Raw genomic sequence first — 72089 nt, 5'->3', positions numbered from 1 at the left:
TGACTTTTATGTCGATATCAACTGATTTTTTTTTACATTCACAAATAAGATAATATTGTCTGTGAAATAAACTAAAATAATTAAATTAAATCGCGACTAGATAATGATATGGTAGCATTGGGGAAGAAGACAAATAATGATGTTGAATTTTTGTAATGTTACAGTGTTGATATTGTGTTAATTTTCGGTTGATATGTTGTTGATTTAGCATTTGTGAAGAAGAAAATAATAATGTTAAATTATTGTAATGTTACAAAAAGATTGAAAAATTTAAACTAGTTAGTTTTTTTACTGTTGATATTAAAACTGACGAAAAACATCAACAGTAAAAAAAGTCAAAAAATTAAAATTAAAATATGTGATAAATATTAAGTGCATGAATATAATGATGAAAAAAAATTAAAAATGATGAAAGAAAATGTTTAAAAATGGGAGTTAATATAAAAAATAAAGTTTTATAAAAAATAATATAAAAGAAAGTTTTATAAAAAATAATATAAAATACTATTTTTTTTCCAACATTTATTTTTTTACTACCCCTTTTAAATCTTTACATTTCATACCAATTTTCTTTTCTTTTATAAAAAATAATATAAAAGAAAAGAAAATTGGTATGGAATGTAAAAATTTAAAAGGGGTAGTAAAAAAGTAAATGTTGGAAAAAAAAATAGTATTTTAAATAAGCCCTTGTATTTAGAGTAGAAAGTGAAAATGGCTCTCCATATATAGAGTCATTTTCACTTTATACTTCATTTTTTCAAATGATAAAATTTGGCAAAAGGTACAAAAAGAACCCATGAAGTTTGCCCAAAAGTACAAAACAGCCCTTTTTGTTTTTTTGGAGTACAATTCAGCCCCCAGTTTTTTTATCGAACAAAAAACCATTCCGTCTATATTGCCGTTAACTGGTGATGTGGCCTTATAAAAAAGTTCAAAATGATATTTAATATTTAAAATGTTTACCAATTTATTATTTATAAATATTTTAATATTAGTTTACCGTCTTCTTCGGAATTAACTCTAATTAATTAATTCTTTTATTAAAATCAATAAAAACATAATCAAACCAATCAACTAATTAAATTTAACTCATCAAAACCCAATTAATAATATCAAAACTTAATTAAACCTATCAAAACTCAATAACATCTAATTAAACAAATCAAAATCTAATTATATTATATTATAATTTAAAAATTGAACTCATCCGATTAACTCCGGCCATTGTCGAAAAAACGACCGCCGATACACCGCCACCATCAATTTGTTATCAGCTGAGAACAAAACCTCAACTGAGAACAGATGTTCTCAGTTGAGAATCTGTTCTCGACTGAGAACAGATTCTCAGTTGAGAACAGATCCTGTTCTCATCTGAGAACAGATCCTGTTCTCAACTGAGAACAGATCCTGTTCTCAACTGAGAACAGATCCTGTTCTCAACTGAAAATGATGTTCTCAGTGGAGAACAGATTCTCAACTGAGAACATCGGTTCTCAGCTGAGAACATCAGTTCTTAGTGAGAACAGACCATATCTGTTCTCACTGAGAACTCCGACGACCTCCGCTCGCCGGAGGTCCTTTTTTTTATTTATTTAAATTAAAAAAAAGTGTGTTGGGTCCTTAAATTATTTTGTTTATCAATTAATTTTTTGAAGGATTAATCTGAAATACATTGTAAATATTAAGGACTTTTTTGAATTTTGTTTTTAAGGATATTTTACGCCGTTAACGGTCATTTGTAACGAAAGGGTTTACTTGTTCAATAAAAAAATTTAAAGGGTTTTTTGTTCAATTTAAAAATCACAAGGGCTGAGTTGTACCCCAAAAAACAAAAAGGTTTGTCTTGTACTTTAGGAGAAACTTCAGGGGTTTTTTTGTACCTTTTGCGTTTTAAATTTCAAAAAAAGCTAGTTATTTTTATTTTAAAATATCATATATTTTTTTATTTCTAATAAAAAACTGAATAAATAAATGAATAAAAAATAAAAATAAATTTATTTTATTGATATTTGATATAATTATTATTATTATTATTGTTTTAATAACAAAATAAAATAAAAATTAATATAAAAAGTCAATTAAATTAATACTTAATATTATTATTATTATCGATTAAAAAAAATTAATTGGTCAAATTACTTAAAAACCACCCACCTTATAACTTTTTTTTATTTATACCATGACCTAGGAAAATTTTCAATAGTACCCTATTTTTTATTTTTATATTTCATTTCTACCTAATGAGTTGAATTGACCTATTTTCTTTTAAAAAATAGTTTAAATTAATCCTTCATTTTTAACCTATGTTCTAATAAAATGTTAATGTTAATAATTTATATATCTTATTTTTAATATTTTCATCTTTAAATTAATTAAATTATCATAAAATTTACTTTTGGGTACAAACGAAACATAAAAATCAAAAATAGGGTATAGTTGAAAATTTTCCTAGGTCATGGTATAAATGAAAAAAAGTTACAAGGTAAGTGGTTTTTAAATAATTAGGCCAATTTAATATTAGAAAGTCCATTAGAATAAACTTTAAAATATCAATTTTTATTTGTAAGATGATCTTTATTGGGAATATTTGTCAAATACACTATCTTAAAAAGTATTTACCAATTTTTGCACCATCTTTTCATAATTTTCCACTCTACACTAATAACAAACATATTTACAAAAATACCTACTATATATAGAAGTCTTATCTTATTTTAAGTTAAAACTTTACACAGCCACACTCACTTTTCTCTCTCTCCTCTCTTTTTTTCAAAATTTTCTATTTTTTTTTCTTTTTTTTTTGGTTTGATTTTCGTTTGTCACTTTCAGTTGCTTTTCCATTCGTCTATTCCATTCGCATTTCCATTTGTCTATTTTCGATGGGTTTCTCATCTTTTCTGGTCGCTTTTCTGTTCGCGATAGACAGACTCAATTCTCCTTAAAATCCTTATAGAGCACACCAAATTTTATGAAGAATTTTCTTCCGTTCGCGCTTTTCCGTTCGTTTCTTCCGTTTGCGCGATGGATTTTTCAACATCGTTTTTAAATTTTTTGTGATGATTTAAATGTTTTATAAATAAATTATTGTAGATATATGATTTTTTTATGGCCTAATTACTTAAAAACCACTCACTTTATAATTTTTTTTCATTTATACCACGACCTAGGAAAATTTTCAATTGTACCCTATTTTCGATTTTTATGTTTCGTTTGTACCCCAAGAGTAATTTTTTTGATAATTTAATTAATTTAAAGATGAAAATATTAAAAACAAGATACATAAATGATTAACATTAACGTTTTATTAGAATATAGGTTAAAAATGAAGGACTAATTTAAATTTTTTTTAAAAAGAGAATATGTCAATTCAACTCATTAGGGTAGAGATGAAACATAAAAACAAAAAATATGGTACAATTGAAAATTTTCCTAGGTCATGGTATAAATGAAAAAAAGTTATAAGGTGGGTGATTTTTAAGTAATTAAGCCTTTTTTTATTTATAAATTTTTTATATTATTCATATAATTGTTTTGTCTTTCTCTTATTCATAGATTTTTTTATTTATTTTAATACTACTAATTTTGTAAATAATGTATTTACGTTATGGTGTATTTTTGGTGTATTTTTAATGTTTTTATGTTTTTTTGGTGTATTTTTATTGTTTTTTTAATATATTTATAGTGCATTTCAATGTTTATAGTATGTTTACAAGAAATCGCGGTTGAACCCCATGCTCATGCATACTGAATTACTAATAATAAATAGAACTTAACAAAAACAATTCCTATAATTTCCTTTTCTTTTCTTCTTTTCTCTTTTCGACGAGTAAATAAATAAACCAGATTCCTTCGTAACAACCTTTGGTGTGAGGTTATAATAATACAAAATGTACATTCAATCAAAAATCTATACAAAATTACATTACTTTTTGCAAAGGCTGCTCCCAGAAATAAGGCCAAAAAGGCTGCCAATCTTCCCATAATATTTGACTGGCCTTTCATTAGTAACACCCAAACAAGTCAATCCAGCAAGAGTGTCTCAGAAATATCAGTTTCAGTAGGCAAACATGCTGCTTCAGCAATTCTTGTTGCCATTGTAGCTCTGTAAACTGCCAAATCAGCATTTTCCATAAGCATCTGAGCTTGACGGCGTTTAACAATAGCCACTTCCGTTGAATCTTTTGCTGAAGCCTTTGCAGCTTCTACTTTACGCAGAGCATTCTGTTCTTCAAAAGCATCATGTTGTGCAGCCATTACTGTACAGTGGTAGAAAATTAGTCTTCAGAAGGAAACACAATATAAACCATGTAGCACGAAAAACACTGAAATGGAGGAAAGATAAAACGACGTTTTCTTATGTTATAAATTAAGAGTTTTTAAGTTTCAGAAGAGTCAAAGACATAAAACTGGAGAAGTTTTCATGCAACATAAACAATAGATAATCACAAAACCATATGGAAGCAACTAACAAGAATCATCAGATAATCAGTTGAGACGAAACACAAATTAAACTCAAGTTAAACAAGATTTGTAGAAGAAATTATCATAGAAAAACTCACCTTGCAACATACTAGGTTGCTTGCCTCTTCCAATTTGGCTGGCCTGTCGCTTGAATGACCTTCTCTTGCGTAATCCAGGTTTCGGAATAAGTGGAGCCTTCTTTGCTTGATACAACTGTTAGAATGAGGAACATAGTGCGTAAGGACTACATATAAAACTTGTACAATCTTGCTGAAGTTTGCAACTATTCTACATCCAGAACCTTAAACACAGTCGAGCTATTCAATAGTTCACATACAGCTGTTATGCGACAATATATACAAAAAGCAGCAAAATTTGAGACGCAATTTTACATCGCATAATTATTTCTTCATTACCACTACATACAAAATCAAGGGGAAGCCATCAGTTTCAAAAAAAATTCCTGCTGTCAATAAGAATTTAGTAGATCCATTTGTCCTGCTAGCAATATGCATTTAATTGGTTTGTGCAATGTTAACATAATTCTATAATTAGATGTTTGATTGATGCTACTACCCCACAGCTATCAAATGTATTAACAAAATTTCACCTAATATTGAAACTTTTGAACCTCATCTGGGGTCAAAAAATTCATATAGTTTAATCAAAGATATTTCTTTGGATAAAAACTAAATCACGAGACAGAATTACTGTTAATCTCTAAAACATGAGTCACCAACAATAAAAAAATTACCTGAAATACCCTAAGCAGTGGTCCTCGTCTCAGCTTGCGTTTTATCATCCAATAACCATACACAGCTTCGACTACTTCCCTCCTACCCAAGTCTATACAAATATTTACAGCTGCTTTTTCATCAGCAAAATCATCTGGACTACTGTAAAGAGCCCTCTCAAATGCATCGATCATCAGCTCAAAACGCTCATCTGAAAGATGCTCTTGAGGTTCAGATTCAACAAAAAAATCACTATTAAATTTCTTCAGCCATTCCTCATCTTCACAATCCATGTCATAATTTGCTGTACTCTTTGCCAAAGCTCTAGCTACCTCATCACTGTTCGAACAAATGTAAGCATCTGTTCTGAAAAAAGGCAAACTGCAGCTATACTCGTATCCTGAAACTTCGCACACACCAGGTATGGGAATAGCCTTAGAAGCAAGAGTAAGCACATTACGATCAGAGCATTTCTTATAAAGATCCTTGAAAATAAGCCAATGTTGTCGGTCAGGAAACTCTAGTTTCCAATTTTCATCCCCGGACCATATTACATCATGAGTGATTCGATTAAAAGAACAGGGCCGCATGCTCGTTTGTGCCAAGTGCGAGTATTTGATCAACCCATTCATCTTAAATGCAAGTACCCACTCATTTAAATCGGATACTTCTAACGTAACAGTGGCCCCCACCATCCTGTAACATCTATCTGATTCAATAACCAGTAGATTTGTAGAGCAACTGAATGAGTCCATGGGACGGGCAGGACTTGCTTCTTTGAGGTTTTCAGCAGGGTTGATCCTCGCCGATCTCCTAAGCTTGTCCTTTGAAACCACAGAAGAGAAAGGGATGCCCTTTTTCCTACTACTAATTAAATCAGAAACTAAAGCACCATTAGCTCTATTGCCGACCACTGAAAGATTTCTAGCTCTATTCCTCCTAAATGAAGTCCTCCTCTTTTGAATACCACGGGAATTTAATAAATTTCTATATTGACCATGCCTGCCAGATAATTTGGAAGCTCTCACAGATGGATGTAAGGAAACCTTATTCCCAGAAATATCGGTTTGCAGCAAAGTGTCTGTTTCCACTAGGCTAGAAGAGACACTCTCACTCATCATTTCATCATAAGAGTCCTCCTCCAGCGAGTTATTTACAGGATCAAGCGACAGACACTTAAATATAAAGGCTAATCTAAGGTGCATATACATAAAACAGAAAGGAGCTGCAGGAAAATCCAAAGAAAACACGGGCACAGTACTCTCAACCCGAAAAATCTTGCAAACTCCAGTTCTATTAGCAGGTGTGTCCTGAACAAATAAAAATGAGAAAAAACGTAAGTAATTTGAGTCGTTGTGCAAGAATATCAAAACAACTAAACAACTTACAAATAAAACAGTACAGTAATCACCTAAGTTGAAGTTGAAATAAACATAATCTTCAAATGCAGCAAACCAAATATTAAATAATAGATACATATGCATAAAGGAATACCTGCAAAAAACGAATTCCACACGAAGCAAAAGCACAACATACAGAATCCGTCAGCAAAAAAGCCGCAAGCTGAGGAACACTTAAATTACTTTTTCTCATACAACCCAAAACCAAATGTAAAAAAGACGATAATAATCCTAATCCAGTATCCCTAGTACAAGAAGCACCATCATGATCAATAACAACACTGAGAGCTGCAGGCTCAAAACAATCAGAATCATCCTTCACCGCCAACCGCCTCCTCTGCCTACGCGAAAAATGAATACCAAACATCTTATTATCCCTACTAATACTATCCAAATTATCTTGCTTTACACCACCAACAGTATCAATTCTCCTCCTTTTTCTGCTATACACCAGACCAAACATCTTGTTTCTACTGTCATCTTTCTTTTTCTTAGTTACTTTGCTGCAGCCAATGCTAACACCAACACAACTATGAGTATCTCTCACTTTCTTCAACTTAGAAACATTGGTTTTGGTTTGTAATTTGGTACTGTTGGTCTGAGTGGTCCAACCATTGTCCTTATTACTACTACACTTGATCATGTTGTGTAACCAGTCATCTCCATCGTTATTATTACCTCTCCTATTCAACTTGTTTTCACCCGATTCTGGCCAAATTCTTCTCCCTGACCGTAAAACCCGCGCACCATCCGCACCTTTCACCACCCCGAATACCCTGGTGGTTCGTCGCATCCCGACCGACGGCATTCTTGTCGCTATTGACTCGTTTCCTTGACCCACTGAGTCACCTAGTTAACTTCCGTTTCAACTCACCGAGTTTCTCCAAAATCGAGTGATAATAACAACAATAGTACCGAGTCTAAACACCAACATAAAAGGGAAAACAGAAGAATCGCTCAAGAACACGCCATCTGTTTTGCTAGATCTAAAAAACAGACAAACTCACTGAGTTAAAAAGACCGACACAACTCGGATGATCCGGACCCATATAAACTACAGTTAATAAAATCAAAAATTAAAACAAACCCATATAAATCCAGAGACTAAAACCTAAAAATCCCAACAAAAACTTAAGAATCTGCGCAAAAAAAATAAAAAAAACTCCTTACGAAGAGAGTAAAAGGGTTTAATTTTAATTCCTTTTTTTGCAGAGATTTAGGGTTTGATCGAAATTGTTGCAGAGAGGGAGTCAGTTGAAGAAAGAAGAGTGATGTCTATGATTTTAATCAATCTCTATCGTGGGGGCGGGGCTAGGGTTTATGATGATGACAAAACCACTTCCCTAAGGTAACTACTAAGCCGACTGATTGAAGCCGTTGGATTAAAGATTGGATGGTTTAGATTTATTTGAAAGATCCGAATATTATTTGGGTTTTGTATCTATTCGGTTCGGGTTTTTTAATTGGTTTCCAAAGACGAGGAAATTTGGTTTGGCGCTCTCTTTTTTGTTTTGTGGAAAAAATGTGTATGAGAAAGAGAGGGAGAGAGATTTTGTGTGCGAGATGATATTTTCAGTTTTGCGGTATGGTGAAATTACTAGAATGGGCTTCTTGATATAGAAGATGAAGACCAAAAGAATGGGATATTTTGAAGTTGAAGTAGGATTTTATGGGTATTACGAGTAATTGTGGTAAAATCGGCTACTAATTTTGCGGTAAAATTGGAAGTTAAAAGGAGAAAATAGGGAATTTACAGTTGTGCATCTTGAAAAAGTATACCGGATTATCGCGAAAATTTAAAAATAATTTTGATCCGAATAAACAATATAAGATTAATAAATATATACATCTATTTACATTTTTTTTTAGGAAAACACGGGAATAATATTAATAATCCAAAGCAGTTACATTTGTGAGAAACACAGGAAAGTGGGAAAACCACTCCTGATAACCTGAAATGGAACGGGCATTTTGCGCTAAAGCATGCGCAGCCTGATTCGCAGATCGTCTCACAAAATAAAATAACACATTACGTAACTGCTTTTCTAAACTCAAACAATCCACAACTAGATGATCTGAATCAACTAAGCTCGGATTTCTAATCTCCAAAATAATCTTCGACGCATCAGATTCAAAAATAATTATGTTATACCCCTTGAGCCAACTTAATGCTTCACGAATGCCAATTAACTCAGCATTTCTAGGTGAATAACTACCTTGAATCTTCATTTGTCTCGCCTGAACTATCGAACCTCGCCAATCGCAGACAACAATACCAATACCAATCCCCACTTGTCTTGAAAACACTACCGCATCTACATTTACTTTAAGCCAATTTTGTAGAGGATGTACCCATCTGATACGACCATCTTCTGCCAATAGCTCAGCTCTCTTAAGTTGACCAATTGATACATGTGATACTCTCCATGCAGCATATTGAGAGCATGCACGTGAAATGATAGCTGCTGCCTTCCCAATTTCCTTCCTCCATACTGCACTATTCCTACTTTGCCACAAACACCAACAAATAAAGGCCACCAAAGAACTGTCCTCTTCTTTTAATTCCAGCAACCACCAATCAACCCAATCTGCAAAACACTCATTTTCAGCAAGCACCGGAACTGTAACAAATCTCCAGCATTCTGCAGCCACCGAACAATCCTCACCCTTGCTCCTTTCAACATCACCGGTTTAGTTTTAAAAATACTTCGCCAAACATAACTCGGGTTCGAACCCAAATTTGCTTTTAAAAACGACGAGTTTGAAAAATATTTCGCCTTAAATACTTTCACCATCAAATTATTTTCCACACTAATTAATCTCCAAGCTTGTCTAGCTGGCATAGCTCAATTAAATTCCCGAATTTTTTTAAACCCCACACCTCCAAATTTCTTCGGAACACAAAGGTTTTCCCATCTCGCCCAATCGATACCTTTTTTCTTTTCTTGATCTCTAGCCACCAAAACGAATTTAGCATTCTCTCTAACTCCTCACAAAGTCTAAGAGGAATCAAGAACACATTCATCACATAATTAGGCATAGATTGGGCTACCGTTTTAATCAAAATCTCCTTCCCTCCTCTAGACAAAAATTTTGAGTTCCACCCTTTAACTTTGTTCCATACTTTTTCTTTGATAAAACCAAAGATATGGTTCTTATTCCGTCCTACTAAAGATGGAAGCCTCAAATACTTGTCACTGTCCGACACTTCTTTCACCCCCATCACCAATTTAATATCATGCCTACTCTCTCTCGGGACATTAGTACTGAACATAATATTAGATTTGCTAAAATTCACCTTCTGACCTGAAACTCTCTCATATTCGTCAAGCACCCTTTTCACCACACTCATCTCCTCCATCGATGCTCTAAAAAATAGAAAACAGTCATCTGCAAAAAAACAGGTGACTAATAGATGGAGCACCCCCACAAATTTCCACACCATGAAACTCCCCTACCTTCTCCGCCTCACCAAGTAACAAGCTAAGACCTTCAGCGCAGATAATAAATAAATAAGGAGAAAGGGGATCTCCCTGCCTCAACCCCTACTCGGCACTATAGGATTCATTCTGTCACACTCCCCTATGCTTGTATACCGTACTGACTTCCCACAATACATTATCAGTTTAACCCATTTATCGCAAAAACCCAACCGCCTAAGCATAAAGCTCAACAAAGTCCCATCTAACTCTATCGTATGCTTTGCTCATATCAATTTTAAGCGCAGCCATACCAAGCTTCCCTCTCCTCTTACATCTCAAATAATGCCTAATCTCATAAGCAATTAAAAAATTATCGGTTATCAGACGGTTTTCAACAAATGCACTCTGATTCTCAGAAATAATTTTAGGCATAAAAAATTTCATTCTATTGACCAGAAGTTTCGAAATAACTTAATAAACCACATTACACAGAGCTATAGGTCTAAGGTTGGAGATAACTTCAGGATTATTAACCTTAGGTATCAAAGCAAGTGTTGTATCATTCAGCCCATCATAAAAAACACCTTTTTCAAAAAAATCTCTACACAGTTTTATAACATCACTACCAACTACATTCCAGTATGATTTGTTAAAAGCCGGATTAAACCCATCAGGACCTGGGGATTTATCATTATGCATGCTAAACACCGCTTTTCTAACCTCCAAATCACAAATAGGACGCAACATGCATTCATTATCTTCATTTGAAATACGCGGCAAAAAATCAGAAATCTCATAATTTTCTGAATTGGAATCAGAGAACAAATCAGAATAATACCTCAATATTATGCCCTCCACTTCACTTTTAGAGTACTGCCAATTACCTTGTTCATATTTCCACCTCTCAATTCTGTTTTTCCTCCTCCTCATTGAAGCAAAATTGTGAAAGTACCGGGTGTTTGCATCCCCTTCTGAAAGCCAAAAACTCTTCGCCCTCTGTTCCAAATACACCTCTTCTTCGGCAAGAAGTTCATGAACCTCTTTATTTAGTCTGTTATAAACCTGAACATCGTATACATCAGTCCTGTGCTGCCAAGTAACCAATCTTTTCCTCAAAGACTCCAACCGCTTTTTATAATTCGATCCAGAATTCTTATCCCAGCTTTTCAAACTAGTCTCCATAATTTTAAGTTTTGCAGGCAGATCAGCCCTTATTCCACTGGTCCACGCATCATCAACCACTGTCATGCACTCTTTTTTCGCAACCCAGACGTTATTGAACCGAAACTTACGAACTACTGAAGACCTGGACGATCTTTTTAACAAGGGCAGAATTGGCAGGTGATCCAAAGTAGAGGACTCTTGATTAAACACTATTGCATCAGGAAATAATTCTGACCAGTCGTTCGAAACAAAAGCTCTGTCTAAGTGCTCTTCAACTCTACTCGCACTATCACGACCCCTCGACCACGTAAACTTATACCCCACCGACTCAACTTCTGTCAAACCGCAATTAATTAAAGCATTACGAAAGCCATTTATTAACCAGTTTGGTTGCACAGCTCCACCTCTTTTGTCATCTCGAGATAGAATATCGTTAAAATCTCCTATTACACACCATGGTAATGAGTTTGCTAAACTGAGATTTTGGAGAATGTTCCATGAATCCCTCCTCCTCGACCTTTCTGGGCAACCATAGAACCCCGTAATCCTCCAAGACTTACTATCTACTTCTTTCACCAGTAAATCGATAAGATTTTCACACGAATCTGATACTACCACATCATAGCCTGCTTTCCAGAAAAAAGCTAATCCACCTTTTTTGCGAATACTGTCTACCACCCAACACCCTTCAAAACCCATCGCATCTCTTAGAACTTCAATTCTTATTGCAGAAACCATAGTCTCACACAGAAACAAGAAGGTCGGATCTAACCTTCTAGCCATATCACGCAGGAACCGAATTGCTCGTGGGCTGGCCATCCCACGACAATTCCAACTTAAAAAACTCATTTCTTCGGGTCGGCCTGATTATCAAGGCCCGCCGGTCTGTAAGATTTTGTGTCAATAATCATGTCCGAAACAAGAAAACTTGGCCCACTTTCATTTTGTCCCCCGTTAACACCCACACTGGATCTTTTCCTATTAGGATCATTTGCCACATCACCTTCCAGCTCACTACAATAACTCATATTTCCACTATTTGAATTAATTTGATTAGATCTCCAGCTCTCTCTACTCATTAATTCAGCTGATTTCCCGTTTAAAACCTCTTTCTCAACAAACTTTCGATTTTGAAACTCAAAGGTTTGAGGTTATATAGCTAAACTCAAATTTTCAGCGATTCTATTATTCAAACAGTCCACCTCATCACCACCTTCTACAGCCCCCTCCACCTCCGATGTTGAACTCCTCAACCACCTTTCCGGCATTGCCACCAATTTCTTCTTCAACACGTACCTCAGACTTGAATCATATGGTAACATCTTCTTTGGAATCGGATTGTCGAAATACTTCACACAAAATTTCTCAGAATGCCCCATCACTCCACAATAGAAACAAAACATTGGAATTCTCTCATATTGAAAATTGATAAAACTCCAAGCATTCACAGTTTTTTTAATCTTCATCCTCCTTTTTAATGGCTTACGAACATCGATACTAACTCGAATCCTCATTGAACTCCTTTCTACTGTCTTAATTAATCGATTATCATGATAAACAAATTTCCCCAAAAAATTATCAATATCTTCTCCAAGCTTCTTTGATGACAATCCTAAAGGAATATCAAACAAATGGACCCACAAATCCGCATCCCATAACTCCACCTCCAACGCCGTCTCTCCCACCACCATCTGTCGACAAATAAATAAGTGAAATTTGAAAGTCCATGGACCATCATCCAACACCCTACGCATATCTCGTTCATGAAAGAACTGAAACAGAAACAGATTTGGAGCCCCTTCCGTTATACATACTCCCTTCACCGGTTCCCAAATTGGAGGTAAGACTGTTTTGACAGCAGCACAGTTAACATGTTTATCCGTTAGAAATTTTCTAACCATACACCATTTAAAGCTTCCAGTTCCGTCTCCTGCTTCCACTCCCGAGAAATCCAACCCTTCATCATCTTCCCCTTCTACTGCTAACCGGGAATTTAAATCCACCACACCATTAAGTCCAGCCATAATAAAGTACAGACCCAGAAAAGAATGACTTAGACGATGATAAGAACAGAAGAGAGAAGAAAGAAACGATAGAATAAGAAAGAAATATAGTAGAAAAGAGTTTACGTATGCTTCTGCATGCACTAATAGAAAGAGTGGCCAATAAAATAAGAGAATAGTGGAAAACAAATCTTAAAGAAACATCCAATCACAAATGACAACAACTGAATAGACTGAGTGGGGAACAAATCTGCAGAAACCAGAAACTTGTCGCCTAGGCACAAGACAGACTTTCACTTGCCAAGATGCAAGACATAAATAAAATTAAAGGTACATCTATTTACATAAAATTTAGAGAAAAAACAAAATATAATAAAATAAATTAAATATTATTCAAATAGTTAAAATCCGAATTCTTTACATTCATGACAAAATAAGGAGAAAATTTACATTTTCTAACTAACTATTAAATAAGAGATGCATGACACACTCAAAAGAAAAGTAAAAAACGTGTGAAAATGGGTCAAAAACGCGTCAGATATGCGTTTAACACACGTGTCATCATGTTAGAGATATTTAAACATGTATCATTTATGTATCGGACATGTATCACGAACATATATGATTATCTTTTTCTCATATTTCTAAAATAGGTTTGAAGAGAGTTTTAAGATTGAAAAAAAAAACAGGTGGTTCTTTTCTAAGCTTACGTTTTAAAAAACAAAATGGGTATTTTTGTTTTATTTTGTTATGATTTACTTGGTGCGAAGAGTGTTGATTATTCAGTGGATTTTGATGATATTTTGAATTATGAAGGCTTATTTTTTAGTCATTGAGTAGTTGTTGGAAGTTGTCACTAATTAAAGTTTTACCATTGGAAGTTACTGTTAATTGAAATTTTATTATTAATTTTATTCCTCTATATCTATAATGTATTGGTGGTGTGTACTGCGATATATCGACAGTGTATTTATAATATATCAGTTATATTGAGATTTATTTTGTTAAAAATAATCATTCGGAATTGGAGACATATTCTAAAAATTATAATTAATGATGTATCTATAAAATTTATTTCATTGATATGATATTAATGAAAAAAATATATATCTACGATGTATTAATGGTGTATCAATGATTTATCTATAATGTATCGGTGGTGTATATACAATGTATTGGTGGTGTATCCAATATGTATATTACTAAATATACATAATAAACTGAATTAATAATTATATAATGCATTTATTAAATTTATCACTAGTATAAATTAATTTTACACATACAAATTTATATTAAACATTTAAATATCAATGATGTATCTAGATTGTTTCATTGATGTATTTAATACGTATAAACTGAAGTAATAACAATATAATGCATTCATTAAATTATCATCAGTTAACGTTAATCTTGCACATATATGATTTTATATGAAAAATATAAATATTTATACTTTTTTATGTTACATAAAATTAAAAAAATATAAATAATAACTCAGACACATCTCATAAACAAGCCAAATATATCTTAAAAATATTTGAGATACATCTCAAAAACAATTAAAATATATCTCAAAAATAACTTAAATATGTCTTACAACCAGTTCTGATATATTTTTCGACATAAAAGTAGTAATATACACTTCTTGAAAAAGATATAGTTGTAACCATCAAACTATAAAACAAAATAACAGCAAAATAACAAATCATCGAACGATAACATATCAATATAATCACATAATACATATAAAAATATAAAAAGAATACATTACAAATACATTTAATAAACAACTAAGATACATCTCAAAAATAGTCTCTTTAAGCGAAAAGAGCAACTAATCATAATGTAAAGGATTAAAACCAGCAATATTTACAGGACTTTAATAGTCAAACATGTAAGACTTGTGTTCTCTGCCAAAATATAATCTTAAGTGTGAAGTCATATGAAGCACGGTCTTTTCAAATGCAGGTATAAGCTTCACATAATCAAATTAACCAGGCTGAATACAAATTTAGTCATAGTCAATCATGGAGGGATTAATAATAGTGTTACACTGTACTATCATCTTATTGTCTCATCAAAAAAGAATCACTATCACATGCTCAAATTCCTCAATTTTCTACTATAGAGAACTTGGCAATAATTTCTGATTTTATATTCCTAATTTTTCTATGATAATACATAGGAAATATCATAATTCATAAAAGAACATGGTTGAAGTTGGACTAGCCTATCAAATGTGGCAAGCATAACAGGTAGACACCTCTCATTTGCACTTAGGGAAATAATTATTCGTATTAAATTGTCATGATACATGGATCTAGAAATTGTTGAATCATCTGTTAAAATCGTATGTTTAAGAACTTCAACATTGTGTATAACCAGCGTCGGCTGCAAAACATGAAAAATATTAATAACAAATTCAGTACCCAATAAGCAAAAACACTTCGGCAAATGCTAGTATTTGCACATAAGTACCTGAAATCATATAATATAATGGAATAAAACATGAAAAATGCTAGTAAGTTGTGCATCCAAATGACATTTATAACCTTCAAAAAATATTCTAAAATTCCAATTCATGAAATAAGAAGATGTTTTTACATCCTCAGACAGGGACATTATGGTCCTAACTTGTCACGACCCAAAATCAGAGATCGCGACCAGCGCTAGGGTATTGGGTATCATTGTACCGAAACCCGTAACCAGCCTCTCGGATAACCACACAATACAAATAAACCTACACAAAACCAGTGGTTGGGGGCAACTGAGACTCCAACCTAAGCTAGCAGTTTAAAATAAAACATTTATATAACCAAATTCTCGGCTCAAACCCGAGACTCCAACAACATGCCTTATATATAAATAATAGAATCTAAGGTATAACATGCCAACATTATAATTAAACAGTCGGACCAATCTGACAAACCAAAGTTTAAATAAACTATAAAAGGTAAACTAGCTCTACTGCGGTATAAGAGTATAAAAGAGTTTGACTAGTTTTATTAAAAACAAAAGAACCTCCGAAGAATAAAAAAGTCAGAGATCAACCAAAACTCTCAAATCATAAACCTGAAAAGTGGGGAAAATAACGGGGTCATATACACTAAGATGAGTTCATACACTATTTACAATTTATTAAGTGAAACCCTTTAAAACCTCAAAACACTTTTATACTAATATACAACATTATGAAAAACAATATTGAAATGATCCCAGCGTACGTGTGACGTATCACACCGAATTCCAGAGTGGACAAGAACAAATCCTCGTCAATTCCCAACGTAAGCAAGATATTTGTCTGCCGATCCCAGAGTACTCATCGGTGCACACAGTCTCGATACAAGCCTATCGAGTAGCTCGTTCCAATCCAGATCCATAATGACTGAAAACCAGTTAGTAAACATTTATATATTAAAATATAATTGTAATACCCCAAAATATTTTAAGGTAGTTACGTCGTGCCACGTGTCGTGATTTCCGATAAATTAGATTAAAAAGAATTTAATTCAATTATATCGGAAATTCAGGATAAAATTTAATGAGTCAATTAGCGGGATTTAAGGAGTTAATTTTGAAAATTTGGATGTGGAGGCATTTTGGGGCTAAATTGTAAATTTTGAAAAGTTTAGGGGCTAAAGTGTAAATTAGCCAAATAAGCCCCGAAAATAGAAATTTGAGGATTTTCGATGGAAATACATATTTTGAGTTAGTATTATTTATTCGGATATAAATAATACGTATATGAATTAATAGAAAGATTAATTGAATAGGTTTTGGACTAAATTGAAACTTTTGAAAAGTTTCAAGGACCAAATGGCAAATTAACCAGTATATATATATAAGAATCCTTCATAAGGAAGGAATTAAGATGATCAGATCCTTTTCTTTCCCTTTCTCGTTCCTAAACGGCGATAGTTACGGTTCGTCGCGCGGTTTTCGTTTCTCGTCCGTTTCCGACGTTTAATAACTCCAAACGATCGTATTTCGATGGGCAATCACGGTAAGCTTGACTTTTTCTCGTTTAAACGGATATATTTTGAGTTATATCAATTCAAAGTTTTAGGCCACGAAACGATTTTATCGTTTTATCGATTATAGGATTGATATATAGCGTTTTGAGCTTAGAATACGCGTTTTGGTTGAGTTTGGAGCGTTTTTACGTATATAGCAGGTCGGAAACCCCGGAAATCGATTCCGGGGGAGCACTTGTGGTACACGAACGTGTACCATCAATGGTGCACGAACGTGTACCAAAGTACACGAACGTGCACCAATACATGGTACACGACCGTGTACCAATACATGGTACACGACCGTGTACCAAGGTACACGACCGTGTACCAAGGTACACGACCGTGTACCAAGGTACACGAACGTGTACCGTCAAGGTACACGAACGTGTACCGTCAAGGTGCACGATCGTGTACCCCCATGCACGAACGTGCACCCTCCGATTCTCACACCCCGATTCTTCGTACCTCGATTGAATTAATTGAATTCGCGTATTGAATCGGAAATCGAATAGTAGTTAATCGATTAATGTGAATAGTTAACCTAATGAGGTTAAACGGGAATTGAATTAGAAGTGGTTTACGATCCGTAAACGAGTTTGATACCGTTATCGGAGTATACGTGAGAAGCACGACGATTAATAAAAGTTCAGTGTGTCAAGTCTCGAGTCTAGAGTCAATCTTAGAATAGGATTCTAATACAAGTCAAATGTTTTAAAATTGCTTTAGATCCGGCGAGGCAAGAAGCAGCTGGACCAGTAGTTCGGGAAGCTTGACGTTCTAGAGCCCCGATGTATTTTTGGATAAGCGTTTTCTGTGAGTTTATACGATTTTCTTTTAAAGTATTTATTTAAGCAAATATTTTATATTGCTTTATGTTTGTTTTGTATGATTGCGATGCGAATTTTTTTTATGAATTGCATATGCTTGATTTGAAACCAGTATTGATTAGTTTATCGACTAATTGTCGATTAGTTCGAATTATTTAACCTAGCGAGGTTAAAAGAGAAATTATTTAAAAATGAAATTCGATCCGTAAACGAGTTAGAAACTGTTTATCGGAATGCACGTGGGAAGCACGACAATTAATAAAACTAGCGTGTCGTGTCTCGAGTTTAGAATCAATCCTAGAATAGGATTCTGACGTGGGTCAATTATTTTAAAATAGTTTTAGATCCGGCGAGGCAAGTAGCCGCTAGACCATGAGCTCGGGGAGCTAGACGTTTCTAAGCACCAGAGTATTTTTAGGATAAGCGGTCACTGTGAGTTTATACAATTTGCTTTTAAAGTATTTATTTAAGCAAATATTTTATATTGCTTTGTGTTTGTTTTGCATGATTGCGATGTGAATTCTTTTATGAATTGCATATGCTTGATTTGAAACCAGTATTGATCCGATGAAACGTGCTACCTATTGGGCGACAATAGGACTGCGTGATCACCAGCTTTGATGTGACTCAGCTGGGAGCTGATGATGATTATGAAATTTACGATTGGGTTTATGTTTTGGATACGAGTGAGCACTCGGCTACGGTGTAGTCTGAAGTCCCCGTATCTAGTGGCTGGGCCACCAGCGAGTTGGACTCGCAATTTGATATTAATGATTGGGTTGCTTGATTGATGATTAGTATGTTTGAGGATTAAGGTTTCAATCGGATCCTGTACTTGGCTGCATATGATCGATTGCGGTTTTATGTTTTATTTGAATACTTATTAGTAAATGTATGAACTCACTCAGTATATCCCAATATACTGACCCCTCACAGATTTCCTTTCAGGTTAAAGACGCTTTGAAGCAACGGACTTCTATCCTACTTCCAGAAGTCTGTATTTTTGAGTATGTAAAGAAACAGTACTTTACTCTTAGAGCTGCAGTAGATAAATATTTTGCAAGTCAGCTTGTAATATATAGTTTTCTGTAAAAATAACATTAGCGTTTTAAAGTTTGTAAATGTTTTACGCTAGCTGCGTTTTCATATTGTGACTGCCAGAGGATATGTGTGCCTGGCATGTGTGCTTCTGCATGACACGTGTTTATGTCCGTCATGCATGATGTTTATGTTTCGCGAAAAGTTATTTTACGTTTTTAGGCTTGCTACGGGTTTTGGAGCAACCACTCCCATTCCCTAGCGCCGGTCTCGGCCCATGAGATTGGGTCGTGACAATAATAAAGCGGTAAATAGCGATATAAACTCACTGCTTGCGAAACCACGTGAAAATCCTGGAAAGCAAACAAACCGTGCGCGGAATCCGAAGCACGAGCAGACGATAGGTCTAAAAACAAGGCACAAGTCAAAATTCATACAACCCCTAACTCTAAGAATACTAGACACCACATAGGACTAGCATCGCAACCACAACCATGTGCAAACCAAATATATATACATCCATACTAATCAATAAACAAGTTGAGCTTAGATGAGCTCTCACTTTAAAACCAAAATCTAGAGTTCTTACATAACTTAGATAAATCATTTAAAATCAATTGAAATTCATAGAGTAGTGTGTTAGCCATAAACCATACCATAAGCTCAACACAACATGTCAGGCGACACAAGTCTCGACCCAAACATATGCCAAAGTATAATCCAAAGTTTAAATCTGAAATCCTTTAATTAAAACCAAAGTGATAGGAGTATTTTACTCCTATAATTAGGGTCGATTTTACTCGGTTTTTATCACATTTAGTATTAATTTCATACATTATTTGGCATTTTTATGTTTGATAGTGTTTGTTAGCGTTTCAGTGGAAATTAGGTGAAAATCGAGTATTTGGAGCTAATTAATGATGGATTGAGCGTTGGAGTAAAAGCGTAGCTTGCGGACGAAGAAATTAACATCGTAAAGAAAGGTTCAAACGGGACATTATTATTTACGAACGAACCTTATGCAGTAAGGCTATGTTCCCGTTCGAAAAACACAATTCTCGAACGGGAACCATGAAAAAAAGGGGCGAGTCTCGAACGAGAAAGGCATTCTCGAACGAGACTCAAGAGAAAAAAGGAAGGGTTCGTTTGAAACCATGGAATTTTGGCTTAATTCTCGAACGGGAATCAAAGTCTCGAACGAGAAAGAGCTGAAATTTGCCTAATCAGAATTGGACTTCGACTTAATCTCCTTTTCCGACTCCAACCGAAACTCCTATTTCAAATTCGATTTGTAAATCGACTTAGAAGATTCCAGAGCTTCCTCCACTATATAAAGACCTTGTAATAGACTAGTTTTAATAATTAGAATACATTAGTTATATTTTCGTTCTCTTAAAATAGCGTTTTACCTTCTGTTTTCCAGCAGTTTATAAGTAGTTTATTATTAGTTTCTGTAAAGAATGATTGTGAAAATTTCAAGTTTAATCAAGACGATTCTTCCGAAATTGACAACTCCGGTATTTATTGTTCTAATTATGTTTAATTCTTCATCTTCTTCTTTGTTTAATTTAAGTTTAAGCATGAGTAACTAAATCCTTTGTTCGGGAATTGATATGAACACTTAGATTAGTTTTCGAATTGGATTAGGATTTAATAAGTGAGTAAAATTGTGTTTTAATTACTAAGATTAATGCTTGAATTAATTTGATCACTTAGTTCATGATTTTATGTTTAATTAACTAATTGAGAGATTGTTAATTGAATAGACATAGGTAATTAAGAACTTAGAGGAAAACGCCGTGAGAGTGGGTTGGAATTTGGGTAGTCGTTGAGTTTGCTTCATAATTACAATTTAGTTATTTAATTCAGTTTTAATATTGTGAGAGCAAGTTAATAATTGATTAGTTAATTAGGTTGTGATTTTATTTGAATCTTTGAGGCTTGAGAGAGCGGGATTCGGTGTTTTAGAATAGCTCGATTCACAATAAAATCACTAAATAAGTTTTAATCCATTCTTTTACTAGTTTATTTTGAATTATCAATCCTTGAGCTCTTTGTCGTTATTGTTTAAACCTCAATTTATTTGTTTAATTTCAGATTTTTAGTTTAATTACTTGAATTAATTTAAGTTAGACTTTAATTAGTTTTACACAAAACCATTTATTTTTCTACTAGCCAATTAAAGAATATTAGAAATTAGTTGTTTAATTTATTGTTCCTTGTGGGATCGATACTTGGTCTTCCAAGTTATATTACTTGCGCGATATCGTATACTTGCGATTATTTGCCAACAAGTTTTTGGCGCCGTTGTCGGGGGGACAATTGCGTACTTAATAAATTATGAGTATTATATTCTTGATTGTATTAGCCTTTATTTTTTTTTTGTTTTTTTGTGTTTGTTGGATTTTACGTGGGTGTTTTTGTTTTTGGGTGTGCAGGAAATTTGATATTTGTTGGTTTATCCTCATTTTTTTTTCGGTGTACCTATTCTGGAAAGAGTAATGGCATGGAATCAAAATTATATGCAGTACCAAAATGTTCAGTATAACTGTGAAATTTGTGGGGATTTTAGTCATATTCGAGCTGAGTGTCATGTACTCTATCCAGATTGGAATGGACATGCCACCTATATGGGTGATTAATGGCAAGCTAGTGAAACTTATGGTTGGAACGATACTTGGGAGAACTTCAATGAAAACTTTAACTTTAATTCAAGTTATCACCCATATCAAAACGAATGGGATTTCGATTCCAACTTTGACAATGAACCACAACAATCATCGGGTTTTCAGCAAAATTGTAATATGGATGAAGGGAGCAAGATTGAGATATTAATTGAGGAGGTGAGAACCGGTTTCAAAAATCAAGCTGCCGTCAACCATCGTCTTGAGACGCAAATTTCTCGATTGGCTTTTTTGATTCAAAATCGAGCTCACGATGGTCTACTATCTACAACAGAATCAAATCTAAAAGAGCAAGTAAAGTGATTGAGTTTCGAAGCGGAAAATCACTTGACAATCCGCATGTTACGAAGGTGGTTCAAGTTGACGATGTGCCGATCAATAGTGAGGATGAGATGGCTGAAATTCCATATGTCAATGCTTTAGTTGGACATCATCCAACAAAGGTACATGTAGAGGTCGAAAAAGAACAATGTGAGGATGGTGAACTTGAAACTCCGATTTTCCACCCAATTACAACATCCATGAGCTTAAATAATGAAAGTGGAGAGCAATTTGGTATTACGGTACTCTACGAGGAATTTAATAAAACATTTGATTTCAAAAATCCATTCTTAGAAGGGTTTGATTCCGAGTATGACGGAAATAATACTAAATATATGAACATGCTTCATACTCCTCATGTTCCCTACTATAGAGTACAAGCATACTCTATATCATCCGAGTTTTTCTTGAAGGAGCCAACAAGGAAGAAGAGGGAGAAGATGCTACCAAGACGGCTTCCTCATGTTAGGTTTTATTTTTAGCAACCTTACGCGAAGAGTCTAGTATTAGACTCCAACTAAAGCGCACTTGGGAGGCAATCCCAAGAGGTATTATTTTCCTTTCATCTTACACTCATATTTTTCAATTTTTTTTATTTCATTACACTGAGGACATTGCATGAAATAGTGTGAGGATGGGGGGAAAAATATATCGTTTAGTTAGGATTTTTATTATTGTTTTTTTTAAGTTTAGTTAGTTTTTTTATTATTTTATTTTTCTTGTGTTTTTATGCTTTAGTATATTGTTTTAGGGTGTTGTTAGGGTTTTAGTAGTTTATTTTCAATGCCTTGTATCGCTTTAAATCTTTGTCTTTTAATTATGAAAAAAGTATTAGTTGATTTGGTGTTATCATTAAAATTTGTCAATTTTAGATTTCCCCGAATCGATGAATGTATGAACACGACTTCTTAATTCGACAATTGATAAGCAATGCTTGCTTAATGACTTAATAATTCGTTGACACAATCCGATGAAATAAGGGTGAATTCAAAATTTAGACTTGTTCAAATCGTTGAAACATAATTGAATAACTTGATGCGGATTCATGACATGTCGATTGTTTATTTTTATAGTCGTTTTTAAACTTTTTGGCATAAGTAGCATAATTTTTGTAGGAATTAAGTTTATGGCATAACACTACATATTTTTTAGCGTTTTGAGCCTAATTTCCTTGTTGTGAGTGTTGATTTCATGTTTTATTCCTAGAACTTGCTCGGTGTCCGTTCAAAGTTACACGGTTGAATTTTCAACAATTAGATGATTATGGCAATTAGGTATAACCTTTCTTTTAGACCACTTAAATAGACTACCTTTTATCCCCTAGATTACACCAATTTGAGCCTTAAGCCTTTTTTTATTGTTTTTACCATATTTTACCCTTTTATCGTTCTATGTTTTACCTATTTTGTTTACCTTATCGACTTAATATATTATTTGTTATGACTATGATGAATATAGGTGATTAAAACTCAAGATTAGTGAAAAGAAAAAAATGAACTACATTGTGCTTATCCCAAAATATTTAATTATCTAATTGGAGCATGTGTCCAGTTTGGATTTGCCAGAGTGGCAAAATCGGAAAGTTTCCGATAAATAAATTTTAGTAGGTCGGTTTCGGAAAGGATTATATGCGAGGAATTTAATATTATAAGTCAATTCTAAAGTTAGAATTGGAATTAAAAGGAAAAATGTTAAGAAAAGCTCGAAATAGAGTATAAGGACCAAAGTGGTAATTTAGCCACTTTGTGTCGAAAACGGAAATTTTAGATTTTGACGATAAAGTATTAATATCGAGTTTCGTATTATTTATCGGATATAAATAATACGTAAAAGTAAAAAATTAAGAGTTTATCGATTTAGTTATGGACTAAATCGTACGAAAGAAAAGTTTAAAAGATAAATGATAATAAATAAAAAAAACAAGGACCAAAGTGGTATATTTGCCAAAATATATATAAAGAAGATTGGATCAGAGAAGGGAGAAGAATGATCGAGAGAGTTTGAGAGTTAACGAGCGATACCGTCGTTTCGCCGCCGTTTCTCCGTTCAACGTCCGATTCGAGCGATTTTCGCGGCGATTTCTTCAGAATCGAATCCTCTATCGATCCTAAGCTTCATTCCAAAGTAAATATTCGAGAATCTTGGTTAAAAATTGATATATTTGGCTGTTTCGGGATAGGATCAAATTTGAATTGAAATTTAACGTTTTTGACGGTTTTTAATATGGATTTTGTGTAAAAATGATGTTGGGTATGTGCGGGAATGTCTCAAGCAAGTCGGAATGGGTTTTTGATCGATTTTGTGGAGATTTAAGCTTGCTGTCGTGGTCAGCACGACGGCCGCACGACGTGCCAAAATTTGGCACGACGTGCCAATGGTTGGCACGACGTGCCAACACCAAGGCAAGGCTGCCTTGGTCGTTTTCGGCCCAGTTGCTGCATGGGAGTTAGACGTATCATATCTTAAGTCCATAAGAGCTTACAGACTCTGAAAATGTGCAATTTGGACATAGAACATGGAGGATATGATTAGGGTTTTGTAATAAATATAACGGGTAATTGGAAATCGATAAGAATGAATTGGGAAAACCTAAATCTATAACCTAGGACGTTAGGTTTACGAGGTTCACGTTTATAATCTAAACGTGTATTTGGTTTGTATATGTACCAGACGTACCGGCAAGCTACGAGATAGACGTTTTGGGATTAGCAGTGTTTGACCAGCATATCGAGTGCATTATAGATTGGATAGCGGTCACTGTGAGTTGCAATTTACTTTCGTGTATTATATATACAAAGTTATTTTATATAGATATATACTGTTTATACGCATCGCATGTTATATGATTTGATTAAATATTATATGTTTCTATCAAATGTATATACGAGAACTAGTATGCGATCCGAAGAAACTAGCTACCTATTGGGTGTCAATAGGCTGTGTGATCACCAGTATTGAGTCAGTCTAGTGTGTTTGCATTTGAGAAATGATTGGATATGAATTCGATACGAGAGTGAACTCGGCTACGGTGTAGCCTGGAAGTCCCCGTATCTAGTGGGCTGGGCCCACCAGTGAGTTGGACTCACAACTTGAGATATATGATTGGGTTGAACGATATATGATTATTCGAGAGTTGTGTCGCATGCTAGGATATTAGTTTCGTACGGATCAAATACCTGTTTATATGTTTTATATTATTGTTTTATTGAGATGCGATGTTATATTTTTATATTAATACCGTTAGTAACTTGCAAGCTCACTCAGTATTTCCCAAAATACTGACTCCCTCACAATGTTTTATTTCAGGTGATCGGAGTCGGATCAGACAGACCATCTCCTTTGTGTTGGAAGTCTTCTGACTTGCACAAAGTACGAGTCCTTAGAGCTGCAGTAGTCAATAGGTGTCAAAATAAGATTTATGATTTGATTTCAAACGGTATTTAAAATGTGAAACTCTGATATAAATTTTATAGATAAGTTATTTAGAAAGATGGCGTTTATCCGTTTGAATTGATACCAATTGCCATGAGTGGAATTGGTGATGTTTGTGATCAGAAACAGGGCGGTGCTGGATATGAGATATCGCTCGGTAAGACCCTGGTTTCTAAGAATTGTTTCGCGAATGTTTTCAGAAAAGGAATACGATATTTTAATTATTGAATTATTATTTAAAGAATATTTCTGATAATGTATTATATATAATAATATGTTTTAATCGCGAAAAATTTACAGTGGTTTTAGGCTTGCTACGGGTTCTGGAGCTACCACTCCCGTTCCCTAGCGCCGGTCGCGGCTTAATAGTTTGGGTCGTGACAGCTTAAAAGAAAAAGTTTGCGCCTTGAAAAATATTGAAAAAAATATAAATAAAATTTGCAAGCAAAAAGCTCAAAAAGAAGAAAAAATTATGAGATTGCAAAAGACAATAAGTAAAGCGTAATTCAAAAAGAAAAGAAAATTATGAGTTCATATAAACGCAAAAGCGGAGTTAGATCAACCTAGAAGTTAATAGTAGTAATAAATAGTTTATTAAGTTGATAATTAGCCTTTATTTTATCCTTTTTACCTACCCTTTACCTTAGCCACGTTACAACCCCATAAAAGACCTTATGATTTTTGTTGATTACCGAATCAAGTAGCGGAGTCCGGGACTATGAGCAAGCTTATGGTGAGTATTCATGTTTTCAATTGTGAGCTTTCTTTGTTATATACCCTACTTGTTGATATATTGATACCATTAGCTTAGTTTTTACTAAATTGTGCTACGATTTGCCTAAGTGAGAAATTGATTATTTTCCATGTCCCACAAGCGATAGAGAAACTTGAAGTTTGATTCAATTTGACCTTATACTAATGAGTTAGTAACCATTGTTGTCACGACCCAATTTATTGAGCCGAGACCGGCGCTAGGGAACGGGAGTGGTAGCTCCGGAACCCGTAACAAGTCTAAAACCACTATAAATTTTTCGCGAATTAAATATATTATTCTATATAAAACGTTTTCAGAAAATCCTTTTTAAACATTATCATTATACGTATCAACATATTTGAATTACTTTTCAAAAACCATCGCAAACCATTATTATAGATTAGGGTCTTACCGAGCGACACCTCTTGTCCAGCTCTGCCCTGTCTCTAATCATATTCGTAACCAATTCCACTTTATGGCAATTGGTTAAAGAAATCAAACGGTTAAAATATGATCTTTATAAATAAATAATATATATACTTTATATCAAATCAGAGTTGCCCATATAAATAAATCGTTTGAATATAAATCTTACATCTCATACAGACATCTACCGACTACTGCAGTTCTACGAAGAAAACGTTCTTTAACATGACCTTTCACTATTGTGGACTTCCGGAACAAGAAAAAGGAAGTCCGCCCTTCAAAATGCTTTAACCTGAAAGAAAGACTGTGAGGGGTCAGTATATGGGAATATACTGAGTGAGTTCATACATTTACTAATAAGTATTCTTATAAATCATAAAATAATGCAATAACGTTCAAACCTCATGTAGCCAAGTATAGGATCCGATTGAAACCCTAATCCTCAAACATATTAATCATTCATCGTGCAACCCAATCATTAATATCAAGTTGTGAGTCCAACTCACTGGTGGCCCAGCCACTAGATACGGGGACTCCAGACTACACCGTAGCCGAGTGCTCACTCGTATCAAAATCATATACCCAATCATAATTTCATAATCATCATCAGCTCCCAGCTGAGTCACATCAAAACTGGTGATCACGCAGTCCTATTGTCGCCCAATAGGTAGCACGTTTCATCGGATCAATACTGGTTTTAAATCAAGCATATGCAATTCATAAAAGAATTCGCATCGCAATCATGCAAAACAAACACAAAGCAATATAAAATATTTGCTTAAATAAATACTTTAAAAGCAAATTGTATAAACTCACAATGACCGCTTATCCCAAAAATACTCTGGTGCTTAGAAACGTCTAGCTCCCCGAGCTCATGGTCCAGCGGCTTCTTGCCTCGCCGGATCTAAAACTGTTTTAAAATAATTGACCCACGTCAGAATCCTATTCTAGGATTGATTCTAAACTCGAGACACGACACGCTACTTTTATTAATCGTCGTGCTTCCCACGTGCATTCCGATAAACGGTTTCTAACTCGTTTACGGATCGAATTTTATTTTTAAATAAATTCTCTTTTAACCTCGCTAGGTTAAATAATTCGAACTAATCTGTAATACCCCGTAGAATTATTAGTGTTTATTTTCGCTAGTGTCCAATTTTAATGGGTTAATTACATATAAAATCACCACCTTTACACGAATTTTCAAAAATAACACGACCTTTAAAACGTGTCAATTCAGGGCATCACCTTTCATTTCTTTTCAAAAACAACATGGGCACATTTTTTGATAAAATTTTGCTGACTTGGACACCCGATGAGAGGGCCACGTGTCACGCCACGTCAGCAAAAATGCCACTAAAAATGTGCCCGTGTTATTTTTGAAAAGAAATGAAAGGTGGTGCCCTGAATTGCCACGTTTTAAAGGTCGTGTTATTTTTGCAATTTCGTGTAAAGGTGGTGATTTTATATGTAATTAACCCAATTTTAATTGATTAGGACCTCGAAAATAGTGAATAAATTCATGTGATGAATTTATACGTGTGATAATGTGATTTGCTATGTGTTTGCCTTAAATGTGATTTTTGGCAATTTTACGTGTTAAAAGTGAATTTTGCGATTTTTCACTAAAAACCGTAAAAATAATTATTTTAAATATTTTTAAAGGCCCAAAAATATTTTAACTCAGCCCATATGATATGATTTAATGTTTTTGAATATTTGGTAAAGTTGAGATTATTTTGCCCCTAGAGTTCGAATTATTTACAAGAATGCCATAATGGCAAACTTGTAAATAATTGAACAACCAAATAATATCTAGATATTTTCTTAAGCTAAACTTGGTGCCCAAGTCTCTAATCTTCTTCTCCATTTTTGTGGGTGCCGAATACACCATAACTCACAACACCAAGCTTTATTCTTTGATTTTCTCTCAAAAAATTTCTTCACGAAAATTGTCGGGAATATTGCGTAGATCGTGTAGGTGTATTTGCATGTTGAATCAAGGTATAATTTCAAGCTCAAATCTTAGTTTTTATTTGCTGATGTTGTTTGAGTTCTAGAAACATGCCTAGGATGGTTTAAAATTATGTTTAATTGATTAATTAACTAGTTTTAGTAATTGTTTTAATGGGTTTCGGTTTTAAATAATTTTTCCGTGAAAATTAAATTATTTATTTAAATTTCTGGGCTGATCTATATGTTGAGATTTATATATGCTTTAAAGTGAAATTTTTGTGGATTAAAAATGTTAAACATTTCGGGTGTTAATTTAATTAGTTGGGTTTCGGTTTTTTAATTGTTTTAAGGCTTAAAAATAGCTTAAAAATGGTAAATAAGTGGATTTTTAATTTCTGGAAATAATTTTATTTATGGATGAGTTATATTTGTGGTTGATGTTAATTAAATGCTTAATGGTTAATTTTTAATGGTTTAATAATCGGGTTTAAATTTTAATAACTCTATTCGGCCAAAATTGTTCTAAAAAGGGTAAAACTGTCATTTTAATTTCTGGGCAGAAATTATTTATGAAAAATTTATGAAATGTGTTTGATAATTATTTGTGGAGTTTAAATAATTTTTGTGAAGTGTTTTGACAGATTAATAATCGGTTTTGATTATTAATTAATATTTCGGTTTTAATGGTTAAAATAATGACAAATATTATTTTAAAATTTTGGGCTGCTGTTTTTACAAGATAAAAATTAAAAATGTATTTGAAACTGAATTTGGTGAATTTCGGTGTTAAAATGGCTTAAAATGGATTTTTAAGCGTTTTTAGCGTTTTTGAGTTTTCCGGCCAAAACCACCGGAATACGGTGACCGGAGTTTGAGTGAAGGGGATAGAGCATGTTGGCTCAGTCCTAAACTCAGTTGGCAGCAGTTAGTGCCGAAATGTTTTTGGCAGAAAATAAGGGGGGGCCGAGCCCCGGGTCAAAAATATTTTACGGAAAAATATTTTTGGATATTTTTGAATTGTAATATTGTCACGACCCATTTTCGTGAATCGCGACCGGCGCTAGGGTATGGGTAATGTAGTACCAAAACCCGTAGCTAGCCTTTCATTTATCCCATAAACACATAAACCTGCAGAAAACCAATGCTCGGGGGCAACCGAGACTTCAGCCTAAAGCTAGCAGTTATAATATTAAACAGTTAATATAACATGCTTAATCAAATCCGAGTCTAAAATAGATTCATCAGGAATCAAAGTAAATAATACAGCATGCTAGAGCAATATAACCAGTCGAACCAATCCGACAAAATAAATAATAATAATAATAAGACGTCTAGATACTACTGCGGTCTAAGAATAAAACAGTTTTACAGTTCTACTAAAATAAGTGGAACCTCCGAAGAAAAGTAAATGCGGAGATCACCAGACTCTCTCAGATCATAACCCTGGGGAAAAATTTGGGAAAACAACGGGGTCAGATATACTGAGATGAGTTTATACCACTATCTACATATATTAAGTGGAAAACCTTTAAAACCGTTTAAAACGTTTAAATACGTTATTACGAATAATAGTTGGAACCCTAATCCACAATTCTAATTAATAAACATAATCCAATAGGTCTGGTCCCGAGAGCTGAGCTACACCGAGTTACCACTGACCACACTTACACCAGAGTCCCGAGAGCTGAGCTACACCGAGTTACTCTACTTGGTCCCGAGAGCTATGCTCACACCGAGTTACCACATTACCATAATTACCTTTCCCAGATCATTACCGGTGCGCACGCAGTCCTAATGATGCCCATTAGGTAGCATGTTCCAACTAAGAGCCATAATATAAAAACAGTTCGAAATATACGTACAGTATATATATTTAATATTAAAATAACAATTTACTTAATAAAGCGGTAAATAGTAAATATAAACTCACTGCTTGCTAATCCACGTGAAAACCTGGCAAGCAACTAATCCTGGTTCACCTCTGAAGCACGAACAGTAGTCGGTCTAGAAAATATAAAATAATTGTTAAAAATAGACCCTAACTCTAGAGAGTACTAGACGCCACATAGGACTAGCACAAATAACACGTCGGAATAAAACAATCCAGAACAACACAAAAATACCCAGTAGGTAGAAACGCCCAATTAAAACAAGTATATTGAGTTCTCGCTTTAAAAATCCAATTTATAAATATTATTTAAAAATCTTTAAATAATAATTAATATCCAAATAGTGGGTTAGCCGAGTTATCATCAACTACCAAGCTAACCTCACTTGTCGGGTGACCCAAGTCTAGCCCGACTCAACACATTTACCAAATATAAACCCGAGTTTATAATTCGTTAAAATAATAAACTATTTTAAAAGCAGAACTCAATAACTTTAATTTCAAGTAACCCAAGTTACAACCCACAAATCTAACCATTTTAAGTTTAATAAAAGTTTAGGGACTAAATCGTACTTTAACCAATTAGGGACTAAATTGTACTTTAGCCAATTTGATATCCGAAATCAATTTATTGCTTTTCTTTATAATTAAAACCAACAATAAAGTTATTAACCAAAAATCCACTTAATTAAGTTATAAAATAAGTTTAGGGGCTAAATTGTAATTTAGCCAACTTTTGACAAAACGACATTTGAAAACAAATATAATTACCCGAGTAATTATATTAACTTAATTATGATTAACTATTGCTTTCTATTAACTATTGCTTTCTATTTTTAATTTGTGAATCAAATAAAATCCAAGTATTTTTGTAAAGTTTAACTCTAAGGATTTATTTGATTTGAACAAAACATTTTGGTGATTAACCTAGGTAATTAACCATCTTCTCTATTTGAAACAAACATGAACCCCGCCCCACATGAATCTCCAACAATAACCCCATCTCAAAACCAAAACAGTAGGTACAATCATCAAAACCAAACTTGTATCTAACCATTATATTCAAACAAAAGCATGAGATTAAGGTTTGCAAAGCACATGGATCAAGCCAAAGCAAAAGCAAGAACTAAACTTAATCACTTAATAAAACCCATAACAGAAACACTAAGAATAAGAACACGGCAGTGAAAGAAATCAAGCAACGATAACCAAGAACAACCAAATTACTACGGATCCGAGAACCAAATGATGAAACAACTCAGTCTAAGAGCTTGATCTAATAACTACTAATCATGCCAAGGGATCCATAATCAAAAGACAAGCAAAACAAAACCAAAAGAGGAAGGGATGGTTCGGCAGAAACATTGCAGCAAAACAGAGAACACCTTTGCGTATAAAAACGATGAAACGGGATTGATTAGAACGAGATCGACGGCGTACCGTTCAGCGAAACTGAGATAGGGAGACGTAGGGAATTGAGTCTAGAACGTCTGAGATCAAGCGGAATCAATTTCGATCTAGAAACGAAAGAGAACGAACCAAATTACGTAATGTCGTTCATAAGCAAAATCTGGAAATCATAAGAATCAGAAAACTTACCGAACAACGATCTTTGGAAGATGATAACAGCTTCGATACTCAGCGAAATGACAAGCGGAAAACGGCTAGGGTTCCAGTGATGAGTGGTGAAGATTTTCTGTTTAGAAGTCGAGCTGATATAACGAGAGGAAGTAGGTCGAAAATAGGTCGGAAGTGGGCTGGGCGAAGGGGTCCAAAAGGAAGACCTGTTCCCGAACGGGAATAGCCATTTCTGGCCTGCTCCCGTTCGAGAAAGGGCCTGGTCTCGAACGAGACCAGGCCTGCAAGTGGGTTCTCGTTCGAGAATCCTTGGATTCTCGAACGAGAACCAAAAATAAATACTCAGGTCTCGATTTGAGACCTGAGTTAACCAGAAGTGGTTCAACCACTTCGGTTGAACCACAAACCAAGAAGAAATCATTTTTTTTTAAACCGAACCAAAACGAATCGAACCACGAAAATCTACGAAACTTCAAATACCCCTCAAAACACATCCGGAACCACGTCGGAAATTAACAAAATAAATTTAAAATTTTACGGGATATTACAAATATGATTGTTGATATTTTCTAAAAGTGTATTTTTAGAAAACTATGTGAATTGAATGTGTGTTAGAATTATATGGAATTATAATTCTATGTTTATTTATTGAAATAAATAAACTATGTGGTGTATCGTATAGAAATACGATGACGCGGAAATAGATAGTCGGAATCAAATTTGGTTTGTGATTATGTGGTTATATGGTTGAGTCGGTCTAGAGTATATCCTAGAATTTAGAGTTATTACATTTATTAATGTTTAATCTCTAAATTAGATCCAGCGAGTTTTGTCGCGGAAACCGGCGAGCAAAGGTTTTGAATATTCGACGGGTGGTATTTTTATATTTGGAATAAGCGAGTACTGTGAGTGTGTTTACAACTTATACTGCTAAATATTAGTATTAAAAATATTGCGAACTGCTTTACATGATTTGCAAATGCTTTATTTTATTTTGAATTTAAATCGCATGAACTATTCATAGTGTTGAAACCGATTTAGATTCATTGAAACATGCTTACTATTGGGCGGCAATAGTGCTGTGTGATCACCGGTATTGCATTTAGAATGGGTTGCATGTGAATATACTGTGTGAATCCTGGCGACGGCCTGGAAAGTCAGGCGACGGCCTAGACTCTGTGTGAACAGATCTTCAGAGGCAACGGAATATAGACGACCAAAGGCAGTCAGCAAACTGCCGAGATCTGAGAGGTTGAACCTTTTATAAAAAAAAAGTGAAATTGGCGACAGTATTTATGTACTGCCGAAATCCGTTGTATTGTAAGAAGAGTCTGGGACTTTCAAATACGTAAAATAAGAATAATCGGATTTGACTGGCTAAAAGTACAAAAAGAGAAAATAAATACGGCCAAAGAAAAATAAAAGGTTAACCCGAATGGAATTGGAAAAAAAAATGGAATATTTATGTTTCCTGTGTTGAAAGCATATAGGAACATGAATCATGGTTTAGGGTTTCATATGAATCGGTAATCTGGAATGCATTGCTTTCATATTAATGTTTATTAGTACATGTTGTACGCATTCACCAGTTTTTATAACTGACCCCGTTGAATTTAATATTTTTACAGGCGAGTAGTTTGAGGTGAGGATTTCCAATTTCTTGTTCCGGAAATCCCTGGATTGAATAAGTGAGAATGACTTTCCTTTATGTGTCTAGAGTTGCAGTAGCTAGAGTTATGAACAATGATACCCTAGTAGTCGTTGGACTTATTTATGCTTATATTTTATTATAACGCTTAAACTCTGATAATATGTAATGTGTGAATGCTGTGCGAAAGTCCGAGCGACTGCACTTGAATAAAATGCGATGAACGCATCTGCATAGTGAAATGCAGTTAAGTCCATAGAGAAATGGCCTGCATAGTGAAATGCAGTAATAACCATAGTAAGATGGTATGCATATTGAGATGCATGATAAACCATAGCGAAATGGTTTTGAAACTAAAATGCAATAATTAAAGAGAAAATTATGTGCATGTTTTAAATGGTAATTTTTATAAGAACGTTTTAAACTGCGATTTTAAAATGTTCGAAAATGATTTGAATTCCGCGAAAAATTTTAAGTGATTTTTAATGTATTTTTAAGGCTTGCTACGGGTTTCGGAGCAACCACTCCCATTCCCTAGCGCCGGTCTCGACGCCGAGAATCGGGTCGTGACATAATCGACAATTAGTCGATAAACTAATCAATTCCAATAATTTTACGCGAAAACGTCCAAATTCCTCAAAAATATCGATCGGCCTAACACTGTGCGAGCGCACGTCTCACTGTGCGTTCGCACAGTGGACTTTGCGTTCGCACAGTCCCTGACTATGCGTTCGCACAGTCCTGCTGTGCGTTCGCACAGTTGGACCGTGCGGCGCACAGCCGCGGGTTTTCACCCCTGCTCCGTTTCCGACGTGCTTGATATAAAAACGATCATAACGCATCCAGAACGCTTAATCTATATTCAAAACATCCAAATTTAATCCTAAAACCATTTAAAACGAATAAATCGTTCCGTGGCCTAAAACTTTAACTCGATATAACTTTAAATTCATCCATCCAAACGGTAAAACGTCAAGCTTACCGTGATTCGCCGTCGAAATACGATCAATTCGAGCTATAGAACGTCGGAAACGGACGAGAAACGGAGATCGAGCGGCGGAACCGTAATGAAATGACGAAGAAAATGAGGAAAGGGAAGGAGTCTGAGAATGAGAGATTCTGGATCATTCTTCCTTCTCATTTTACATATATATATGGTTAAAATACACTTTGGTCCTTCATCTCTTTAACTTACCAATTCTCTTTAAAACTTTCTATTTTAACTTATCGATTAATTATTTACTTTAACTCAATTACGTACGTATTATTTATACCCAAATAAATAATACGACTCCAAAATTATTATTTTCCATTAATAATCTTTTAATCGCTATTTTCTAGCTTAATTGGCTAATTTACGTTTTAACCCTTAAACTTTTCAAAATTTACAATTTAATCCAAAACGCATCCGCGCCCAAATTTTAAAAGGTCTCCGATTGACCCGAAACTTTTAGCACAAATACCATAAAACATTTCGCGGACCTTGGCGAAATAATTATCATCTCGAGATTTATAATTTATTTTATATTAATTTCCGAAGTTATTTTACTTAATTTCCGCTAATCCGCGCAATATCTATTACTTTAAGTTCTCGTTATCATTAAATTAAATCCATCTTAATTTAATTTATCGGAATTCTCGACACGTGGCACAATTTAGTTATTCTAAAATATTTGGAGTATTACAATTGTTATATTGAATTATGTCATAAAATTATTATTGTTATTTTATTGCATCATTATGTAGTTGTCGGGTTTAGAAGTTTTGGTTGTTCATATTGTTCATAGGTTGGGGATTTCTTTTATTGATTCATTGTTTAGATATGTGCTAAGATTTTCTAACATATTTTATAGAGTGAGATTTATTTCTTGCTTGAGGACAAGTAAAGGTTAAGTGTGAGGAGGTCTGATAGGAGTATTTTACTTCTATAATTAGGGTCGATTTTACTCGGTTTTTATCACATTTAGTATTAATTTCATACATTATTTGGCATTTTTATGTTTGATAGTGTTTGTTAGTGTTTCAGTGGAAATTAGGTGAAACTCGAGTATTTGGAGCTAATTAATGATGGATTGAGCGTTGTAGTAAAAGCGTAGCTTGCGGACGAAGAAATTAACATCGTAAAGAAAGGTTCAAACGGGACATTATTATTTTCGAACGAACCTTATGCAATAAGGCTATGTTCCCGTTCGAAAAACACAATTCTCGAACGGGAACCATAAAGAAAAAGGGTGAGTCGAACGAGAAAGGCATTCTCGAACGAGACTCAAGAGAAAAAAGGAAGGGTTCGTTTGAAACCATGGAATTTTGGCTTAATTCTCGAACGGGAATCAAAGTCTCGAACGAGAAAGAGCTGAAATTTGCCTAATCAGAATTGGACTTGGACTTAATTTCCTTTTCCGACTCCAACCAAAACTCCTATTTCAAATTCGATTTGTAAATCGACTTAGAAGATTCCAGAGCTTCCTCCACTATATAAAGACCTTGTAATATACTAGTTTTAATAATTAGAATACATTAGTTATATTTTTGTTCTCTTAAAATAGCGTTTTAGCTTCTGTTTTCCAGCAGTTTATAAGTAGTTTATTATTAGTTTCTGCAAAGAATGATTGTGAAAATTTCAAGTTTAATCAAGACGATTCTTCCGAAATTGACAACTCCGGTATTTATTGTTCTAATTATGTTTAATTCTTCATCTTCTTCTTTGTTTAATTTAAGTTTAAGCATGAGTAACTAAATCCTTTGTTCGGGGATTGATATGAACACTTAGATTAGTTTTCGAATTGGATTAGGATTTAATAAGTGAGTAAAATTGTGTTTTAATTACTAAGATTAATGCTTGAATTAATTTGATCACTTAGTTCATGATTTTGTGTTTAATTAACTAATTGAGAGATTGTTAATTAAATAGACATAGGTAATTAAGAACTTAGAGGAAAACGCCGTGAGAGCGGGTTGGAATTTGGGTAGTCGTTGAGTTTGCTTCATAATTACAATTTAGTTATTTAATTCATTTTTAATATTGTGAGAGCAAGTTAATAATTGATTAGTTAATTAGGTTGTGATTTTATTTGAATCTTTGAAGTTTGAGAGAGCGGGATTCGGTGTTTTAGAATAGCTCGATTCACAATAAAATCACTAAATAAGTTTTAATCCATTCTTTTACTAGTTTATTTGGAATTATCAATCCTTCATATCTTTGTCATCATTGTTTAAACCTCAATTTATTTGTTTAATTTCAGATTTTTAGTTTAATTACTTGAGTTAATTTAAGTTAGATTTTAATTAGTTTTACACAAAACCATTTATTTTTCTACTAGCCAATTAAAGAATATTAGAAATTAGTTGTTTAATTCATTATTCCTTGTGGGATCGATACTTGGTCTTCCAAGTTATATTACTTGCGCGATATCGTAAACTTGCGATTATTTGCCAACACAAAGTATTTGAAAATGAGAACTCAAATAAAGCATGGCAAAAACAACAATAATCCACTAGTAATAACATGCCAAAAAAATTGCCAACACTTGATAAATGTACCTTAAGTATATACAAGGAAAAAGGTTCCTCGTAGCTTTCACAAAAGTACAAATCAACCCTTTAACTTTTTTGGGATATAATTAAGCTCGCTTTGTTTTCAAATAGAACAAATAACCCCTTTCATCCAACATCATTAGAAACACTCGTTAATGACTGACATGTCTCTCATAATCATATAGGAAAAAAAGTTCAAAAATAATTTTAATATTTAAAATATTTTCCAAAAATTTGAGGGGATAAGTGTCCCAAAAGTAAACTAAAAGGGTTTATTTGTTCGATTTTAAATAATAAGGGTTTAATTGTTCAATTTTAAAAAACACGGGGGTTTAATTTTACCTAGATAAAGTAAAAGGGCTGATCTGTACTTTTAAGAAAAACTCAAGGGCTTTTTTGTACCTTCTACCTATATACAACATTATTAAACCATCTAAAATGAAATCAAAAATGATTGTAAATACATTTAAACATCTAAACTCAGATCTGAAATAACATCTCAAACCGCCCGCTAAACAATAACACTTAGATACAATTTCACAACCCAATTACCAACCAATCTCAAATAATGCCAACATGTATAAACCACCAAAAATAATCCTACAACATACATGGGAAGCTACTATTACACCGTAACATAAAACCAAACAAAACACTTCTCACATAAGCTTATCAAGCCTAAAAACCATCAATTAATTCCCAAGCAAAAGAACAGCTAAGGTAACAAGTCTAAAATACTAAGTCTGCCCTAGTTTCCAGTCCCTGAAACATCTTAAAAACAGTAAATAAATCTTAGCAAATCCACAATTTGACATAACCTTTAAATCTAGACAATGATTCCAACACACCTAAGATATAAACAGTAACAACAAGCTAAACACAAGCCTTGACAATCATTTCCAGATTTTAATTATTTCAAAAACAATAAATTACAAGCCACAACACCCAAAGTAAAGATTGAAGGCAACAATATAGCAATCTCTATGTAAGGTACAAAAGAAATGGAATCACATATCTTATGAAAATCAAAGATATCAAAAACCCAGAAATTAATCAATCAAAATCAGCCTACAATTGAGGTAAAAAAAGGGCTATTGGATCTATATTGAAAGAAATGATAAACCAATGATTTAAACACAAGAACAATGACCAAAATACTTACCAAGGATCAAAATATGACAAGGATGAGCGGGAAATAGAGGTTGATAGAGGTCTCAGCCGTTCTAGGGTTTTCAAAATGAAAGAAAATATTTTAGGTCGAAATAGAGGGAGTTTAAATAGAAAACGGCGGACTCAGTAGTGTTCTATCATGCCCGGGACAGACCTGTCGTGCCCGTGACAGACCTTTCGCGCCCGTGACAGACCTGTTGCACCCGTGACATGCTCTGTCATGCCCGTGACAGATCCACTTCTCCAAAAAAATTCAATATTTGGGCCTTAGCCCAAAGTCGCTCCAAACGATCTAAAACGCAATTAAAACACGATCAAATATCATACAAAGTCTATAAATACCAAATCAAGATTTAAGGGAACCAAACAACCAAAGATTACATGTAACATACTAGACAGTTCTCCAAAAAAACACGGGGTATTACATAATTCCTAAGTATATTTTCATTGAAATGCAACAGAAGTTGATAAAAAGACGATCAGAAGAGCTCGGAAGCAATGCATAGCCTCACTGAAAGTGGGGAGAGTAAAAATCAGAAACTTTCACAAAAAAGGCTTTTAAGTAAAAATCTCTATTTAAGTGGGTAACAATATAAATTAACAAAAAAAATTCAAGAATCTCCATCTTTATTCTTGTACTTCTCTACTAAATAATGCAACAATAGCATAATAAGACAGTGAGCTTATTGGCATTGCTTTGCTTTCTCGTTAGGCGATTCTCGTTCGTTCTCACCATTCTTCGATCAGAATTTTCCGACCAAATTGACTTGAATTTGTACGACGAGGTTGTCTCAACATTTAGTAGAAACAAATTAGAGGAAGATATTGATAATTGATTGACGATTTGGGAAAAGATGAAAGGAATATAGTATGGGTGGTGGTTCATATTAGCGGCGACATGATTAAGAGCAAATGCTATTTTATGAAATAATTAAACATACTATGTCAGTAACTATAAAACACAAAAGGATAAAAAATGTAAAAATTTCCCAACTTGACATTTGAGAGAGAAACTACCGCATTTGCAATTTTTCTACAATTTTCTCTAAAATTTATATTAATAAAAAAACAAATACTAAATATTACAATAGACTCCTACATTAGTTTCGATCATTACGAGGCAATTGCATTTTTCGCGTCTGCATAGCTTGAAAGCATTGTAGAATGGACTGATTATCAATCTTCATAAAAATACATTTCTCATTATAACATAATAAAATGTCGCTCAAGAACTCATCCCCAATTTTGTTACGTAAATTGGTCTTTGATAATATTCATTGTTAAAAATGCCCTCTTAATTGAAGTAATTACAACTAGAAAAATCAATGCTAATAAAAAAGCAATGTTAATTGAGATCAATTAGTGTTTACATGAGAAAGAGAATTGTCTTACACTCTATAGTGGTAAGTTGAAGGTCTTGTGCTTTGCGACAAGTGGCGGTTGTGAGCTGGGTGATTGTTAGAGTGGTATTTTTTATTCATTTATTCCTGAAGTAGGTGTCAGATTGGCATGTGAGTTAGTGAAAACCTGTCAGTTGAAAGATTTGTTCCCCACTGAGTTTTTCGCTCTCTTTTATTGGTTATTCTCTAGCCAGTGCATGTGTTCCCTTTCTAAAACATAAACCCTACTTTCTTATAGTTCCCTTAGGGTTTCTTGTTCTGATGTTTTTTTGGGCTATTTTAATGACTGGCTTAAATGGTGTGGCAGATCTAGGTGTAAGATTGGCGGTGGAGGAGGAGGAGGAGGGTGGTTTGGATATCTCAGGTTGTGATGTGGTGGATGAAACTGGTGATTATAAGTGGTGTTTGATTGGTAGGTTCTTAACTGATAAAACAGTGAACTTAAAAGTTGTTCAAGATGTTTTACTGCCTATTTGGTAACCTGTCTGGGGTGTTCATATTGCGCATGCGGCTACAAATTTATTTTTATTCAAAATTCTATCATGAAAAGGATATGAGGATGGCGTTGGATGAAAAACCAGGGACATTTGAGTATCACCTTTTCATCTATAGGCAGTTGGAGGTCGGGGAAACGGTAGCGAGTGTAGAGTTATGGGAAGTGGATTTGTGGGTTCACTTGTTGGACATTCCACTTGGTCTGGTGTTGATGCTAAACCGCAAGTGACGGTATCGCGCAAATAATATAATCCAGAAGTACGGATATCGATCCCACAAAGACAATGGATTTAACGACTAATTTAGAGAATTCTTTTAACCGGTTAGCTACAAAAATGGTTTGAGAATTTGTGACCAAAATAATTAAAAGAAGGGTTAATTCCTAAAAAAATCACGAACTTTATACGAAATTTCATTTTAATCATGACCTTTAAAAGTTGTCATTTAAAGGCACGAACTTTCATATTGTTTCAAATTCATCATTTCAGTGATTTTTTATGACTAAATTCTTCACTAAACAATTAATGAAAGACCCAAGTTATTAGTCAACATCAAATCTTATTATCTTTCAGTTAGAGTATTTAGGATTAGGAATTTTTAGTTAGATAAAATACACCGAATTTTACTTTGGTGATAGATTTAAAATAAAATGAAAGTTCGTGCCTTTAAATGACAACTTTTAAAGGTCATGATTGAAATGAAACTTTATTTAAAGTTCGTGATTTTTTTAAGAATTAACCCTTAAAAGAAACCAATTAACAAATAAATTAAAGTAATTTGAAATCAATAAAGTTAAAATGGTTTAATGATTAATATCTGTAATAAGAGTAAAAGGTTTAAGGGTTGATATTTCCGAATAAGAATATAAAATCATGAACAATGAATATCTTGGTGATTGATTATCTAGAATCGAGCTATTCTAAAACATCGAATCCCGCTCTCTCGAGCCTCAAAGACCGAAATAATCACAACTCATTTGTATTGCCAAAATTATAGTTCAGGCTAGTTTAAAGTACTTATAGTTCTCTCTCGAGTTACTATAGATAAAAATAAACAAATAACCAATTAATAGGCAAATTACCCACTCTCGTGTTATAATGAACCTAGTCAAATGATTAAATGATATTTATTAAGAAAATCCTTAAGAACACGTATTCATTAACTCACTCTCGTGTTATTAATTCATACATTGTTGATTAACTGATCTATTTTAACTAAACTCTCTCGAGTTAATAATTAAAACATAGGGCAATGAACAAAACATTCAAGCATGAAGAATATTAATCAGTACCAAATATTAACACCTATTAATTAATCGATAATTAACTCACTCTCGTGTTATTAAAAACCAATTAACCAACTAATTTGTGATTATGAAGCAAACTCGAGATTATTTAAATTCCAACCCACTCTCGTGGCGTTGTCCTTTAAGTTTCCGGTTACTTAGGTCTATTTAATTAACAATTTCTCAATTAGTTAACTAAACATGCATCATGAATCAATTTCTCAATTTAATCCAAGCATTAAGTTCAATAATCGAAATACGATAAATCATCAAAATGTCCAAAGTCAATCAATTATATAAATAAACGTTCATATCAACCCTCGAACGAAAGGTTTAGTTACCCATTTCATATGGATTATGACAATAGATAAGTTACACCTTGAGTACATGAGAAATAAGAGATAGAAATAATCTATACTAAAGAGTTTTTTTGGTGTATAAGCCTAAGTCTACACTAAGTGGTATATATTTTCTCTACACAAATGTGGTCTATTTATAGAGTCACTTGGAGTGGAGTTCAAGCCAAAAATATCATCTTTCCATGTAAAACTTGAGTGAAGATCAAGTTGAGAATATCTTCTTTCCTTTGAAAGTGGAGTAATGATAAAGTACTTCCATAATCGTCTTGAGTGGACCAATCTTTAACTTGTCTTGTTTCCAAAAGAGCATAGCTTCTTCCCTTAATGAGCTTATAACTTATTGTCAAAGCTCATTTCTTTGTGTGCAAGTCAAGAAGGATCATTTCTCTTGAGTGTGAATATAATTTTCGTTCCATGTGGAAAGTCCGATGTAATAACTTTAGAATTCCGTTGCCTTTTCCCATACGAACGTGATGTCGCGCGTATACAGGTCTCAGCCGGCCCTTGGCCAGCCTGGTTTCGTGGGCCGGCCGGAGGCCAGCTGACCTTCTGTTCTTCGTTTCTTGGACCAATTCGATTTAACTCGAACAGTTTGGGCTTGGATTTGGCTCTGGTTTTTTTGAATTTTTCTGCTTTGACTAATTGACTCTGTTTCAATCAAAAATACCCCAAAAATGATAAGAATTAATATTTATTCATAAAAACCACAAAACACGAAAATCTAACTATATAAGCTCTAATTTTATGCACAAGTACTATAAATTAGCGAATAAATGCTATAAAAAACTACATAAAATAATATCTTATCAAACCTTCTCACACTAAAGCTTTGCTTGTCCTCAAGCAAAACATGAATCTTGCCTTAACTACAAATTACCCAGGCTCGAAACATGTTAAATACAAGTCAATAATTAATTTACCAAATTAATGAATTAATTAAGTGAGATTTTCTAAACCAACAACCATTAATGATACAGATAAATGATGGATGAAAATAAAGTGACATAATCCGATAACACTAAAAATACTATCATTCTAGCTTATGCAACACTGAATAACACTAATAAATCACCATCTTTTGCAAGACATGAAAAATAGTAAATTTTCTTACTTAAAGATTTTAAGTATAATTTGAAAAGACGTTATTTTACATAAAGCGGTCTTAAAACGTTTTCACCCTTTATGTAATATTTACTTATAATATCATGAACTCACTCAGTTTTATACTGACCATGTTGTCCCACCCATTTTTTAGGTATAGTGAGTACCAATTTAAAGAAGTAAGCTTCCAAAGTTTTAATTCCTCGGGAGTCTCTTTATACGAGATTTGAAAGAAAGACTTTCATTCTATACATCCGCAATAGACTAGAACTCCTTAACGTGTATAATATTTATGCGTTTTAACTCTAATGATTATTTTAAATGGGGTCACATACATATGCGAGATTGTTTTATGAAAGTATAATCGATTTGAAAAGAAAAAAATGTACTATGTGCTTGGCTTGCTATGGGTTTCAGAGCTATCACTCCCATTCCTTAGCGCCGATCGTGGCTCATGAATTTGGGTCGTGGCACCTAGATTCTCCTTAATTATTCTCATACAATGAATTTTTCTATTATTCATGAATGATCATCAGCTTGAGTACAAATTTAACTTACTAGGCCAAACATTTTCCCTACACTAACAATTATGAAATACTCAATTTAAAACTAATTTGAGCGACCCCTTATGAGGATCAATCACAAATAAGTTCATCATTTCAATGTATATGGTATGTGTAATACCAGTTTAGTAACACGCGACTAGACTAACATTGCAGAGGAAGTTAATAAATGTTATCGAATATTACGGTATTCAAGAGACTATAATAGATTAAACTCGAAACACAAGAATCCTAGAAGACGTGAAAAAGATTTAATATCATAAACTATTATTCAATTCGGAGATATATAGATAAAGATATGAAAGAAACACCATGCCTGCAAATTGCAGACAAAATAAAATCAAAATAGAAAATAAACAAAAACAAAAACAAAAACAAAAACGAATTAATTTAATTGATTACACATATATTATTTCTTTCAATTCTTTATTCAACCTTAGCACATCCAAAATTGACGTTTAATTATGAAATATAATATCAAATTCAATTATGCCCTTCCTCTTCTCTCTCTCACTCTCACTCTAAGTAAATTTTTTATTTTTGTTTTCGTCAAATGTAACTTTGAGCTCAAGTATAATAAATATATTATATAAAACAAATTAGGTAATTAATAACATCAAATTGAAAAAAAAATAGTGTTCCCTTTATTTTTTTTATAATTTTACAAACCTCAAAATTTCAATTCATTTCAAAAACGAAATACAAAGTTTATTGACAAATTTTATTTTCAATTTAGTATTAATAATACCTAAAAAATGATTAGACATTCTAAATAGACTCTATCATACTAATGAATTATAATAACTGTAAAATGTAAGGTTATATTATAAGAAAATCAAATTTGGGTCGGTTGCAGCTCATGTATTTGGTTCGTGACATGAAGAAAATCAAATTCCGATAACGGAGTAAAGCGATACAGATGAAACAAACTTAACGTATAAAAACCGCTTTTCAGAGAATATATTTGTAATACCCCGTCTTTTTACGACACGTGTTGGTGGTTTGATTCACCGTTTAAAGTTTGGTTTACGTTGGATATTAGTTGTTTTTTTGTTTCAGCATATGCACGTATTTGGTGATGGTTTGGTTCACAACTTGTGTGTTCTGCCCAATAGAACCGGCTAGAGGGACAGTTCAGTGCAACCTTAGCCGGTTCATTGACTGGTTCTGCCTAATAGAACTGGCCATTGGACCGGTTCACTACGGGATTGCCTATAAAACCATCGTTTCTGAAACCTAATCAATCCTGCTCATTTCTAAAACCTTAAACACGATTCTAACTCATTTCCAGCTGATTCCCGATCATTTCTTGGTGCTTTTGAAATTTGCATTGGAACCACCTATTTTCTGAGTTTAATTGTTTGCTTGGATTATCAAGACCCGTCGTCTTCTCGTTCTTCAGATTCTGCGCATGGTTAGTTGCTTGCCAAGATTTATCACGTGGTTTTGCAAGCAGTGAGTTTGTATTACTATTTACCGCTTTATTAATTAACGTATTATATTTTAGAATTATAAATGTTTCGAACAGTTTTAAGCGATTATGTATCTGGATTGGAACGAGCTACTCAATAGGCTTGTATCGAGACTGTGTGCACCGGTAAGTACTCTAGGATCGGCAAACTAATATCTTGCTTACACTGGAATATGACGAGGATTTGTTCCCGTCCACTCTGGAATTCGGTGTGATACGTCATACTTACGCTGGGATCATTTCAATACTGTTATTCCATAATTTTATATATGTTAGTATAAAAGGATTTTATATATGTTAGTATCCGACCCCGTTGTTTTCCCCATTTTTCCAGGTTTATGATTTTGATCGCTTTTGGTTGATCTCCGACTTCTTAATTCCTTCAGAGGTTCTTTTATTTTTAATAAAACTAGTCAACTGTTTTTATACTATTAGACCGCAGTAGAACTAGTTAGCCTTTTATGGTTATTCATACTTTGATTTGTCGAATTGGTCCGACTGTTTATTTATGTTGTTGGCATGTTATACTTTGGATTATATTATTTATATAAGGCATATTGTTGGAGTCTCGTGTTTGAGACGAGCGTTGATTATACAACTGTTTATATAAACTGTTAGATTTAGGTTGGAGTCTCGGTTGCCCCCAAGCAGTGGTTTTCTATAGGTATATTTGTATTATGTGGTTATCTGCGAGGCTAGCTATGGGTTTTGGTACAACCATACCCACACCCTAGCGCCGGTCACGATCTCTGAATTTGGGCCGTGACAATATCAATCAGAGAACAAAAACGAACTATAAACATTTCCTATATATATAAGCATATACATCGCCAAGTTTTCGTGGTTTTGTCCGAAACTTTTAACTCTTTATTTAGATATGCATATTAATATATATTAATTATGTAGCTTTTTCTTATTCCCGCTCACACCAGCTCTAATGAATAATAATTTTTAAATTAAATTATTATTTTTCTATAAATAAATTATAACCATTTGGTCTATAGCCTTAATATCTTAACTTGTATTTTGCCTCATTGACTATAATTATTGCAAATCAAAACACGTGACATAACTTAATACCTTAAAAATACGGGGTTTTACACAATAGCTAGTAGATCAAAGTTGAAAACATGAAATCGGTCGACCAGATCAATTGCTAGCTTCACCGCCGCTTCCTCTGCTCTTCACGCCAAAGAGAAAAAAGAAATGAAGAAATGGGTTTCTGTAACCCTAAAATCAGTTCACGCATGGATCATTTATACGGTGGTTAAAATTCAATTTAGTCCAAGCAGCTCAATCATGTACTTTAACCCAATATCTTAATTATCGTTATAAAACAAATTTATAATAATATCGCGAAATATGGACGATAAATTCTATAGATATAAAACGAATAAAAATATAATTTTATTTGCTCGAAACTTATATTTTATCTTATATAAATTCTTAACAATAACAGAGTTTCCGCCCAGTCCCACTTGATAAAATAAACTACGTTCAAATTTTATAAAATTTTGACGATAACTTCTTAAAATTTAAAAATATTCGCTCGGGATTTATATATTTTTATATTAATTTATAAGTTTTTCTTAGTCCTGATAATCTTATACATAAAAATTTAAATCTCCAAATTTTAATTTTAAAATCCTATAATTACGATACTCTTATCGGGACACTTATAAATTAAATTAGCATTTAAATTTATTTTCGTACTCCTGGTGTAAAATCTTTACATGTGGCCTATTACGATGATTTATAATTGTAAAACTTCACTTTTATTCCTCAATAATTAAAATAGATCTTTTACGAATATTTTTCTTTTTAAACCTCAAAATATTATTTTTAGTATTTTGGTTAACCAATTTGACCTCGTGGAATATTCTATTCATTTAAAATTGCGGGGTATTACAAAAGATACATCGAATTTTCACCTCGGTGATAAATTTGCAAAAAAAAGGTGGTGAATTTATATGGCACATTTTAAATGACGTGATTAAAATAAAAAACGCAAAAAGACGGTGATTTTATATGGAATTAACTCTAGATAAAATTATTATTATTATTGTTTGAATTTGAATTTATAGGAAAGAATATTTTTTGTGTTATTTATAATTTTAATGGTGTTTTAAAATATATGTTAAATATGTAGGACCCTTTTGAATTTTTGCAAATAAAAAAAGTTCAATCTAATATTTTAGGATATAATTGAAATGTGAATATACGAAATAAGATAAACAAAATCGGTAACTTTAGGGTATAATCGAAAAAGAGTGTAAAGGTTAGATTTTTTAAGACATTAGGCCAACCCAAAGTAAAGTGAAAAACTTTGATAACTTGCAAATTCGAATAGTGACTAAAAATATTTTACGAAAAATTTTGATACTACATTTTTGTCCCTAGATAGAGTTAGGTAGAAAGAAATTAAATTACACGTTTGAACAATGGGCTAAAAATCCCGAATAATTCCTCTTTGCTTGTTGGGCCAAATTGTGCGCTTCTGTATTGTTCTTTCTATCAATGTGCCGAACTCTGCAATTATGAAAGAGCGATATGGGATACCAAATATCTTGACATGTACCCCAGTGGTTAAACGAAGAGCAACTCTTTGCATTAATGGACTGAGCTACAAGGATTACATCGCCCTAAAAAATTAAAAAATCCCACTTTTTCTCCAGGCTCCACTGCATTACTTCACGAAGTGCTAAGAATTCTAAGATTCCTGGATCCCAGATGTTCCTAAAGACTGACGTAAACTGCCCAATGCAATTGCTATGCGAGTTAAAAGCTATGCCTGCAATGACTCCAAACTTCAATCGCTCGCATGTTCCGGCATCATATTTTATTGTAATCGTCGTTTGGAGAGGCTGAACGTTCTGACTATCCTCTCTAGGTTGCGAGCTTGAGTTGTGATTATGGTGGCTTTGAGTTCTGGCTTCTAGTTCTTTTGCTAACTCAAATTCATTATGGTATTGAACTGCGCTTTGGATTGTTATTTCCTCAGATTTGTTATCCTTAAAGAGTATAGAATTCCTGGCTTTCCAAATCGCCCATAGAAAATAGGAAAAAAGATTGACACTGTTCTTGGAGGGGTCCAATCTCGGCAATTCAGCCATGAGATTATACCAGATGTTATACCATTAGCTTGTAATGCTAAAGGAGACCCGAACCAGTGATACTACATCTACTTTTGAAAGGTTATCAAATATTGAAAAATAAAATGTTCAATTTTCTTAATATTTCCTCAATCTAAAGTAATTTACAGTGTTTCCAAACACTTTAATTATTTTGTTAGTTATAAATCTTTAAGTCTAAACCTCTTCATGGTTAGACATATTCAAGAGAATAGAATAAGAGATAACACATGGTGTTTTCAGTTGCTTCTCTAGTTTTGATTTATATTTTGACCATGCTATGCAAAAGATAATATACAATTATAATTATATTAACAAAATAAATTAGATCAAATTCATTGAAAATATTAATAATAAAGACGAGTTACAAAAAGATTTATTTATAAGATACTATTCTAAATATACTTTTGTTGTAATACTTTACGTTATTAATTAAGTTTGATTTACCATTTAAAATTTAAATTATTTTTATGTTCAAAAGTTGTAATGCAATCTTATCATTCTATTGATCAACGATATGATGAATGTAGTTTCATCTTTTACATATCATCTTTTACATAATAATAATAATAATAATAATAATAATAATGAACATTTTATTATACTTTATTTTAGTTCCAACTATAACAAAAGTTAAATGATGGTAGACAAGGTCCAGACTCCTTAACATCCCAATAACAATAGAGGCAAGTAAGTTCATCTCTAAGTGCTTTATAAATATCAAACCAGTGTATTTCTCCATTTTTCCACGTCATGCTACAGAAATATAAAGTCGTTACAGGATTTGAACGGAACTGAAATTCAAAATATTCGTTAGGATGGATCAGTTTGTCTCCAAGATCTTCATCTTTTGACTTGCAATGAACATGAAGATCCAAATTTTCATACAGTTTATTATAAATACGAACATGAGTTTTTGAAAGATTTGGCAGACCCCAGTATGATTTGGCGTTGATTCTTGAGATTAACAACACAAACACTAGCACAACATATTTACATATAAAAGAACTCATTCTTCGTAATAGTTTTTATTTGGATTGGGATTCCCTCAAGTTCATTTTCAACATGAGGGGGTCATGTTCAGATCTACACCGTTCATTATAAAATGAACGGTGTAGATCAAAAATATACAATTTTAATTAAATTAATCTACGCCGTTCATTTTATAATGAACGGTGTAGATTTAAACATGACCCCCTCAAGTTGAAAATGAACTTGAGGGAATCCCAATCCTATTTATTTCTATGTAATGATTTTTCTAATTTTCCATTTGTACGTTTTATAGGCCAAAACTTGCTTTCTCCCACATCGGACAATTAACTTGTTGATTAATGAATGGTACGATAATTTTCCAATTATGTTATTTGTTGGGTCAATTTAATTTACCAGTATCATTATTTTATTAGGTTCTAAAATAAAAATATTTATAATTAATGGAGAAAATATTATTTATTTTTAGATGTCCAAAACTAACACATTCATTCATCCCTAAAAAAAAACTAATATATCCATTTATTGTTTTCTTTTTCAATAAGTTAAATATAATGTTAGTTCGTTTTCTTACACACAAATGTTTGTTGATTGTAATGTTTAACACTAATCATAAAAAAAGAGCAATGTTAAACACTAAAATAACTTCAAAAGAAAAAGATAATACACTATTGTAACAAATGCCATTAAAAAATACAAATCATATATAATTTAGTTTACACTTTTTAAAATTTTGGGAAGGTCATGTTATGTTATTTTAATAATACTTTATGTGTTATTGTGTGAATTATGAATTAAGAGATAAAAACACAATGTACTCCAGTTTAAAACTGAGTAATAATGTATATCAGTAAAACATATTTGTATATAAAAATTTAAAAAATATTAAAAATAAATTGTTTTTACTTTATGAATAATAAGAATTATAAGATTAATTAAAATTCATGATTCGTTATAAGTTGGAAATCAAAACTCGCAGGGTTGTAAAGAAAAAAAATCAAAAATACATATTTAGTTTAAAGAGAGAAGGAAATTGTTTTATAAAAAATTATTTTTAAATTATTCACAATAATTTTTATTTTTACTATTAATTAGATTTTAATAAGACTGATCTAATCTTTATTAATTGATTAATAAATAATTTAAAAAATAATAAATATTAAATAAAATAATATTTTTTGTGAAATATTAATAACAAGTTAGTTATTTGAAAGCGAGAAAGGCTGTATGAGTGCCTAGTTCACTTAGACTCCTTAAAATTTGGTAGTTCTGAACTTTAATGAAATTGCCACCTAGAGACTACAATTTTTTTTTATACCGACTAAATTTCTGACTCGCTTATGGATGCATAAGCTATCCAGCATTAGACCAAAAGATTTATTTTCGTACACAGAATAATTATCACATCTATAATATATCCTTACATTTTACATTTATCATAATCACTTAGTATGATAGAGTCTATTTAAAATGTCTAATCATTGTTTAGGTATAATTAATATTAGGGCTTTCTCCATAAATACTTGAATAAGTAGCTCATATAACTTTTATACGCTGCACATAATTTTTTGGCATTTATACGCTTTTGTCATATTTAAGTTGGCAGATGTACTCCATTATTTATTCTTGGACCTGTTACGCTAGTCACAATTAAGACATTTTATCATGCTTTTTCTTTTTGTTACAACCTCTTTTTTTCAACTTTACATGTTAGTAATAGATTCATTATAATTAATAAGTTTATTAATATTTATAAGACACTTGTTATTTTTAATGTTTAATTGTTTATATATGAACATTTGTCATTATTTTAACTTCTCTCTATTTAATATTTAATATTTAATTATTATTTATTACATTATTATATATTGACACTTTTCATCTAATTTTTCTCTAGACAATAATATAACCTCCTTTATTTTTCATTATTTTTTTTTAAATTTTTTTTAGTTTAATATATAATTTATTAGATAATAAATATTTTCAAAATATGTACTACTTATTTAAAGAAAAATTAATTTTATTTAAATAAATTTTTATCTTTCAATTTATTATTCTTTAGTAGCTTCTCAGTATTATTATCATTTTTAGTTCATTACTAGCTACTTTTTAATTGTTCAATTTTTATATTAGTTTCTTTTAAAAGATATAATTTTTCGAATGCATTTTTTTTTCTTTTAAAAGAAGTGAAAAAATGTCTACTAATAAATTCAACTTTAATTATAATTTTTGTTGTTATTTCTTTATTTTATAGGTATAGCTATTTGTCACTCTTTAATTATTCTTTAATAGCTTTTTAGTTATTTTTTAATTGATATGTTTATCTTTTTAGTTGCTCTGTGGTTGCTTGATCTTTAGTTGTATAAAGATTATATTTTTAGTTGATTTTTAATACCTCGTTGGTTTATTTGGTTGCGTTTTGGTTGATTATTGGTTGTTCTTTAGTTGATTATCGGTTGTTGTTTAGTTGCTTATTGATATGCTCTTTGGTTGTTTTTATTTTAATTTATTTGAATTTTATTTTAGTTGCTCTTCAATTGTTAATTTATATTTTTATAAATAAATATTAATATAAAAAAACCAAAAATATTAAATATTGAATTATTTTATTTGACAATATTTATAATAATAAAATTATAAAAACAAAAGTAATATATAAATAATTTAACTTGAAAATAATTTTTTAATTTTATATCGATAAACTGTTATTTACATAAGCATCAATATTAAAAAAAGAAATTAGGATGCTGCAGATAATCTTAATTGGTTAAAAAATTATGTATAAATAATAAAAAAATGGTTAAAATATTTAAATAAAAATATTATTGTTAAAATGATACTTATATTAACTATATAAGACAAGTTTCTAAAATAGAAAAATGAAAAACAAGTGTTTAACTATTAAAGAAAAATATCTAATATTATATAATAAGTGTCCAAAATAACAAAAATATTAAATAAAAATTATTATGTATTTTAATTATAAAAGACATATGTATAATAATAAAATTGGATTATCAATATCAATCGTGTGGCTGTTTACTTAATAAAAACTTAATAAAAATGAATTTATTGTATATTTTTTATAATAAGAAAATAAATAAGTAATAAATTAAAAATTAAAAATTAAAGCTATAAAATAAAATAAAATGCAAAGAACAAATAAATAAGACTAAATCAAAAAATTACTAATAAGTGAAATATAAATAAACAACTTAAATTTTTAATTTGACAAAAATAATTATTAAACAATTAAGTATTTCTGATAAATAAAACAGCTAGCACATATAAAATAAATAGACATTATTTTAACAAAAGCAACATAACAGGGATAAGGTGCATAACAATTATAGCAAATAGTCAAAAAGGAGCTCCATGAGAATGTTTTTGCAAAGTCTGACAAAAAAAGGGTATACAACGTCATTTCCTCTTAATATTAGGCCTAATCACTCAAAAACTCATCACCTTTAATTTTTTTTCAATTCCACAACGACGTTAAAAAGTTGTCAATTTTACCCACTTTTAAATTTTCTGTTTTCAATTGTAACCCAATTTTTTAATTTTTGTTAATTTTTTTTTTCTGAAATGATGAAATCATTTAATTAACTAAGTTTAAAGATGGAATTAAATTCTTTTTTATTTAAAAAAGTACAAATAAGTCCTTTATATTTAAAAACTAACTATAATCAAATTAACATTAATTTAAAATCTTAATTAATTCAACTAAATTTTAATAAATTTTAATAATATACAATTAATATATGCTATATATAGAGAATGTTTTTAAATTTTTTCCAAATGAAAAAGACGTTAATTCAATATTTCAGGGTACAATTGCAACACAAAAATGCAAAATAGTGTAAAATTTACAAATTTTCAGCGCCATGGTAGGATTGAAAAGGGGTTAAAAGGTCGGGTTTTTTTAAAGCATTAGGCCTTAATACTAAATTGAAAATAAAATTTGTTAATAAACTATCATTTTTAAAAGAGAAAACCACAAAAATATTACTATTTAAATAACAGTTTACAAAAATACACACCAAATCAAAAATTTACATTCATGACAAAATAAGAAAAAACTTTACATTTTCTACCCAACCACTAAATAAGAGACACATGGCACACTCAAAACCAAGAAAAAAAGTCAAAAACGTGTTAAAATAGTCAAAAACGCGTCAGAAACGCGTCTGACATGCGTCTGCCACGCGTCTGACACGCGCGTCAGTCCCGCGTCAGCGCGTGTCAGCATTTAAAAAAAAATAAAAAATGTATTATCTCTGTATCTGATATGTATCTGATAGGTATCGGAAATTATCGGTAATATATTTAATTATATTATTTTCACGTGTATCAGCTATGTATTAGCTATATATTATCAAAAATTATCGGCACTATATTTAATTATATTTAATAATTTAAACATGTATCTGTTATGTATCTAGAATGTGTAACTGATTCATTTTCTCATATTTTTAAAAATAAAAATAAATAAATAAATAAATTTATATGTGTATATATATATACATAAATATTATTTTATTTACCATTTATGTGTATATGTATATTAAATTCAAAGATATATATGTACCACATGTTTTAAAAATGCATAAATTACGTTACAAAAAGTATATATATTATATATTATGTATTAAAAATATATGTATCTATCATATATATATATATATATGAATATTGCTTTTAATATGTATTCGATATATGTATTTAAAAAACGTGTCTTCCTATTAAATCTTTGATATTTGCTCCGTCCTTTTATTTTTCTATGTTGCACGGAGTTTTGCTTTTTAGCTCAATTTATTCTTTATAAAAATGTATCTACGATGTATCGGTTATGTATTTACAGTGTATTACAAGATATAGATGATACATCGGTAATGTATTAAAATTTTATTATTAATTTTTTTCCTCTATATCAATGATGTATTTATGATGTATTTATGATGTATTGGTAATGTATTACAATGTATCGATAATGTATCGGTCATTTTAAAATTTATTTCGTTAAATTATCCAAAAAATTTAAACATGTATCATTAAAACATGTATCATTAATGTATGTGGTATGTATAAGAAATGTATCATCTATATATCACTAATACACACATGTATCGATTATTTTGAAATTTATTTTGTTGAAAATAATCATTCTGAGTTGGAGATGGATTCTAAAAATTGCAATCAATAGTTTATCTACAAAATTCATTTTGTTGAAATAATAATAAAAAAGAACATGTATCTACAATGTATTAATGGTGTATTTTATAATGTGTCGACGATTTATCTACAATGTATCGGTGGTATATATATACGATATATACATCATGAAGATATCTAATATGTATAATAATGTATACACAATAAATTAAACCGATAAGTATATAACGCTTTCACTAAATTTATCACAAGTTTAAGTTAATCTAAAAAACAGTCTAGATACGTTTCAAAACCCCAGTAGCCGACATGAAATGTATTAAAATTTCAAAATATAGAAACAAATTTACAATTTTTATTCTGCATAAAATCAGATTTTAAAAATTGTTCAATTACATCTCGAAAACATATCACATACATTTCGGATACATTTTTGATACATCTCTGAAATAGAATTCTAACGCCCAAATTCTTATCTAGTTGTATAACATCTAAAACATAATCTAACCCATGTAAACCCTTACTCCCTTGCATCTCCAGCAAAGAAGACGCCCCATTATTAACTTCGAAGTCTTCGAGACTCATTTCCTCACCCCCATCACCTAAATGAGCAATCCCAGTCCCATTAACAGCCTCCCCACTACCATCTAAATCATTAACATTAGAACTAACTTCCTTCCCATTTAGAGAAACCTTAATTCCATTTTCTTGAGAACTTTTAAGAGGAGAGGTTTTGGGAAGTGGGTCTTCAGAAACCTAGGAATTTCATGTAGGGTTTCAACTTGTTCCATTTCCTGATAAAAAAAATTCATAATAAGATTTGCAACAACACCATCATTATTCATCAATAGACAACATCTAGTAAGTTTTAATTTAAAGTAAACTAAGATTAAAAAGAAGAACAAAACCACTGGAAATTTGGAAATTTTGAGCTAGCAGTGCAACATACAAGTAAAAAGAATTGAAAACAGATAATTAAAAAAAGAGAAAAATACCTATAACAAGATTAGGATTTTGAAATCTAGAGCTCCATTTTGTTGTCGTAATCCAAAGAAAATAAAATTGTTCCGGGTGTAAGTCCTCTAATTCACTGGAAACTAAAATCAACTTAACATTTGACAAAACTAAAAATCAATTTAGCCGAGTGTATTAAAAAGCTGACCGAGCAGCAGCGTTCAAGAATGACAAACGGAAACAGAGAGACGTTAACAGTGTACGGGGACGAAGCCCATGACGACGACGGAGAGGAATCAAGTGTCGACGATAGGAGTAATCGGCATCGCCATCACGACAGAGGCAGGAGCGAGTGTCACCAACGACAGTGACAGAGAGAGAAAGAGATTGAACGACACGAATCAAAAGAAAGATCTGATGGAGAAAGAGAGCCGATAGAGAAAAAAACTAGACACCAACAATGGCAGCGAGAGTGGAACAGTGAGGTTAGAGATAGGCATCATCGTCATTTTTTGGTTTATGAGGATGGAGACGTGGCAGCTTATGAAGAAATGGTTATAAAAAGTAATAATTAATCCAACTAAGGTATTAAATGTGAAACACATTTGATAGAAGAGAAAAGTTTGAGATGTGTTGGTATTTGAGTGTAATAACCCGGAAATTTAAGAGTTAAAATATAGCCAAGTGTCTAATATTTTATTAGACGGGAGTAGGTAAATTAAATTTAAAGATAAATTTAATTTATAAGTGTCCCTAAATTTTTAATATGGCTATAGAATTGCAAATTTAAATTTTTAGAATTTAAATTTGATAAGTTATATAGTTAACGGAGACAATATGGATTTATGAATTGGGTGCAGAATAATTCATAAGTCCCTAGCGAATATTTTTGGTACTAATATTCGCAAAATATTTTAAAAAGGTTATCGTGAAAATTTGATAAAATTTGGAAGCAGAAATTTTATCAAGCGTAGTCAATGCGGGCTTAATAAATCGAAAATGATTTATTAAGAATAAAATATAAGTCTGATGGGAATAAAAATAATATTTTTATTCTTTCTATATTTTATTAGATTTTTGGTAAAATTTTCACGAAATTTGGAAATCGTTTCCGTTTAGGCTACGGACGACTAGTTTAGAAGTTGGTTTAAAGTGCATGATTGAGCTAGTACTAAACTGCACTTTAGCCATTACTATATATATATATGTTACAAATGCCTTGTAAATGAGTACAGAAACTCATTTGCTCAATTTCAAAAAGAAAAGTGAGCTGCTTCCTCTCCTGACGACGCCGAACTTAGGGTTTCGAATTGATTTCGATCCGTTCTCGATTCTAACTCAATTTCTTCAACGATTACTCACGTAATCGAGGTATTATATCCGTATTAAACGTTTATTTTGATTTATTTCGAATATAAACTCGTTTATAAACGATTACCGTATCGAATTATCGTTTTAAACGTCCGTATTGATTTTGAATTGTCTATATGTGATTGTGGACGTTAGAATAGTGTTTTTGGACGTTTTAAGTAGGACGGGAGGTCCCGGAAAGTCGTTTCCGGGGCTGTGCGGGTGCGTAGCCCGCTGTGCACGAGCACAGCGAGCTGTGCGACCGCACAGCATAGTGTGCGGGCGCACACTATGCTGTGCGGGCGCACAGCATCAGCTGTGCGGACGCACAGCATGAAAATGCTGTGCGACCGCACAGTCTGTACTGTGCGACCGCACAGTACTGCTGTGCGGGCGCACAGCAACCCTGACGGGTTGTCGGGGTTCGTTTCTTTCGGGCTTTTCGGGGGACTTTCCGGGGGCGATTCCGACGTGCTTTCGCCTAATAACCCGAGGTGTTTTCCAACCGAACCTAAAACATTTTTAATAAATGTTTTTAAACTAAAGTTAGATATTTTAAAATGATAACTTGTGTTAGAAGAAAGTGAAAAGGTTTTATAACCTAAACCTAAAGACTTTTAAAAGGAGATTTTAAAAGTAAACTTAAACGTTTATAATGGACTTTAAAAGAGTTAAAGTCAACGTTTAAACGGTTTTAACGATTTAGCTATCAGTTTTGCTAAATACTTAGTATATGATCGAGAATTGTTTTGACAATTAGGTCTATACTATAAATGGTTTTCTTTAGGTATTGTGATACCTAAAATAACTTCTAGAGAGAAGTTAGAACGTTTTCTCAAAACGAGAATTTATAATATGGTTTTAAAAGAAAACAGACCATAAGTGTTACGTGTTTATATGATTATATGTTTGACCTAGATCTGGGTTTAAGGACCTAGAATTTTATAGGAAACATATATTGATATATTTTATCCTGTTTGCTTTGTGTGTTTAGTCCGACCAACTAGCGAGCAGTCTGACCACAACCACAGGATTAAGTTCCAGACCTAGCGGTGTTTGTGAGTTCATTTGTTTACTTTTGAATATTAGTATTCAATTGTTTTTAAATCCATAAATCGCACTAAGTATGAAACTTAGCCAAGGAAGATCCACTGAAACGAGCTATCTATTGGGCAACAATAGGACTGTGTGATCACCGGTGTTAATGAACTAGATGAGAGGTAAATATTATAAGCATACATATTGAGATTAGGTTTTAAGCCAGATGCTTGCTAAGCGGCTTAAACCTAATGGGTAGTCCTGAGGTGGCAGTGATTTAAGTTCCGGCCCAGCAACCCTATACAGAGTCAAGATGGCTGTGATACATATGTATACAGCTCATCCTGTATTAAACAAGAGTTGTGCATATGCATTATATATATGATAGCATTATAACGTAATCAGGATTAGGGTTTCATTTGGATCGAGGACTGGTAATATTTTTATATACCGATATTTTGTCTATACGCGATTTTGGTATTTAACTGTAAACCTATCTACTCACTCAGAAATATTTATATTTCTGACCCCGTTGTTGTTTATCATTTTCAGGTACCTAGCTACCGGGTCTGGTCGAGCTTCCACCCTTTTCCATCAGGGAAGCTTATTCTGTTGTTATGTAAATAACACTTTAAACTCTTAGATGCTGCAATAGTGTATATAGGTTTGATATGCCTGTAGCCACGTCATGGTTCCTTTGTCTATATACTCTGATAGGAATCTGACTTTGTTTAGCTCTAATAAGTGGCTACTTAATAGGCATATGGTGTTTTATGGTGTCCCCTACGGGTGGCCAAGCTTCGTGTCTTTGGTCTGCAAAGACACTGTGTGTAGTTTTAGCTGGCCTTACGTTTGTGTGCCTGCTGTGCATGTTTTTAAATATGTTTGATACAACGCTTTGAAAAGAAAAGTGTTCGATATATTTTATTAAACATATTGTTCGGGTGCGCAGTTTGAGACAGGGCTGCCTGCGAGGCAAGGCACGTGAGCCAAGTCCCTGTACCACCGCACCGGTTTTCAGAAATGCGCGTGGGTCAGAATAACTAGGGTTATTCAACCAGCATTTTTGAAAACGCGATTTCGCCTATATGAATATTTTCAGAATGTGATTTCCACGTTAAACGGAAAAATGTTTTAACGGTGTTTTCTGAAAACAGGTCGTACGCGAGGTACGATCTAGATTTATATATATTTATATTTAGGAGGCGAAAAATTAATAGAGGTTTTAGGCTTGCTACGGGTTTCGGAACAACCATTCCCATTCCCTAGCGCCGGTCTCGGCTCGGGTTTCGAGGCGGAAATCGGGTCGTGACATTGAGTAAAATATTACCGCTTTATTAATTATTATGTAATTTTCTCTTTTTAAAATGAATTGAAATTTTGAGGTTTGTAAAATTATTAAAAAACTAAAGGGAACACTATTTATTTACTTTAATTTGATGTTACAAATTACTTAATTTATTTTTTTATAATATATTTATTATACATAACTTAAAAGTTACCTTTGACTAAAATAAAAAACAAAATAAAAGAAGAGGAAGGGCATAATTGAATTTCATATTATATTTTATAATTAAACGTCAATTGTAGATGTGCTAAAGTTGAATAAAGAATTGAAAGCAATATAATATATGGAATCAATTGAATTAATTTGTTTTCATTTTTTTCCTATTTTGTCTGAAATTTGCGCTCATGGTGTTTCTTTCATATCTTTATCTATAAAGTTTCCGAGTTGAATAATTTTTACGATATTAAATTTTTTGCATGTCTTTTTAGAATTCTTGTGTTTTGAGTTTAATCTATTATAGTCTCTAGTGATAACAACCTAAATAATCCGAGCATATGTATCCTCAGATATGCAATCAGCCAGGTTCAGAAGTGATAACAACCTAAATAATCCCACCTTATTCCGAGCATATGTATCATCATATATGCAATCAGCTAGGTTCAGAAGTGATAACAACTTAGATAATCCCACCTTATTCCGAGCATATGTATCCTCGGATATGCAATCAACCTAGTTCAAAAGCATGTAAACTCGACCAAACCATTACCCGAGTTTACTTGACACAACCGAGCAACGTGTTAATCAAGATCAGTGTTTAGCAGAAACAGACGTCACGCCACCACCAGTAACGCGAAGGACACATCCAAACAGATATAAAACATCCACTAACAAAAGCAGGCAGAAAAGGTACTGACACCTAGCCCTGAAATCTTTCTGACAGTACGGACGGAATAGACCTACCTCGTACCAAACCCCAACAAAGTCAACAGATATACATAACCTAAGACCACAAACATAAGAGGGTAATATTCTTTCTCTCACTCATTTTACTCTAATCTTTCATTTCTCTTTTCTTTCTCTCACTAAACACTAACTTGACCGTCGGAAAGGGCACGCCGGAATATTCCTCCGGTGTCTCTTTAACGGTTGTCTTGTGAGTTTCAGTTGACAAAGCGGGGGTTCAACCCTGAAGGATTGGAGGATACAAACTTGGTTATCATTTGGCGCCATCTGTGGGAACGTAAAACAAGAAAGATTCCCCCTTTCTAACTCGTTAGAGGGCGTTAGGAATGAGTACATCAGAAGGAGACAACCCCCCGATAAGAGAAAACGACACTCAGAATAACACGGGAAATGAGGGAGTGAACGCCCCTCCCGGAAGACAGACCGGTGACAGCTCATTTTTCCCGGCCCCGACCTCCGGGATAAACGTACCTCCCGGAGCCGCATCTGGAGTCACCTCTCAGCATTCCTGGGGAATGCCCTTCCAGGGAACCATCCCACCGACCTCTTACTTTACACCCACACCTCAGACGACACAAAACTTTTCTCTACGACCTGAGATAGCTCCTATCAATCTTACGTTTACACCCACCACTACCTCGGCACCCATAGCCACCCCGATCACTGAAAATCGAAATCCCACCCCCACATAAATACATGAATATATTGAATTCCACGCTAAGCAATAAGCCGCTCTCCAGCAAATCCAGCAAGGACATGCCCAGTCGTCATTCCAGACTCCTCTCGGACCTCAGGCCGTGACCCCGCCATACATACCAGGAGCTGCTCCTCATCCACCTGGATTCTACCAAACACAAACAACACCCAAGGACGCTACACCCGAGAAAGATCTAGCGAACCAGCAAAATCCAGGATAAGGGCAGACGCATCGCGAAGGCCCAAAAGGACCTGAAGGACCAAAGAAAACACATAAGCGAGTGGAAATCAAGGAAAGTGTGCACAGCTCATGCGCTGGTTCTGGTCTGAGAAAAACCTAGAACAAGAGATAACCGAAAAAGTACGAACCGAGATGGAAAAAATCAGGAGGCGGGAGCCAAGAAGCACTAGTTTCCTGAATATTGAAAATCCTTTGTCAAGCGAGCTCCGAGATGAGCCTTTCCCTCTGAATTACAAGACACCACAGCTAGATGATTACAACGGGACGGGGGACCCCGTCACCTAGAGGTGGCCACAGTTCATAACCCGGCGGTTCCGGTTCGGAACCGCCGGGTCACGGTTCAAGAAAAAATGGAACCGGCTCGGAACCGTCTAAGTGACGGTTCCGAGCCGGTTCGGAACCGAACGGTTCCGGTTCCGGGTTATAGGCGGTTCAAAAAAAATTGAATGTCATATTAAAATTTAATTTTTAAAATGTATAATTTAAAAATAAAATAACATGTGAAGATAATATTGTAAGAAAGTAATGAAATAAAACAAATTATAAATATTATATTAACCAAAAAAATTAATTAAAACAAAATATAATATATATCTTATATATAATATAATATAATATATATAAATTAAAATAAATTAACTTTTTATCGACGGGTTCGACCCTTGAACCGCCGGTTCCGACCCGGAACCGCCGGTGCACGGTTCAATTTTGTTGGAACCGGCCCGGAACCGGTATGTCCACGGTTCCGGGCCGGTTTTGATCCGGTTCCGGGTTTGACCGGTTCCGGGCCGGGTTTGATCGGGCCGGTTCCGGGCCGGTTCACGGGCTGACCCGGCCCATGGCCAGCTCTACCGTCACCCACTTGAGCTACTTCTAATTAGTTATGATGGTGCAAAGTTTATCCGAAGTAGCGGTCTGCAAGCTATTTCCGACGACCCTGAAGGGACCCGCAGCAATATGGTACCAAAGTTTAAAAGAGGGATCAATTCGAAGTTTTGAAGAACCAGCGAGAGCGTTCCGAACACATTTTGCCCCGAGTATACAACGCAAGAAGAAGTTCAGCGATTTCAAACTCTGTTGCCAGAAACCGGGAGAAAGTTTGTAAAGCTACATAGGAAGATTCAATGCCGAGGCGGTGGAGGTAGGAAACCTCAACCATGACACAGTGATAGACGCAATGAAAGATAATACAACGATGATGGCGTTCCGGGATAATTTGATCACGAATCCAGTGCAGACTTACACTCAACTCATGAATCGAACATGGAATTACATAAATCTAAATGAGGAACAACGGAGAAAAGCCGCCCAGACGACGAGTCATGTTTTGACGCCAAGGCCGACCTTTAACCAAAATCCTCGGCCAGACAGGTTCGGGCCGAGGGAACAACGGCAGCCACTACCACCTCGGATGGAGCCACATCGACCGGTGAAACTAGAAGATCAAGTTTTCATCCCGCTCAACACTCCCCGATCACATATCTTGATGTGGATATAGAATAACAATGAACCAGTCCGATATCCACCCAAAATGCAGGACGAAGGAGATAAGCAAAAATACTGTCAGTTCCATGAAGGACACGAACACATCACCGATGGGTGTGGTAGCCTCAAAAAGGAGATCGACCGAGTGGTGCAAATAGGCCGATTAAAGGACTTTTTCGCCCAAAATAAAAATTTCACACCCGAGAGAAACAATCAAACTAATCAGAACACCAGGCGAGACAGCGGTCCACCACCGAAGAGACAAATTGTCGCCGGGGTAATTAACACAATAGCTGGAGGAATAACCAACCCTGAGTATAAACGAGATCGAAAAAAGAGGCAAAAATTGGTGATGCACGTAGCCACGACAGAAGTGCTGCCCGACGTTAGTTTCACCTCAGAAGATGGAGAAGGAATCGATTTCCCTCACCAAGATCTACTAGTCATATCAGGCTTAATCGAGAATTTCTGGGTCATGAGGCAGCTGATAGACGAAGGCAGCTCAGTTAATTTGATCACCAAAGAAGCTTATCTCGGCATTAGTTGCTCGGTGCTGAACTTGAAAAAGGTTAGCACACCACTCGTCGGCCTTGGAGGGTCCCCAGTACAAGCAGAAGGAGTTGCTGAGCTCACTGTTGAACTTGGACAAGATAATGGTGACCCATTGGGCGGACTAACTGGTCTCACAGCCAAGTTCAAAACACTATTCATGGTGGTCCACATGCCCCTAACATACAATGTTATTCTCGGTCGGCCAATGCTCTACGTTACAGGCGCGGTGACATGCATTCGATATTTGTCAATGAAAATTCCGACAATGAAAGGAGTGGTGACGGTAGGCAGGACATAGCCAAGATGTGTTACTTGGTATCAGTGGAGAAAGTCTCGGAGGCGCTAGCAATCGAAACAATGGAAATACCCGACTCCGACGAAGGTAAGCTAGAGCCTCATGGAAAACTTGAGGGTGTGGAATTAAGGGGTGGTAATCCGAGATCAGTCATGATTGGGGCAGATCTACTCGCCACAGCCAAGAAAGACATAAGCGACATGCTAATTCGAAATGAAGTCGATTTTGTTAACATCCCAGGAGAAATTGAGGGAGTTGATCCAAGCATCATTACACACAAACTCAATGTCAACCCTGCCCACAAACCGGTAAAGTAAAGAAAAAGAGCTTTCGCGGTGGACAGACAGATAGCTATCCGGGATGAAGTAGATAAACTATTGGTAGCCGGATTCATACGCCGAGTTTACTACCCAGAATGGTTGTCCAACGTGGTGCTGATTAAGAAGCCAAATGAGAAGTGGAGATTGTGCATTGACTTCACCGATTTGAACCGGGCATGTCCGAAAGACAGCTACCCGCTGCCAAACATTGATCAACTAGTAGACTCTACTAGCGGGTATGAAGTTTATTCCTTAATTGACGCAGCCCAGGGCTACCACCAGATACCTATGCACAAAGATGATGAAGAAAAAACTAGTTTCATCACCGACACGGGCACATACTGTTACAAGCAAATGCCTTTCGGTTTGAAAAACGTCGGGGCCACATACCAAAGATTAATGAACTTCGTTTTTAAGGACCAAATCGGGCGAAACATGGAAGTATATGTGGATGACATCATTGTGAATTCGGTAAAGGTAGAAGACCACGCAAAGGACCAAGAAGAAGTCTTTCAGAAGTTAAGAAAGTACAGGCTCAAGTTGAACCCGGACAAGTGCGGTTTTGGGGTGCCAGGAGGAAAATTCCTAGGTTACCTCATATCACAAAGAGGTATGGAAGCAAACCCGGAAAAAATACAAGCCATCTTGGAAATAAAAGCGTCGACAACGGCCAAAGAGGTACAGAAACTAAACGGGCGAATCACAGCCCTTTGATGCTTTGTGTCCTGCTCGGCCAAACGATGTCTTCCCTTTTTCAAAACCCTAAGGAACGTCAAAAACTTCGAATGGAATCAAGACTGTCAGCAAGCCTTCGAAGAATTAAAAACCTTCCTAACAACATCACCTCTGCTCGGCCGACCAGAAATTGGCGATACGCTCTACCTATACCTATCAACAACCAACGAGACAGTGGCTTCGGTACTGGTCAAAGAAGATCATGGAAAGCAAAAACCAATATACTACACAAGCAAAGTTCTTAAGGGAGCCGAGCTAAGATACAACAATATTGAAAAGTTTTCTTTCGCTCTGATCCTTACAGTGGAAAAATTGAAAAGATACTTCCAAGCCCACACGGTCATAATTCAGACTAATCAGCCACTCAAAAAGGCACTGAGCAGACCAGAAACGTCGGGAAGATTGGTGAATTGGTCGGTATTACTAGGATCTTACGACATCAAGTTCGAACCAAGACAAGCGTTGAAAGCCCAGGTGTTGGCGGATTTTGTGGCAGAAACAACATCGCACGATCAACCAGGCAAAACATACACGAGCATAGTCCCCTGGAATCTCCTGGTAGACGGAGCGTCAAACGCTTCCGGGTCAGGGGCATGAATTGTGCTCGATGGACCACATTCAATTGGACTACAACAGTCTATTCATTTCGACTTCCCATCTACAAATAACTCGGCAGAGTATGAAGCGCTAATTGCAGGGCTACGAATGGCCACAGTTGTCAAAGCAGAAGTTATCAATATCCAGAGCGATTCCCAACTAATAGTTAACCAAGTCCTAGGAACTTTTGAAATCAAAGATGCAGACATGAAAAAATATGCAGAGCGAGTCAAGGAACTACTAACGAAGATAAGCGAGGACGGAGGAAAATGGAAATTAGAGCAAATTCCAAGAGCAGAAAATGAAAAGGCAGATATTCTAGCTAAGGCTGGAGCGGCAAAAACTGAGATACCTGGAGTACCATTCTCTATTCAACGTTATAGCAGCATACAAAACCCAGAAGCAACCTTCCTCACCCGACCACTAGATGAATGGATGCAGCAGATAATAGCGTACACGGAGAGTGAAATCCTGCCATAAGACAAACAAGCGGCTAAGAAAGTAAAAAGGAGGGCACCTCATTTTGCTTATCGGGACGGAGTGCTATACCGCAAGTCATACACACACCCATGGTCTCGGTGTTTGACCAAAGAAGAAGGACACTATGTTTTCAAAGAAATTCACGAAGGAACTTGTGGCAGCCATGTCGCCCACCTCGCCCTCTGTCACAAAGCAGTCCGACAGGGCTACTACTGGCCTTCCATGTCGGAAGATGCAGCCGAGCTAGTAAAAAGATGTGAAAAATGTCAGATCCACCAAAATGTCCACCATCAACCAACCACCGATCAAACCCCTATCATCAGCCCATGGCCGTTTAGTACGTGGGGAATCGATATCGTCGGACCTTTCCCCACAGCGGCGGGGCAAGTCCGTTTCTTGATAGTGGCTGTAGATCATTTCTCAAAATGGGTGGAGGTAGAAGCGATGTCCAAGATTACAGCGGCCAGAGTGTTGAAATTCTTTAGAAGAGAAATAATTTGCAGGTTCGGAATACCAAAGATAGTAATAACGGATAATGGGAAACAGTTCGATAGTAAGGGGTTCAAAGACTATTGTGCTTACAAAGGAATCGATCTACGATTCACCTCGGTAACCCATCCACAAACTAATGGGATGACCGAGGTCACCAATCGAACAATCGTAAACGGTTTGAAGAAGCGGTTAGATGAAGCCAAGGGCAGATGGGAAGAAGAACTACACAATATTTTATGGTCATACAGAACAACGGCAATAGCCGGAACAGGGAGAACACCATACAGCCTGACATACGGGTGCGAAGCAATGATCCCGGTCGAAATAGGAATGCCGACGCTACGAGTGCTATACTTTGACACACAAAAAAACGAAGAAAATATGAAGATCTGTTTAGACATGCTAGAAGAGCGCAGAGAAACAACTTTAACACATATTGAAGCTTACAAACAGAGAATGGCAAACTTCCACAACAAGCGAGTAAAACACCTGACATTCAACATCGGAGATTTAGTGTTACGTCGAGCTAACATCACAAAAGGTAACGCTGGTGTAGGCAAACTACAACCAAACTGGGAAGGACCATACTCAGTCAAAAAGGTGGGAAAAGGCGGAGCATACTACCTGCAATATCTATCTGGCAGGGACCTACCTAGAACATGGAATGCTAAGGTCCTTAAACGATTCTACCAATAAGATCAGTTGAGTCGGTCGGGGGTTTCTTCATCGGCAATCGAGTCAAACGTTGGTTGTAGACAAGAATGCCGGTTTTTCCCCCAAAAATAAAGAAAGAAAGATTAAAGAGAACAACAAATGTGGATGAAAAATTAAGGTTATCACCTACTCGAAAAACGAGCTCTTGCTCGGCTAAAAATCAGTTTACTATCTACGAAGAAAAAGGAGCTCTTTCTCTAATAAATATTAAGGTTATCACCTACTCAAAAAACGAGCTCTTGCTCGGCTAAAAATCAGTTGACTATCTACGAAGAAAAAGAAGCTCTTGGGCTAATAAATATTAAGGTTATCACCTACTCGAAAAATGAGCTCTTGCTCGGCTAAAAATCAGTTTACTATCTACGAAGAAAAAGGAGCTCTTGCTCTAATAAATATTAAGGTTATGACCTACTCAAAAAACGAGCTCTTGCTCGGCTAAAAATCAGTTGACTATCTACGAAGAAAAAGAAGCTCTTGGGCTAATAAATATTAATAGGTATTGCTATACTTAAAAGGACTTCTAGAGCGAAGTCTAAACGTTTTCTTAAGGTGAAAACAATTCAAATGGTTTTTAAAAAGAAAAGACCATATGTGCTATGTGTTATATGTTAGATTAAACCTAGATTTCAAAACATAGATGTTTATACCAGAAATGGGTATTGATGTATTGTCTTGTGTGTTTTGTATGTTTAATCCGACTAGCTGTCCAGTAGTCAGACCAGGACTCCAGGAAGTCTGTCACACATACGGCAGTGCTAAGTAGTAACTTAGCAGTACTGTGAGTTTACGTGTTTACTTTTGAATATCAGTATTCAACTGTTTTAAATCCATAATCGCAATAGTATAAATTTAGCCAAGAGAGATCCATTGGAACGAGCTACCTATTGGGCGGAAATAGGGTTACGTGATCACCGACACTGATTCTAGATATACTTCTGTCGAAGTATAGAGGTATGTATGTCGTTGTTAAGTCATTGGGAAAGTTGATGCCCTTACTTAACGGGTAAACCCTGAGACGACAGTAATATTGTTACGGTCGCGGATTAAACCGCGATGGCAGTTTCATAATTACGGTCCAAGTACCAGAGATACAGAATTGGACGGAAGTGATTCAGTTCACGGTCTTTATTCTGTTGTCTATAAGCTCGTGAGATGAGTGTGTCTGTTAGGATAACTGTGGATTAGGATTTCATATAGATCGACGTATTGGTAATATTTTATAGGCCAAATGTCGTAAAAAGGCCAAACCATTCATAAAAGTTTCGCAAAAGTCATGACCTTTCAATTTTGTCGATTTTGGCCAAAAACAAATTATTTGATTTCAATTATGGCCAACTCTCAATTTGATTTCAATTTGCCTATGTGACGCCTATGTGGCATGCCAAATATTGAAAGGTCAGGACTTTTGTGAAATCAAATAACTCATTTTTGGCCAAAATCGACAAAATTGAAAGGTCAGGACTTTTGTGAAACCAAATAATCAGTTTTTGGCCAAAATCGACAAAATTAAAAGGTCAGGACTTTTGTGAAACTTTTGTGAAAAGTTTGGCCTTTTTACAACATTTGGCCTATTTTATATATATAACTGCTTTATATATATGATGCGATTTGAACAAAGGAACATTTTACCCCCTGAACTTGGTACAAAGTATTAAAAACGTCCAAATTGACAAAACCGGATCACTTTTACTCCGAACTTGTCAAAACCGGCTAAAAAACCCCCCCATGCTGATGTGGCACCTTAATTGGGGAGTGAGTTTTATAAATATCATAATTTATACTAATTACACTCTAATTAACTAAAATTAAACTCTTAATTAATTCAGGGGCTTTTTCGAACTTTTTCAAAAAAAAGTTGTTTTCTGATTTCTAGCGAGGAGGCTCCTCCTCGCCGGATCTGGGTTCGTCTCAGGCGAACCCAGAGGCGTCTGAGTTTGCCTGAGATGAACACAGAGGCGTCGGGGTTCGCCTCAGGCGAACCCGTCTCTGTCTGGGTCGCCTGAGACGAACCTAGATGCAAACGCATCTGGGTTCGCCTCAGGCGAACCCAGACCCATCTGGTTTCTCCTGAAGCGAACCCGTTTCTGTCTGGGTTCACTTGAGGTGAACGCAGATCTATTTCTTAGGCGAGGAGGATTCCTCCTCGCCTGAGAATGATGAACATTTTTGTTCATCAGTTTGATGAACAAAAGTTGTTCATCAAACTTTTTGATGAACAGACCCATGGGTCTGTTCATCAAGACCCATGGGTCTGTTTATGATTAAAAAAATAAAACAATTTAAATTTTTTTTATTAAAAGTTTAAAAGTTTTAATAATTTTGTAAAAAAATTAATTTAGGAGTTAAATTTTCATATATATAAAAAATTAAACTGTCATATATATAAAATTTGGGGTTAATTTGTTATATAAAGTTTTAAAATTAAAAGGATTAAATTGTATTTTTTTTTAAATTATTAGGTAATAATTTCAATTGTAAAATAAATATTAGGACTATTTTAAATCTTTTTACCATTAAAAAACCACCCTGGAAACCAAAACCACCATCAAAATCGGAGAGTGTATCTCACTCTCTGAGGTGAGAATGGGGAGGGGACTTTTTGTACCAAATTTAACAAGTTCGGGGTAAAAGTGATCCTGTTTTGCTAATTTGGACGTTTTTGATACTTTGTGCCAAGTTCAGGGGGTAAAGTGATCATTTGTTCGATGCGATTTTGGTATTTATTTGTAAACTGTTTACTCACTCAGAAATATTTATATTTCTGACCCCGTTGTTGTTTCCCATTTTTTTTCACGAAACGGGCTTTGAGGTCAGTCGAGCTTCCACACCCCTTCTTTAGGAAAGCTCTTCTTCTTGGATATTGTACATAGGATGTTGTACTCTTAGAATGCTGTAATAGTATAAGTATGATATGCCAGCAGCCGTGCCACTAATCCTTTATTTAGATACTCTGATAGGATCTAGTGTATGTGTGTACCTATTGGGTGGCTGTTTAGTGGCATATTGTATCTAGTTACCGAGTCGGCCTCGTGTGTTTTTGTGAGGGTCAAAAACATATGTTTTATATACGCCGGCTATGTGTAACCGGTCCGCTGTGTAATTTAATATGTTTATTACCACCGTTGCGAGACGCGGAGGTGTCCGCATTATTTTATTAAATATATTAACGGTGGCATGTGGTTTGGAACATGGCTGCCTATGTGTTAAGGCAGGCGAGACTTAAGTCCCTGGTTTCTATTGCAACCACGCCAGGTTTTCAGAAGGAAGCGAGGGTTGAGATAACGAGGTTATCCAACTAGTACTTCTGAAAACCAGATTTCGCTTATATGTAAAATTTCAGAAATGTGTTTGCGTTAAACGGGAAAAGTTTTAACGGCGTTTTCTGAAAACGGATCATATGCGAGGTACGTTCCAGTAACAATATTTGCGAAAAATGTAACATGTATTATTCTTATTACTATTAAAGGATGACAAGTTTAGTATGTAACAAAAAAATAAATAAAAAATTACAGAATATACCTGCATCCCGTCATGTCTCCTTCCTCCTCCCAAAACCTTAACCCTAGAAACCAAAACCCTAATCCTTCCTTCATCAGCAACCCTAACCAACCAATCCATCCCGTTCATATCACTCAGCCCCATCCTTTACCGGTTTTTTTACTTTGAGAACTTCCCAGAAGAATGGAATTATTATCACCTACAGCAGGCTTTTTTGAAATTTGGTGTGTCAGGAAGAATATCATTAGCAAGGAAAAAGAATGTTAGAAACTGCAGGTTTGGTTTCTTCAGGCCTAATCCAGAAGAAGATTTTCATACGGTACGTTCCAGACTCAACAACGTCAGTATTGGATACTATCGAATTCGAGCTTATCCAGCTAGGTTTCCTACCATTCAGAGAGATTCTGTGCAAAACCGCGATGCTTCAAACCCGGTCCCTCGTTACAACAGGCCTCCCGTTCAGAAACATTTTAACCCCTCAATCCGTGATGACAGATCATACGCTCAAGTTATGGCACCTTTGATTTTTACCCCATCTGCTGCATCCTTTTCGGAATTGGCCAATTCGATTATAGTCAGAGTTAAGGAGATTTCTTTGCTGCTTCAGGTTTCTGCGTTCTTGGAGAATAAAGGGATTGATTTTGAGAGACTTTCTCTCCTGGGAAGAGATGAGATTCTTCTTAAATTTCATTCTTTGGCTGCTCGATTGGTTTTCGAATCAATCACATTCCCTTCCCTCAAAGAGTTCTTTGTTTCTTTTACTAAGTGTAATGATTCAACAGTTAGTAAGGGAAGGTATGTTTGGCTTAACATTATGGGCCTCCCAATTTGTGCATGGGAGGAAGCTTTATTCATGCAAATTGGTAATCGATTTGGAGAAGCTATTTCAGTCCACCCTATGGTGTTAACAAAAGAGAGATTATATCCAGGCTCCGTCTTGATCAGCACATCTAATACTCTTATTCAGGCTTCTGTGAACATTAAGATTCAAAGGAAGGATTTCACGGTTTCAATCTCAGAATCTGACATTCCTATTACGTTGATGGAAGATGATAATTCAGATTCTTCTTCAATGTCTTCTAAGGATTTTTTAGAGAGTGAGAGATCTTTTTCAGGCCGGGATAACCCTAATGTGCCACAGAATTCGTTGTCAGTCAAAGCTAAGGGTTTTATTGAATGTTCACCTCCAATTTTTGAACCTTCCATTAACAAGGTTGCCTCCGAATTTGGTGGCTCAGTTGCAGACATTAATTCAGCTCATGAGGGGTCTTCACTTGCTGCTTCCAAGACAGCTGACGAGCTTTCCTCAGGCTCTACACCAGCAAATTTTAACGGTTTTATTACACAGAAACGGAAGTCTAAACGAGTTGATGCGGCTGGGAATATTGTATCTACTGTTCGTTTAATGGGGAGTTCAGATTCTTCCTTCTCGGATGGAATTATTCGTCATAGAAATAATGTGAACTTGGCAGATGCCATTAAGAATCATGTAGAATTGGAAGCAAGAAAAACGTGGAATGCAGGTTTAGAGCTGGGTTTGTTTTCTAAGGAAAAAGAACTGGAAATCATCAACCTTCTTTCGCAAGGAATTGCGCTAGACCAAAGTACTGCTAAGTGAATTTTTTTCACTCTTACTCCAGGTTTATCTAATTCTTATGTCTCAAATATTTAACTTTGTTTCATGGAATTGTCGAGGTGGCTTATCTTTTTCTCGCAAGCATAGATTTATTCGTTCTTTGGTTTCTAAGCATAGTTTATCGTTGTTGGGTTTGATTGAGACCAAAAAAGAGGTTTTTGATGACTTTGGTGTTAGACAACTTTGGCCGAATCTAGATTTCGCTTACTGTTTTGTTCCTTCTGTGGGTGCTTCTGGTGGGTTGCTCTGTATTTGGAATCCAAAACTCATTTCCCCTACTCGTATTCATACAGCTAATAGATGGATTAGTTTGGATTTTGTTTGGTCTGCTG

General features: G+C 34.1%; 2 protein-coding genes and 1 long non-coding RNA gene across 3 annotated transcripts; 2 read left to right on the top strand and 1 right to left on the bottom strand.

The window, feature by feature from the left end:
* Window positions 1-3831: 3831 nt before the first annotated feature.
* LOC126660580 (uncharacterized) lies at window positions 3832-8123 on the bottom strand. Its single transcript, XM_050354144.2, has 4 exons — window positions 6690-8123; window positions 5216-6505; window positions 4560-4674; window positions 3832-4256 (listed from the first exon to the last, which is right to left on the bottom strand). The coding sequence occupies exons 1-4, from the start codon at window positions 7401-7403 to the stop codon at window positions 4021-4023; spliced, it is 2355 nt and encodes a 784-aa protein (XP_050210101.1). The 5' UTR covers window positions 7404-8123; the 3' UTR covers window positions 3832-4020.
* Window positions 8124-28545: 20422 nt separating this feature from the next.
* LOC126660070 (uncharacterized) lies at window positions 28546-33692 on the top strand. The gene is made up of 2 exons (XR_007635204.2): window positions 28546-28689; window positions 32925-33692. It is a non-coding gene; the product is annotated as an uncharacterized LOC126660070 (long non-coding RNA).
* A 28438-nt stretch (window positions 33693-62130) lies between these two features.
* Window positions 62131-63288, top strand: LOC126661881 (uncharacterized). Its single transcript, XM_050355761.1, has 2 exons — window positions 62131-62400; window positions 62452-63288. Exons 1-2 carry the CDS (start codon window positions 62131-62133, stop codon window positions 63286-63288), a joined length of 1107 nt encoding a protein of 368 aa, XP_050211718.1.
* The last annotated feature ends 8801 nt before the right edge of the window (window positions 63289-72089 follow it).

Source organism: Mercurialis annua, linkage group LG8 (genome assembly GCF_937616625.2).
Source record: "Mercurialis annua linkage group LG8, ddMerAnnu1.2, whole genome shotgun sequence".
Taxonomy (NCBI): domain Eukaryota; kingdom Viridiplantae; phylum Streptophyta; class Magnoliopsida; order Malpighiales; family Euphorbiaceae; genus Mercurialis; species Mercurialis annua.
This window is presented reverse-complemented; position numbering and strand designations above follow the sequence as displayed.

Coding starts and splice junctions, on each gene's coding strand:
- LOC126660580 (XM_050354144.2), bottom strand. CDS start 7,403: ATGCCGTCGGTCGGGATGCGACGAACCACCAGGGTATTCGGGGTGGTG. Junction 6,506..6,689: donor GTGGAATTCGTTTTTTGCAG/GTATTCCTTTAT, acceptor TTATTTGTTCAG/GACACACCTGCTAATAGAAC. Junction 4,675..5,215: donor CACTGCTTAGGGTATTTCAG/GTAATTTTTTTA, acceptor TCATTCTAACAG/TTGTATCAAGCAAAGAAGGC.
- LOC126661881 (XM_050355761.1), top strand. CDS start 62,131: ATGAAAGATAATACAACGATGATGGCGTTCCGGGATAATTTGATCACG. Junction 62,401..62,451: donor CGGTGAAACTAGAAGATCAA/GTTTTCATCCCG, acceptor ATGTGGATATAG/AATAACAATGAACCAGTCCG.